The sequence below is a fragment of the Erythrolamprus reginae genome, chromosome Z (assembly GCF_031021105.1).
Source record: "Erythrolamprus reginae isolate rEryReg1 chromosome Z, rEryReg1.hap1, whole genome shotgun sequence".
In the NCBI taxonomy this organism is placed as follows: Eukaryota; Metazoa; Chordata; class Lepidosauria; order Squamata; family Dipsadidae; genus Erythrolamprus; species Erythrolamprus reginae.
The window spans coordinates 94,181,304-94,253,392 of NC_091963.1; the positions used below are offsets into that span (position 1 = coordinate 94,181,304).

Below are 72,089 nucleotides of genomic sequence, written 5' to 3' on the forward strand. Positions count from 1 at the left end.
AGAGGTGGTGATAGCTGTCAGCCTTGATAGCTTCAAGGCAGGATTAGACAGATTCATGGATGCTAAGCATATAGATGGTTATTGAAACGGATGTCCAAGTGCTTGTCTCTATGTTGGTTGAGGCTGGCAGGATTCCCTCGAGTACCACTTGTTGGGGGTCAAGGGAAAGGGAGGGCCTTGCCTTCTCTTTCTGCTCAAGATCCCCATGGACAATTGGTGGGCCACTGTGTGACACAGAATGCTGGACTCGGTGGGCTTTGGCTGATTCAGCATGGCTCTTCTTATGTTCTTAATACAAGGAAAGGAAGATTGAGTAGCTACAAATACAAGAAGAAAGTGACTGGAAAAATTTGGAAGGAAATATGGAATGAGGGGTGGAGGCAGTACAAAAACAAAAAGGAAATGGCTGAGAAATTAAAGGAAATAGATAAGTAGTAATGAAATTTTGAAGAAAGTTTTATTTCTTCTTTACATTATACAGTGATATCTCTACTTAAGAACTTAATTCTTTCTGTGACGAGGTTCTTAAGTAGAAAAGTTTGTAAGTAGAAGCAATTTTTCCCATAGGAATCAATGTAAAAGCAAATAATGTGTGCAAACCCATTGGGAAACAAATAAGAGCTCAGAATTTGGGTGGGAGGAGGAGGAGGAAGAGGAGGAGGAAGACAGTCACTGCCTTCGTCATCATCATCATCATCATTTTAGCCATTGTCTATCCACTGCAGGATGAAAGTTTCTTCCACCTGTTTCCAATCAATAGGGTCATGAGCTTTCTCTTGTCAATTGGGCCTGCAATGCCATATTCTGCCATTGGACTGTCATCCATTGTTTTAACCTTGGAAGTGACCATAGAACAAAGGGATTAATAGGGCATAATGCAAGCTAATAAATGCAAGAAAAAATGGTTTTTGCCTTAAAGCATGAAGATGGCTGTAAGTATATGACAAGACTAAGGCACAGGGAATCCGTTCTTGGGGGTGGGTGGATCGGCCACTGTGGGGCTCTGGGGGTGGATTTCTCTCCCTTTGGGGTTGCAGCCCTGGAGGAAGGAGGGGCGAAAAGCAGCAGCAGCAACAGCACAAAGTTGGAAGCTCTTGGAAGGGGGGTCATGGGAGGGAAGGGAAAGTTCTCTTGTGGGGGTGCAATAAGGGTGGCAACATCCCTTCTTCGTCTTTACCTGCATCCAGGTAAGCTTACAGAGGACCGGCACTACCTGGAGTTTTTCATCAGCTCCAGCTTTGAGGGCTTTCAATCAGGCTAGGGCTGCCAAAAGTTTTACTGGCCGTGGTTTATTTTGTGGGCATGGCTTGCTAGTCCTGTGACCAGGGAATGGCTTAAAGGTCATGTGATTGGATAGGAATGGCTTACATACCATGTGGCTTGGTGGGAGTGGCTTGCCAGTCATGTGACCAGATGTCATGTGACTGGATGGGAATGGCTTGAAGGTCATGTGACCGGGCGGGTGTGTGTGGCTTGCAAGTCATGTGACTTATTATTGGGGGGAGGTGGAATAGTACGAGGTGCCTTTGGTGAGGTTGCCCTTCTGCCCCTGTGTTCTTCTAAGCATACTGCTGAGATAAATGATGCTCCATCTTTTGCTGCTGCCTGGATGCATTTAGTCCTCATTCATGAGTCTGTAGGCCAAATATCCTCTGAAATGCTGCCCTCCTAGAAATTTAAAAAATAATTCTGCACACACTCACAGATTCAAAGGCTGGGTTCCTCCATTAGCTGATGCCTCGCCACATGTGCACAATAAAGAAATAAACTCTGATTATTTTTTTAAAAAAATCATTCCTTACCGGTGCAGCAGGTCCTCCTCTTGCCAATCAAAGAATTGGTAAAGTAGTTTAAGAGACTGCAAAAAGTTAGGAGGGCAACTTGCAAGCCGCAAGCTAGAAAAACCAAACCTTCCTCTAAGGTATATAGAGAAGCAAGATGGGCGGGGAAGAGATTGGCGAGCCAGCTAATTAGGGACCTGCTGACTCGTCAATCACTCTCACTGGACATGCGCAGATGGTTTTTTAAAATAAATAAATAAATAAAATTTAAAAAAATATTTTAATGTAAAAGCAAATAATGTGTGCGAACCCATTAAGAAAGAAATAAAAGCTTGGAATTTGGGGTGGGGGAGAGAAACAGATTGGAGAAGGTTTGCATTCAAAAAGCCTCCGCTTTCCCTAAGTGGCTCCGCTTTCTTGTGTGTCCCCGGTGCAGGGCTTCCTGAGTCCCTCTCTGCCTGGGTGGGGTTTTGTCCGGTCTTCCAAGAGAGCAAATGCCATTACGAGGCAAAGTTTCTGAGTTCCGCCGAGCAAGGATGAGGACCATGGAGGGGCGACATGGCGAGTTTCCTCTGAAGCCACTTTCACGTGATCCTTAATAATGTATGCAAAACTATTAGGAAAATCCAAAACTTTAAGGCTTAAAAAAAAAGCCACTGCGGGCAGACAAAGTGGAGGCAAACGGAGTAGGGGAGGAACAGCAAGAGGTGGCAAGCAGTGGCAGTCCCAATGAAGCAAGGCAAAAAGAGCCTTTCTTGAGATCCATGAGTCCTTGCCTCCCGTTCTTCCCCACCCCACTCTGATCATTTCCACCGCACCTTTCTCCTCTCTTGAGCTCCATGAGCCCTTGCCTCCTGTTTTTGACAAACCCCACTCTTATCATTTCCACCACATCTTTCCCCTCTCTTGAGCTCCATGAGTCCTTGCCTCCCATTTTTGTCCACCCCACTCTGATCATTTCCACCACACCTTTCTCCTTTCTTGAGGTCCATGAGTCCTTCCCTCCCATTTTTGTCCACTCCACTGATCATTTCTACCACATCTTTCTCCTCTCTTGAGCTCCATGAGTCCTTACCTCCCATTTTGTCCACCCTACTCTGATCATTTCCACCACACCTTGAGCTCCATGAGTCCTTGCCTCCCATTTTGTCCACCCCATTTTGATCATTTCCACCATACCTTTCTCTTCTCATGAGCTCCATGAGTCCTTGCCTCCCATTTTGTCCATCCCACTCTGATCATTTCCACCACACCTTTCTCCTCTCTTGAGTTCTGAGTCCACCTCTCACGGTCCCTCTTCCCACTCTTTTCACCTTGCTTTGTCTTGCTTGCCACCTCTCCCACTCTTTTCGCCTTCGTCCAGTCACCACTTCTCGCTGTTGCTCCATTCACCTTCCACCGCTTCCCCTCGCTTCCCCTCTCACTGTCCCTCTCAGCTGCTTGAAGCAGCAGTATCAGTAAATAGGAGTCCTTGCCTCCCATTTTTGTCCACCCCACTCTGATCCTTTCTACCACATCTTTCTCCTCTCTTGAGCTCCATGAGTCCTTACCTCCCGTTTTGTCCACCCCACTCTGATCATTTCCCCCACACCTTTCACCTCTCTTGAGCTCCATGAGTCTTTAACTCTCATTTTGTCCACCCCACTCTGATCATTTCCACCACACCTTTCTACTTTCTTGAGGTCCATGAGTCCTTCCCTCCCATTTTTGTCCACCCCACTCTGATCATTTCCACCACACCTTTCTCCTCTCTTGAGCTCCATGACTCCTTACCTCCCGTTTTCTCCACCCCATTCTGATCATTTCCACCACATCTTTCTCCTCTCTTGAGCTCCATGACTCCTTACCTCCCATTTTTGTCCACCCCACTCTGATCATTTCCACCACACTTTTCTCCTCTCATGAGCTCCAGGAGTCCTTGCCTCCCATTTTTGTCCTCTCCACTCTGATTATTTTCCCCAAACCTTTCCCCTCTCTTGAGTTCTATGAGTCCACCTTTTGCTGTCCCTCTTCCCACTCTTCCCACTCTTGCTTTGTCTTGCTTGCCACCTCTCCCACTCTTTTCGCCTTCGTCCAGTCGCCACTTCTCGCTGTTGCTCGATTCACCCTCCACCGCTTCCCCTCTCACTGTCCCTCTCAGCTGCTTGAAGCAGCAGTAGCAGTAAATAGAGAAGCAAGGGTTCGTAAGTAGTAAATGGTTCGTGAGAAGAGGCAAAAAAATCTTGAACACCAGGTTCATATCTCAAAAAGTTCGTAAGTAGAGGCATTCGTAAGTAGAGGTACAACTGTGCTACCCTCAGTCTCCTGGTTTCTACGCCAGCACCTTAACAATCACAGTAAATTTAAAATAATTAAATAAAATAAGTTACATTTTATTTAAGTACACATCTTTAATTAAATTAAATTAAATTAAAACTACAGAAGAAGTATGAAAAACTGGGGCTCTTTAGTTTCTTTAATCAAACTAGAAAACATTTACAGAAGGATTATTGTAATTCCTCCAATTATATTAAATTTCAGAACAAGCATATCACTCTGGTGAATCATATATCATTTAAAAACATATATGCAGATCAGAGGGATCTAAATCATGTTAAAAAACAACTATAAACTTCTTCCCCCTTCAATGGAATATAAAATTGTTTATTTAAGCAATTTCAATATTCTTAATTGATTGTTGTATTAAATATCTTTTTCAATGTTTTCTTTGGTTTATTAACAAATTGATGATTTAAAAACTAAGACAATTGTGAAGTCAGACTTTAGCAATGCCATTTATCAGATCCATCAGCCCACAGGTAGATATTTGATACAGTGGTTAGGATGTAGGAAGGAAGAGGAAGATGTAGGATAAGTCCCACGGTAAAATTCAGTTCGCTTCTGGAAATGCAAGCACAAAAAAAAGGATAAATTGATAGTTTGCTGTTCCTTCAAAAGAAGTATGACATAAGGATATTAACTCTTAAAATAATATACAACTTAAATTAAGTGGAATGTGACCACTAATGACTTTTTATTTCCAACATGTAGTAGAAGAGAAAATCACATAGTTCCTGGCTTCCCAGGGGGATTGCCTTAAACTTGGAATCTATCAATGAATCACAAAAATGCCATACCCTAGACCCAGAGGTACGCAAAGCTGGCTGTTCTATGACTTGTGGACTTCAACTCCCAGAATTCCTGAGCCAATCATGTTAGCTCAGGAATTCTGGGAATTGAAGTCCACATGTCATAGAAGAGCCAAATTTGTTTACCCCTGCCCTAGACCATGACTGTCAAACTCCCAGCCATTGGGCTGGATGCATCATGCACTGACCAGGTCCACGCACAGTTTAGCGAAGGGGGATGTCACAATATATCATGTGATGACTTGAGTTTGACACCCTGCCTTGGAATGTGACTTTCACTGTACCACTCTCTACAATTCCAGGTTTTATTTCCTGATCATCCACAGGATTCAGACCAACCAGCATATAGATTTGTATACTACTATCAGTGAAAACACATAAAATAGCTTCCAAAGATGAACCTGCTCATCCATTTGGAAGATATTGTTTTTATAGCTCTTTAAATGTGTTAGTAATAGTCAACCCCAGAGGTGGGCTACTGCCCCCACGGTGTGGAATGCTGTTCTACCAGTAAAAATGCCAGCCATGCACATGCCCTGCACGCAAGATTCGGCTTCTGTGCATGTGCAGCAGCCGAATCTCGCTACTCCAGCAAGCAGCAACATGGCCCCCAGCTCCAACCACATGGTATGCTGTGCTCTCCAGGCCACAGCCACATGCATCTCTCGAAGCAGTGATGGCAGCTGCCCCGAGTGAGTTGTTGCCTTCAGGAGCACAGCGCTGGAGGCCCAATTCATCGCCGCTCTCCGCCGAGCCAAGACCCAGACAAATCGACTGCTGCTCGGAGGGCAAGGAGAGCAGACAGAGTGCCCCTCCTCTCTGCTCCTCACCCACCTCTGCAAAGGTAAGACGTCACGGTGTTGGAGGGAAGTTGTTGCTCAGAGAAGGGGCACTCTGTCTGCTCCCCTTGCCCTCTGAGCAACAGCCTATTCATCCGGGTCTGGGCTTGGTGGAGAGCGGTACACTGCCAGGTCAGTTCTTTCCCTCTCACAAGGTCCTCTTGGTGGAGACCAAATGACAGGTTGTCCCTCCCACTTCTACTGGCCAGGCTGGGCACCCCTCCTCCTCTCCCCCATGGGAGCTCAGGGCGTCAGTGAAAGAAGTAGCAGTCTTGGGTCCAGAAGAGAAGAGGTGTCTGCTCTGGCAAGGGACCGGGTAGATCTTTCCAGAGTGGAGTTCAATGCTGAGCCCGAAGTGGAGCTCTGCACTGAGAGGGGCCATTTGGGTGCTGCGGAAACATCGTCCGCTGCTCAGCCAGTGGGGAAAGGGGGAGGGAGGACAAAGCCAGCTTCTCCCATCAGATTCTCAGAAATACCGGGGATTTGCAAAATGGCACACTGCGCATGCAGAAGAAGCTGAAGGGTGTGTGTGTGTGTGTGTGAGCATGTGTGCGCTCCCCTCCCAGAGAGTTCCGGCAGGGCCGTTAATAGCTGCCCTTTGCTGATCACCCCTGTTCTTGTTACTCTCCTAAGTGGACGGCTGCAGTGTGATGAACATGAATGTGCCACCGAAGACCACTCAGAAACCGCAAATCATGCAGAAACCCACATATTAACCAAAATCTTATATTCTCATATAACAATATTGCAAAAGTGGACTGGTTAATAGTTTGTTTCCAGATGCAATTCAAGGGACCAGTGATCATCAGACTGTTGGGGGCAATATGCTGACTCTGTAAAACACTTAGAGAGTCTGAAAAGCATTGTGAAGTGGTATATAAATCTAAGTGCTATTGCTATTCTGAAAATAATATTTTTAAATGTGGCTTTTTAGATCTCCATTTGGGACAAATATTAGAAATGTGCCTGAACTGAGGTAACTTTGGTTGTTTAATGTTGTATGTAATGGCAGGATGTTGTTATCATACTGAATTTACGTTGATAGCATTTATTATTATTATTGTTGCTATATATATTTTACTGTACCATATTATACGTATTGTACATTATTCTTTAAAGTATTCCACTTTGTATTAAAGCATTTCACTTGAAGTTATAAAATCACATAAAACCAATTCTAATAAATAAATCAGTTCATTTTATGTATTGCCATCTTTAAATCAGGGATGGGTTTCTCCAATTCAGATCTTTAGCAACCCACTGAACAGGATCAGTCATTGCCGGTCCCTGGGCACCGCCACTTTTTTATTTAATTTTTTAAAATTAATTTTTCTTTCTGAGCATGTGCAGAAACCAGTAGTAAAAAATTTAGAACACAATCCTGTCTTGAATAATTTGGTATCGACTGCAAGCTGGCCACTTCAACTAGTCATAATTAAGGACACATTATTTATGAAACATTTCAAAAGAACAAGGCTGAATAAAGATCCTTGAAAGACCCCCACCTCTAGTCAAAATCCTTTTACAGTTCAACTGTACCAGAAGACTTAACAAATGACAGTCTCAAAATGGGTGAACAGTGCAGTCTCAAAATCGGTGAACAGTGCAGTCAGGCGGTAGGGAAAGTAAGTAGGATGCTTGGCTGCATAGCTAGAGGTATAACAAGCAGGAAGAGGGAGATTATGATCCCGCTATATAGAGTGCTGGTGAGACCACATTTGGAATACTGTGTTCAGTTCTGGAGACCTCACCTACAAAAAGATATTGACAAAATTGAACGGGTCCAAAGACGGGCTACAAGAATGGTGGAAGGTCTTAAGCATAAAACGAATCAGGAAAGACTTAATGAACTCAATCTGTATAGTCTGAAGGACAGAAGGAAAAAGGGGGACATGATCGAAACATTTAAATATGTTAAAGGGTTAAATAAGGTCCAGGAGGGAAGTGTTTTTAATAGGAAAGTGAACACAAGAACAAGGGGACATAATCTGAAGTTAGTTGGGGGAAAGATCAAAAGCAACATAAGAAAATATTTTACTGAAAGAGTAGTAGATCCTTGGAACAAACTTCCAGCAGACATGGTTGGTAAATCCACAGTAACTGAATTTAAACATGCCTGGGATAAACATATATCCATCCTAAGATAAAATACAGAAAATAGTATAAGGGCAGACTAGATGGATCATGAGGTCTTTTTCTGCCGTCAGTCTTCTATGTTTCTATGATCATTCAAAATTCCATCTTAACTAATTCATCTATGATAAAGTAAATTCTATTCTCCAAAGCCATCATGTTTTATAGTCATACAGACTGAGAAGCGCTAACTTAGAAAATTATGCATTTTCTGTTTGATAGAAGAGAAAACGAGCTGTACACACCTGCAGTGAAGTATTTACTCGGCAAAGTGGTAGGTTTTATTTCTGTCTTGATATTCTAAAGAAAAAGAACCCGTAGCATTAGAATAACTATGAGACATACATATTCTCAACACTCTATCCATAGTCTATAAGGGCATAATGACATCTCCTTACACTTCATCATACTTTTGGTCTAAACCAGTGATGGGTTCTAAATTCCATTGCTACTGGTTTTGTGCGTGCGCTTGTGCTCACACATGACGCTTCTGCGCAGGACCTTCTCGGGTGGGTTGGTGGAATCTCCCACCACCATTGTTATTGGTTCATAGAACCATACTGTTAGCAACCCACTGCTTGTCTAAACTCTGGAAACCAAAATCCTGAGCCTCAAGACAGAAGGCTTCTGTGCTGCCCATGCTTACCACAGATGTCATCTTCCTCATGGTGAAAATAATTCTTACCATCCCAGGATGAGGCCACTGTTTTATTCATAATGTTCAAACCACCTGGAGGTATCCATTCTTCATCTGCATCCTCTCCACACCAGGTGTCACCATCCACTGACCAGCTGCAATCAGAAAAGCAGGTCAATATTAAAAACACAAGGTAAAGCTTATTTTCATGGGACAGATGATTTTTTAAAATTATTTGCTTGCACTGTAGCCAAATATTTCTTTTTCCAAAATGGCATCCTTTCACCTGTTAGGGCAATTCTGCATTGAGCCCAAAAGCAATTATCTCCCTTAGCTGTTTCCTAAGCCAACTTCAGAAATTTTAGTCTATAGTTGGCAATAGGATTGGACTTCCATTTCTCATTTTTGCAGAGAAGGTGAGGCAAATTGTGCTAGCTCCCACATGGACCAGCCTCCACTCCCTTCCATCCTGGCTCTTTTTCTCTGCCTCCCCATGGGTTTGCAAACATGGATGTTTTCACATAACCTATAACTTCAGATCGTGCAGAATGCAGCTGCGAGAGCTATCATGGCCTTTCTTAAATATGCCCATGTTACACCAACACTCCGCAGTCTGCATTGGTTGCCAATCGGTTTCCGGTCATAATTCAAAGTGTTGGTTATGATCTATAAAGCCCTTCATGGCACCGGACCAGTATATCTCCGGGACCGCCTTCTGCTGCACGAATCCCAGTGACCAGTTAGGTCCCACAGAGTTGGCCTTCTCCAGGTTCCGTCGACTAAACAATGCCGTTTGGCGGGACCCAGGGGAAGAGCCTTCTCTGTGGCGGCCCCAACCCCTGGAACCAGCTCCCCCCAGAGATCAGAGTTGCCCCCACCCTCCTTGTCTTTCGTGAGCTCCTTAAAACCCACCTCTGTCATCAGGCATGGGGGAACTGAAATATTGTCCTCCCCCTAGGCTTACCAAAAATTTAAGCATGGTATGTCTGTATGTATGATTGGTTTATTAAATTAGGGTTTTTAAATTAACTTAAATGTTAGATTTGTTTATATTGTCTTATTATTGTTGTTAGCCGTGCCGAGCAAATAAATAAATAAATAAATAAATAAATAAATAAATAAATAAATAAATAAATAAATAAATAAATAAATAAATAAATAAATAAATAAATAAATAAATAAATAAATAAATAAATAAATAAATAAATAAATAAATAAATAAATAAATAAATATCACCTTCCCACATTTCTGCTATGAACAGTAATTTAGACCATTTTCTCTTTCTCTCCCCATCCTATTGTAACACTATTGTTCTGCTTTGTAGAAATGAAGATTCATTTCATATAAATGACATAATATTGCTATACTATTGCAATTTAAAGAGGTTTTTTTCAAGAAAGGAAAGTGATGAGATTTTGGACAATTCTGGGCAGATACTGGAATGCAAGAGTTGCACATTATATCTGGCTGTGTGTTCTCTTCCCTTCTCTTCCTGGGTGCATTTCCCACAGTCGCCTGGCTTGCAAAGGAAGCTAGGCGGCTGGGGAAAGAGAGACCGGTGGCTGCATGTATGCGCCCTCACATTTACTTCTCTCACTAGTTGAGAGAAGTAAATGTGAGCCATTGCTTAATTGACTGAAATGTTACTAAAAAAAGTATGAAGAACATTGAAGCCTGGAAATCTAGGGCTCAATGCATAGGGCAGCAACCTCATGTTTGAAGTGAGGAGACACACCTGATATTGCAGTCAGTCAAAGCTAGAGCTGCTGCTAAAATGGAACAAAACACATAATATCCCAGAAAGCTGGAAAACCTGGGTATATTTGCAATTGTGTGGATTGGAAGGGAGATGCTGTTATCTATTCCTGTAACAAATGGGCCATATTAAAGATGGATCAAACCAAATGAATGGACCAGGGGTAGGTTCCTACTAGTGTGATGTGGTGTGGGCGCATTGGTAGCGGCCCGCTTGGTGACATCATGATGATGTCACTGGCTGGTATGATTGGTGCCAATGCCTGGGGACCACCATCTCTTTTTAAAATTTTTGTTTGAATTTCCCAGGTTATTTTCTTTCTTCTGCACATGGATAGAGGACAACTTTCTGGCACTGCACATGTGTCTACATCTTATTTTCAGCTTTATTTATTTTTTGCCTCACCCATTCACTCACTCCTCACTGCCTAAGCTGCCTTCTCAGTTCCCATGTGATGCCTGCCCTGCATCCCAACTGAGCTGCATCAGTCTTCGGAGAGGGATGGCATACAAATCTAAATAATAATAATAATAATAATAATAATAATAATAATAATAATAATAACAACAACAACAACAACAACAACAACAACAACAACAACAGCAACAGCAACAGCAACAATAACAATAATCCTGCCTACAGGTAAGTTGTGGTCATACTAGTCCCCCATCCACCCCATCCAGACTGATGTTTACATGTGCGTGTTCCCTGTCTGCCCTGGTTCATTTCCCACAGTCTCCTGGCTTGCAAAGGAAGCCAGGGGGCTGGGGGAAAGAGAGACCAGTAGCTGCGTATGTGCACCCTGATTCTGCTGGGCTGGGAAGGTCCCAATGCCAAAGCCAGGAAGGTGAGAAGGGCTGTGGAGGAAGAGCCCAGGTGGTTATGACAGGGCTTGGGCAGCTGGGGATCCTCCTGCCATCCTTCCTGCTCACTGGGGTGCCTCTGCGGCTCCTCTCTGCCATGATGCCTTCCCTCCATGAGCCACAGCTGGCCCTGGTTTGGAGGCTAGGTGAAGGGATCGTGAACACCTTGTGGGACGTCTCGTTCACTGCTGAGGTGAAAGCGGCCAGGGAAAGCCAGGCTTCTTTGCCAGCCTCTGAGCTGGCAAAACATTAATTTTGATGGATTCTGTGGGTGTGGCTAGGTAGGAGACATGGGACTGAGATGTGGGTGTGAGTGACTTAAAGTTGGCCATGCCTACTCAGTCACATGATCATCAAACCATGCCCACAAAAATAGCCATGCCTGCAGTAAAAAAATTGGAACCAAGCTCTGGAATGGACCTATGCTTAAATAATCAGGAATAACTGTTTATTCTATATATTAAACATTTCAGGTTTTCTGAGCGTTCTCACATTTTAAACTCCTCCTCAAATCAGGTATAAGGATTTGTGTTCTCCTTGGTTATTGTGTCACATTGGACTTGTGCTTCTTACCTATTTCTGGAATTCTTCCGCTTGGCTCTGATGAGAAAAATAACAAGGATGATATTGATCACGAAGAGCACAGCCAGGGCAAGACCAAAGCCCAGGGCATTCTTTTGGACAGGCAGTTTGCAGTAACTACTGTCCAGGTACCAGAACATGTCCAAATTATTGCAACTATGGAAAAAAAGAAATATTGATAAAGAATCTCTTTCTTTTTAATTTTTTAAATTTTACACCTTTTGTATGTTGTGCATTTCAAAAACATCATTAAGATTGTAAAATTAAAATAATTAAACATAAAAACATGAAAACCAAATAATATAATAAAAGTAGGCATCAAGCAACAATTTTCAGGACCTGTGCTGATGTCAAATTTTGCAACCTATGTTCTAGTACAGTGATGGTGAACCTTATTTCCTCGAGTGCCGTATGAGCATGTGTACGCGCTATCGTGCATGCACAAGTGCTGACACCCATAATTCAATGCCTGGGGAGGGTAAAAACACCCCAGCCATTGGAGGTTGGAAACAGCTTGTTTCCCAACTTCTGGTGGGTTCAGGAGGCTCGTGTTTTGCCCTCCCTAGGCTCCAAAGACTTCCCTAGGACTGGGAGAGGGTAAAAAAACACCCTCCCTCATTCCCCTAGAGGCTCTGAAAGCCAAAAACGCCTTCCCAGAGCCTCTGTGTCTGCCAAAAATCAGCTGGCCGGGACACACATGCATGTTGGAGCTCAGCTAGGGCAACGGCTCGTGTGCCAGCAGATATGGCTCTACGTGCCACCTGTGGCACTCCTGCCATAGATTCGCCATCACTTTTCGAGTGTTTGATGTAAATAATGGCCTTCAGCTGGTTTTAGAATTAGTAAGCTAGGGTTAACTAGAATTAGTAAGCAGAGAGCCATGCTAACTTCTGAAAATTTCAGAATTGGGATAGCTATGGAAAAAGCTTCCAGATTTTCTGTCAGCACCCAGGCCATCTAAAGAGAGCAAGTCCAATCGGATATATTTCCAAATAGAGTGCATAGGTTTGGAAAGGTCTGCTTTGAGGAAATAGGCTTGTAGAGATTGAGGAATAAAACCAGAAACAGCTTTGCAGGCAACAACAAGGTATCCAGAAATATGTTGGAATCGAAGCAAAGTTTGCAAGGTCTGGGATTCTACTTGAAACAAACTGGACATATCAGTAAGCATTTTGTTGCATTTTGGGCCAGTTCCACATTCCGAATAGTCTCCAGAGGCAGACCAAAATACTGAAAAGAGTATTACTGTTAGCTAGGTATGAATGTTCAAGAAAAAAATATTTTGCATACAAACATCACATGTTCTTTGCAGGAGCTGTGAGGCAGATCTTGTCATCTGCTATCCCCAAAGAGAGTTTGAATTGCCTTAATTAATGTTATTGAATCTGCTGCTACATGAAGATTGGAAAAATGACAACACCTTTCTCACTGCACAGTGGAAGCAGAACTTTGAGTTCATACCCAACTTTAGTTGTGCCAGTTCGTAATTTTATGGCTTCACTGTTTGGGAATCTCTTGTGTTGAACCATGAAATCCACCTAGAGGATTTCATAGAGGAAGAAGCCATTTGGAAGCAATTTCTTTCAGGACTTTCACCATATCCTTCTTAGGGATACGGTGTCTTAGGGAGTCACCATGGAACTATCTTCACATTTATTGGGAAGGCCATGAAAACATACAAGGAAAGAACTGCCTTGACCTACAGTTCGGGAGGGGGGAGAGTTAGGGTTATGTAATGTGATGCGATATGTGTTGTCTTGTACTGTAAAACATAAATGCAGTTGAAGATGTATTCACATGATAAAATATTTGATGTCTTTTTAATATTTATACATTAAATAGAATTACTTTTTTTAAAAAAAAGAACTAGTAACTATTCAAGTTGGTGGGCTGATGGATCTAAGGATTCCTTTGATATTCCTCCTCCGTCTGTCTACTTACATGCAGTGGGGACCCATTTCAAAGACTTGGCAAACACCATTGAAGCAGTTCATGGAATCAGGAGCGCCTTTGAAACATTTTGTGACACAGCGCAGAGTACCATTCACTTGGTAGGGATGATAATACTTGTGATACTTCGGATCAGTAATATTTTTACAGGGATCTGGAGGGGAGGGGAAAAGGTGCTAAATATATAATGAAATATTGGTAATACATGTAGATTCAAATCAATAAACTGTACTGCAGCAAACTATAAACTTGTGACTGAAATACAGCAAATTTGCTCAGACATAGCAAGAACATTCTGTTCCCACGCAAACTTCCCCATGTACAGTATAAAAGCAGTTTTGAAAAACATCCTTCTATGGCATGGTAGAAAATAAAGAATAGCAAGATGAGCAAGAATGAGTTGTCATTATGATGGAACTACAATGCGGTGTGTGTGATTGCGATGATTGTAAGAACTGAAAAAAAGTATAGGTTGCATAGCTCTGCAAGGAAGCTCTACAATTATATTACAAAACAGAAGTGGGGATTGAAAACTCATATTTTCCTTTCTTTGGGCTTTTCCTCATGTCCTTATAACCATAGCATAAATGTGTCCTTATAGTATACCTTTAACTTTTTTCTTTAAGTTTGTGAACTATTTATAGTATAATACAGTATTTACTTATGGCCAAGTTGACTTTAAGCTTTTTTTTTTAAACCATTTATATTTTCTTCATCCCTGTTCCTCAACCTTAAATTTTCCACTTTATTTTTCCATTATTGTTCAAATACTTCCTCAATATTTCTGGATTTTTCTCCATTTGTTAAGGAATACTAGATAAGTATAGTGTTTTCTCTATTCCCAATCCACTGTGATTAAACTTGCCCTTAGCTATTCTAGTTTTAAAATATTTTCCTTCTTCTCCAAGCCCATTTTTTACTACAGGTAACATTTGATACACTCCATCAACAAAGTGGCTGCTGAAATGCTTTCTTCTCTCTGGGGCTGAGCACCATTTCCATGTTAGTTTGACTTGAGCTGCAAGAGAAACAACACTGTGGTTTCCCTCAGAGACATATGCCTTCAGGATGTTGACTGGTATTTTCCAAAGTTGTTAAGTAGATATCATATTTTTCAGAGTATAAGATGCACCTTTTTCCTCCCTAAAGAGACTGAAAATTTGAGTGAATCTTATACTCTGAATGTAGCCTTTTTTCGAAGTTTTTTCCCCCAGCCCTAACTAGGTCCTAACTATCTTCACAGCTCTTACCTTGCAGGCTCCTTCGTTATTACTGTTGTGAAGAATGTTTTCCAAGCCCTAAATCTTTGTAAGCTTTTTTCATTGCTCTACTTGCTCTGAATGTTTATCTCCAGCCTTAACCAGGTGCTAATAATGTTCCCAGCTCTTATTGGCTTGCAAACTCTTTCATTGTTACTCTCTCTGAATAAGGTTTTTTTAAAAAGCCCTAACCAGGGATAAAATAATGTGCTGAAGCTGACCAGACTAAGGACATTAGCCAAATGAATATCTGGTAGGCAGATTCCTCTCCCCCTATTTTCCTCCCCCAAAACTAAGGTGAATTTTATACTCCGGTATGTTTTATACTCCAGTGTGTTTTATACTCCAAAAAGTATGGTAAGTGGCATCCTTGCACAATATACTGAACCAATGTTGCCTAACCTATCCACTTTCCCCTTGGGATGCTGCATAAAAAGTCAATTTAAATTGGAAAGAAGAGAGGGGCATGGTCAACTGCCACGGTAATATGGAGTTCCCCATGCTCCTGTCACCGGGAGTGTTGATTCTTTTTTAATCAGCCCAGATCCTCCCTGAAGGAGAGGTAAAGAAGGGGACTTGGTGGGCAATCTGTTTTGGGGTTAGCAAATCCCATGGAGAACCTGCCTGGATCCTCCACTGGTGGCGGTGCAAAGATCCTCCACAGATTGCCTTAGCTGCCGCGGCTACGTAACAGAAAGAATTGAATTGAAAGTTGGAAATCATTCAGAAAGAAAGGGGACTGTAAGTTTTTGTGCTGGAGGAGGAAGAGAAAGAGAGCACTTAAGGTGAGCTATTTTGCCAGAGGGAAAAACCTTTTTAAGAACTTGGCTTTTTGGACTTGCGTGTTAAAGATAAAGAGAAGAGAGGGGGATGCGATTAATCAACATCGGAAATGTTCCATTGTTACTGGAAAGATTCAGAAAGTTACAGCTAAACCCCAGGTTGATTCATTGTCTTACAATGTGAATTTTAAAAGATTTTGAAAAAAGGAAATCTAAACTTTTTTCCTGCTTCTAAAATAAATATAAAATATATAAAAGGAATTTGGTCTTTAAGTGGTGGTGCCATCTGCTGGTGGAAGACTTGTTCTGTGAGATGTGAATTGAGGCTTGTCTAGTTGTGGACTGTGTAACCAGATGTGACCTTGGAGAAAGAAAGAAAGACACCCAATAGACAACAAATAAGAAATGAGAGAAAACATTGTTAATACTGAATTTGAACTTTGAATGAATTCTGGAGGGGGGGGAGAAATAAATTTACTTTATATTAAAAATAACATAATGATTCCTGCAGAGGAAATAATGGAAGTGATGCATTAGGCTATTGAAAAATTTCTTGTTTAGACATCTGGAGAAATTGCTTCCACAGAGATTGAAGCGATGGAAATGAAGGAAAAAAGAGATCTATATAATGACTTTCGCAGAAGTATTACAGAATTTAACTTTCAATAAGGGACTGCATTGAACTTACAACTGGAATAAGGGGAGAATCACAGGAAACCATGGATTCAAACAACTATCAGCAATGGTGGCAACAAAGTGATTAAATAAAGAACTGGAGAAGTAAATGTTGCAGAATTGGACCAATAGATGGTGAAAACTGTAGGAGCAGAAGGAACCTATGGAAATGGAAAGAATGTTAACATTGAAATTGGACAGATTATTATGAATTGTGTGGATTGTTCAGCTTTAACTAATGATACAGTAGAAGAAACTAATGGGGTAAAATAATAAAGAAATCTGAAAATAGTCTGGTTAATAAATGGGCTAATGGTTACATCTTACAATGAGTTGTTTATCAGCACTAATAAAAAAGGGGGAAGATGTGAGCAGAGGCACAGAGTTGGCAGATTATGAAAGAAATTAAAATTAAAATGGAAATTGAAAAGAGAAAGAAAAAAATGGAGGGTTGAGGTCTGTAAAGATTAAAGAGAAGAAGAAGAAAGACAAAGGGAAAGGGAATTTAAAAGGTGGTATAAAAAGACAAGAAAGAAAGTTATAAACTTTAAACAGAACGTTGTTGCTTTTAAATAAACTTTGGTTATTTTATGACAATATTTTTTTAGAAATAGTTTTGAATTCATGTTTAATATAGTAGTAGTAGTATTAAATTTGGCAAATTTATATGATTTTTTTTGGAAATTTATCAATGAGATATAAAAGGATACACTGATAAGTATTAATAATGGTAACAAGATATCTTGATGTTTCTTTTTCTTTTTTTGTTATTGGCCTTTTAAAAATATCATATATGATTGCAGAAGGAAATTTTAAATGTTAATGGCTTGAATGTTAAATGGGATTGGAGTAAATATAGAAATTTAAAATTACTGATAAAATGTACTATTAAAAGGAAGATAAGAAAGGTTGGATGATTGGATGATATGAATTAATAGGTATCATTTGGTTAAATGTTAATTAGGTTTGGAGTTTGTTTCTGCAGAAGCAAAAAAGGCCAAAAATAAGGTAAGTGATCTGCTCCACCACTGTCCCTCCTGCCCAGCCTGCCCCTTACCTTTTGGGGCCTCCTCCACCTTGCTACACCAAGAAGATGGCGTGTGGTCCACAGGCCGTGCAGAATGCTCTGTGGTCTCCCACACTGCAGGCATTTTTTGGTGTGGCAATGGCACCCCAAGCGCTGCTCCCAAAGGCCACGATTCACTCAGGGCACCATTGCCGCATGTGTTGAGAGATACCTGCAGTGCAGGAGGGCAGAGAGCTCAGGCCAGCTGCTGTTGCTACTGGCCCCAGCTGCTGCTCTAGGCACCACGGCAAGATTTGGCTGCTGCACATATGCACATTAGATTTTTTTAAAATCAATTTTTGGAAGCAAATAATTTCACATAGGCATCCAGTTTACCCTTTTATTTCAGTGGAAGAACAAGAAGACACACAGGAAGACCTGTACCCATATTTCTACTGCAGACCTGAGAGTATTAAACCCATATTCAGAAGTACCACCTTTAGTTTCTACCTCCAAGCAGAGAATCCATCAGTCCCTTTCCTTAACTTGTTCTACATTTAACAGGGATGATTGCATCATAGGCAGACCATACTACTGCCTGTGTTGAGTCTGACAATTGATGCCCATAAGTTTTTTTTTTACCTGATGGCTCAAGAATTACAACTTTAACATAAATTGAGAATATAAATGACAACATCTGTTAGCATGACCTGCACAGTTTTTTCTTCATCTTCACCTCCTGTCATGGCCTCACTGCTAATGCTACAACTGGACATATAGGACTTAGAGAAGACTTGAGCGAGTGAGTGAATGGTTCTCCATGGATTTGGTCTGGCGAGTCCTCTGGGCCTGCCTCAATTGATTTATGGGCCTGATTACAAGTGTACATAAAGTAATTTGATGAGATGGATTTATTTGATTGGTTGATTGCATCTATATATCAATAAAGCTTTTAAGGACTTTCATTTATGAATAAAAAGCCAGCAGTTCAGATATCTATGGTACATTTAGCAATTATACATTTAAAATATAGATTGAACAATTTCGTAATTTGGAAATGTAAAGCATAGTCCCAATAATCTTAACACATTTACCCAACTGTTTACTGAAACTTACCATTTAATGAAAAAACTGAACTTATAATTGGGTTAGGTAAAGGATCAAAGCACAGATCTGGACCTGGGGGGGAAAAAGTATAATTGTATGAATTAGTTATCTGAGGTGGCTATACAATATATTTTCTTCAAGATTCTTCGGCGTTAAAAACATTTAGGCACCCCCGCACCAAAATGATTGTCCTTTTGAGGTAATCTGTGGAAGAATAAATCAACAAATAATAGGTGAAACATTCCTCAGTGTCTAAGTTTAAGATGTAGAATGTATCCTGTTGCCTGACAAGGGCCCCCAGTTTCCCAGGCTTGCTTTCTGTCCTAACCAGTTATAACCAGCGATGGAGGAAGAGTAAGTCCAAATATGATTGAACACTTGTAAGAGCTTTTATTAAGACTTACAAAGTGGTGCTCAAGGTGGCAAGATGCGTGTATCATGCCACTTTAACTGCATCAGCGGAATCTCGCCCAGCCACTCCGTTTAGGGTGACCTGCTCCCTTCTTAATTAGGGGGGGGGGTGTTGGGGAGCCCTTGCAGAGTAGTGCCAAGGACTTTAACACATTTTTCGCTGATAAAGTCGCTCGGATCCAGGCGGACCTCGACTCCGATTGGATAACAGAGTACACTAACAATGAATCAGTCGAGGTGACTGGGGCCCATATTTGTCCATCTGTCTGGGAAGAGTTTGATCTGATGACACCTGATGAAGTGGACAAGGCCATTGGAGCTGTGAGTTCCGCTACCTGTTAACTGCATCTGTGTCCCTCTTGGTTGGTTTTGGCCAGCAGGGAGGTGACACGGAGCTTGGTCCAGGAGATTGTCAATGCTTCTCTGGGCAGGGGGTCCTGGGCAGTGGGAGGCATTGTTCTTCAGTGGTTTTCCTCCTACCTCTCCAGCTGGTTGCAGTCGGTGTTAGTGGGGGGGGGTCAGAGGTCGACCTCTAGGTTGCTCCCTTGTGGGGTGTCTCAGGGGTCGGTCCTCTCCCCCTGCTATTTAATATCTACATGAAACCACTGGGTGAGATCATCCAAGGGCATGGGGTGAGGTATCATCAGTACACTGATGATACCAAGCTTTACATCTCCACCCCATGTCCAGTCAGTGAAGCAGTGGAAGTGATGTGCAAGTGCCTGGAGGCTGTTAGGGTCTGGATGGGTGTCAACCGACTCAAACTCAACCCTGATAAGATGGAGTGGCTGTGGGTTTTGCCTCCCAAGGATAATCCCATCTGTCCATCCATCACCCGGGGGGGGGGAATTATTGACCCCCTCAGAGAGGATTCGCAACTTGGGCATCCTCCTCGACCCACAGCTAACATTAGAAAACCATCTTTCAGCTGTGGTGAGGGGGGCGTTTGCTCAGGTTCGCCTGGTGCACCAGTTGCAGCCCTATTTGGACCGGGAGTCACTGCTCAGAGTCACTCACGCCCTCATCACCTCGAGGTTCGACTACTGTAACGCTCTCTACATGGGGCTACCTTTGAAGAATGTTCAGAAACTTCAGATCATGCAAAATGCAGCTGCGAGAGCAATCATGGGCTTTCCTAGGTATGCCCATGTTACACCAACACTCTGCAGTCTTCATTGTCAAGCCGGGGTGGCGCAGCAGGTAGAGTGCTGTACTGCAGGCCACTGAAGCTGACTGTAGATCTGAAGGTCAGTGGTTCAAATCTCATCACTGGCTCAAGGTTGACTCAGCCTTCCATCCTTCCGAGGTGGGTAAAATGTGGACAAGGATTGTGGGGGCAATATGCTGGCTCTGTTAAAAAGTGCTATTGCTAACATGTTGTAAGCCGCCCTGAGTCTAAGGAGAAGGGCGGCATAAAAATTGAATAAATAAATAAATAAAAATTGGTTGCTGATCAGTTTCCAGTCACAATTCAAAGTGTTGGTCATGACCTATAAAGCTCTTCATGGCATCGGGCCAGAATATCTCTGAGACCACCTTCTGCTGCACGAATCCCAGCGACCCGTTAGGTCCCACAGAGTTGGCCTTATCCGGGTCCCGTCAACGAAACAATGTCGTCTGGCGGGACCCAGGGGAAGAGCCTTCTCTGTGGCGATTGAACTGTGGCGGCCCCGACCCTCTGGAATCATCTCCCCCTGGAGATTAGAATTGCCACCACCCTCTTTGTCTTTTGTAAACTTCTTAAAACTCATCTCTGCTGCCAGGTATGGGGGAACTGAGACATCTCCCCTGGCCTATACAGTTTATGCATGGAATGTTTGTGTGTATGTTTTCTTTTAATAAATGTTTTTAGTGACTTTTAATTATTAGATTTGTTATATATTGTGTTATTATTGTTGTGAGCCGCCCCGAGTCTATGGAGAGGGGCGGCATACAAATCTAATAAATAATAATAATAATAATAATAATAATAATAATAATAATAATAATAATAACAACAACAACCAGTTATTTACCTGGCTATCTTCGTACCTGCACAGCCAACAATTTTATTAGCTTTGAAACTGAATGTATATCCTTGTTCCCTGAGCCACTGAGAGGCTGCTGGTGAGTATGAGTTTCCTCGTCTGACCACCAACTTGTGTTCTTGCACTCAGATGATTAGTTTCCTCTCTGTCGTAAATCACTACATACATACTACATGGCAGGGTGAGAACACACTTTACAAGGCTAATTATTTGGCACACTCTGTCATACATTAAAAATATTTCAGAAGCAGTGGAACACAGCTTCCAAGATCTTCAAGTAGGATTTCAGTGGCTTCTAAAACTCTTTACTAACAGTTTGCATATGCTTGCATGTGCAACATTTCTGCACATGTGCAAATGTGTCCCAGGTAGGTTGGTGGAGCCTCCCACTGCTGGCGCTACCAGTTCTTAGAACCGGTCTGAACTGGGAGCAACCTACTGTCCAGAGGCTACTATATGAGGACAAACCATACATTGCAAAGATCTCTTGGAGGTGAGATATTCTAATCAGGGGCGGGATACCCCCAGTACACCTGGAATACTGCGATGTATGTACATCTGCCAGCCCCTGCTGCATGCACGCATGCTCCTGCACACCCACATTTTGCTTCAATGCATGTGCAGAAGCAAACAAATGGTTAGAAATCACCAAATTCTCACTTGAAGACGTTTGCATGCATGAGATTTTGGTGATTTTTGGCCTTCCTTTGCTTCTGCGCATGCGTGGAAACAAAGAAATTGGCAAAAATTGCCAAAATCTCGTGTGTGCGTCCTTATGCGAGATTTTGGCAATTTTCACCAATTTCTTTAGCTTCCGCCTCCAAGCACAGAAGCAAAATCTTGCATTGGGGTGTGCACTCCAGCTGCTGCCCACCCACACACCCACACCAGGCTCCAGGACCAATTCGGTAGGAAAAGATGTGTGAAAAAGATGAATCCAACTTCTATAGTGCCTGGAGAAATTGGCATAAATGGCCAGAACAGAAAAAATACCTGCAAAACTTTAAAAATGGAAATAAGCAACACCTCAGTACTGAAGATACATAAAATAATCAAAATTTACCACCAACCAATGGAACAAAAACTTTCTCTAAAGCATTTTATACAGAATCTAAAGATATCATACTACTAGCCAGCAGACTACATACTAACATACTTCACTTTCGCAAATTCATATACAACATTATTTGGAACAAACTTCCTATTTAATGTTTGACTACATTTAGAGAAATCAAATTTGTTAACTCCATGAAACACTCACAAACAGTTCGCTCAACCACTAGTGCCAACAGTAACAACTATCCTTGTTTCTCTCCCCACCTCCCTTTTTTCCCCTCCTTTTCTCTTTCTATTTCTCTTTATTTCTTTTCTATCTAATCTATACCTATTGGAATGTATGGTTGTAAGTATGTTTATGGACTCTGTATGTTTTAGCTGTTTAAGTAAAGTCTTTTTTAAAAAAAAAATTAAAAAAAGAAACAAAGAAATTGGCAAAAATTGCCGAAATCTCGCGTGTGTGTCCTTCTGTGAGATTTTGGCGATTTTCAATTTCTTTAGCTTCCACCTCCAAGCACAGAAGCAAAATCTCACATGGGGGCACACGTGCTGGCTGCCACCCACCTGCACACCCACACTGGTCTCCGGGACCAAAACAGGTCTACTTTCCCCCCTGCATGGATTGCCCCTGTGACTATCTATGACAGACAGGTAGGAAGTTAACCACTGCAAGAATACAAGTGGGTGTTCAAATGTGGATACCAAACTCATCGATAGTGTCACATTGCAATGAACAATTATGTGCGTTCAAGTTTGAAGCTACTAAGATGGTTGGCCATGCAACTACAAGGATAGCTAGGTAAATGATTGAAGTCTGGAAAACAGGCCCTAGTCAGTCAAAAGAAGTGCTGATTTTTCACCAGTATATCAGGAATTTAAGAGCCAAAAGAGTTTGGCAGCACAAGGAAAAAACATAAAATCCCATGCCATTAATACAGTGTTTCCCAACCTTGGCCACTTGAAGATATTTGGACTTCAATTCCCAGAATTCCCCAGCCAGCGAATGCTGGCTGGGGAATTCTGGGAGTTGAAGTCCAGATATCTTCAAGTGGCCAAGGTTGGGAAACACTGCATTAATATACCAATTAACCAACAGAAAGCCAACACATAAATATTCTGATAAAAGGGAAATCTCTGAGGATGGGCCCTAGCATGAATCGGAAAGCTTAGAAGAATAAATTTCTGGTCCCAGTGACTGACCCAGATTGGATCCCGCAACATTACCCTGGAACACTTTTGTCTTCATTCTATTTGCCTTCATTCAGGCAAAATATATGTATTTGCTGCCATTTAGTAGCTATTCTGAGATTTGCAGCACAGATATGGTACCTTGCTCTATTAACTTTTAAGGCAAGGGGAAAGCCCTCCAAAAGGACATTTGTTCTTGCAGAAAAAAGGTGGCTCATTCTAAAAGAAGGAGCCAGGAATCTTGCTTATTTGTCAGTCAAAGGAAATCGCATTCAAGTAGAAAAGTTTACCAAGCTAGACCATACCTGAATTCCTGACACATTCCCCATTAGTACCGATCTCTGCCAAGGAGTTTCTCACTTCGTCTGTAATAGTATTCATCTGCTTCTGGATTATTTCCTCATTATTCTCTACTTGTACTTGGAAGATGACTCTATGCTCCACAATAATGCTGCCTTTCCTAAGAGAACAGTGAAGGAAGGACAATTCCTCAGGTGCTGAAGTACACTTTATTGCTCCATGAAGATATGAAAAAATGAACTAGTATTTCTACTCCAGTTCCACTCCATTTAATCCACACAACAATTTTCCGAGACAACTTAGAATAAAAGTTTCAGACTAGGCTGAAGTTTCTCTGACAGCTTTATAACTGAGTAGGATTTCAACCCAGACCTTAAGTTCAGTTCTAACTGCTTTTAACTTGCAAGATTATTTTTCATCTCTCTCAGATGTTTCCCAGAACATTTGATGAATGAAAGTATATATAAGACATGCTCAGACCCTAGTCAATGTGTATTGTTAAAGAAATCTGAAGATGAATCACTGAAACTAAAAAAGAGTCTCCACAATGGGTTAAAAGTTCTACCCATATTCAAGTTCACTTGATGGTTCATCATTGCAAAGAATAAATTATTCTCTCTTTAGACACCCACCTCATTCGTAAGATCTCCACATCAAAGTACCCAGGGACATCACGATAAACTACTTCCATCTGCAAGGTAGAAAAAGTAAAAGAAAGCCTTCATAAACAAAGAAACTTACGCTAGGAAAGAGACTTGAATTAGAAGCAAGCTTCCTAAAGCCTTGAGTATGTGGTCTATGCTACGTCTTGTCTAATTCTTCAGCTGCAGAAAGCTGGAAATTCAAGAAGCGAGTTTTTGAATGGGGAGAAGAAACATTCTTGGTATGAATTAGGAGTGCTGGCCTTGGTAAAAGAAGAGGGTAAGCTACATTACATTGAAATAGTGACATTGATCATGTGTAGTCTATTTCCTTGATCCAATCTTACCTACTTTTTAAAAAAGCCTAAATTTCCTGATAATAGAGCTTAAGTCTTCCAGAGAGTTATTGTAATTTTTGTTAGTAACCCTCACCTGAGCTTTGACATTAATGGTCACAGATACTAGCCTGGCCTTCGTTAAAGAAATGTGTAAGATATATTACATTGAAATGGTTATATTTCAAAGGTGGGTTCCTACAGTTGTGGCCTGATACATCCGTACTGGTAGCAGCCCGCTGGTGACATCACAAAGACATCACCATCCCGGTGCCACTCACAGTGATGGGTGAGCCAGCGGCTCCCTGATTTGCTGGCTTGCTGATCATCCCACCTCATCTCTATGAGGCTGGGTGATCAATGCTCTCACTATATTAAAGGAAAAGATAAGATACATTTCTTTGAAATAATGACATTGACCAGATGTAGGCTATTTCCTTGATCCAATCATACCTGTTTTTTAAACTGGTTCTGAATTTCCTGAGAATAGTCAGAGCTTAAGTCTTCCAGAGATGAATTGTAATCTTTGTTATAAACCTTCACCTGAGCTTCAACATTAACAGTCACAGATACTAAAAGAGAGGGGAAAAGATATTCATATGAACCTCAATGTTACTTCCCTGCAAAGGAATTCAAAAAAATGTGACAGGCAAGAGGTAAATATATTCCCATTCTCCAACATAGTTTCAAATGCCTAAATCCAAAGATCCTCATCTGGTTTGAAAACTCCTTTTTATTTATGGATATATTTTTAAATTCAGGATAGTGCTGGAAGGGACCTTGGAGGTCTTTGACTCCAATCCCCTGCTAAAGTAGAAGACCTTATGCTATTTTAGATAAGTGGCTGTCCAGCCTCTTCTTAAAAACCTCTAGTGATGACACACCTACAACTTCTGAAGGCAGCCTGTTCTACTGGTTAATTGTTCTCACTGTTAAGAAATTTATCCTTAATTCCAGGTTAGGTGTTTTGGAAAATAAGTTGACCCCTTTTTCTTTTCGTGGCAGACTCTCAAATAGTGGGATATTGCTACCATGTCACCTCTAGTCCTTTTATTTCTTCTATAGGGGCAGCAGTTGGTTGCTCCCGGTTTGGGCCAGCGCTAAGAACCAATAGCACCAGTGGTGGGCGGCTCCCCCACCTGACTGGGGCGCTTCTGCTCATGTGCAGAACCAGTAGTAAAGGGTTTTAGAACCCACTACTGATCAGGGTTCCCCTGTCCCCAGTCCATGGACTTTGCATCAGGTCAAAACAAACAAACAAACAAATTGTTAGATGAGTCTTTGCACTGACAGAATTTAGCAGAGGCTTGACTTTCTAAACAGGGAAATTTTATTTTGGCATTTTCAGCACCACTCCAGCTCAGCTTAAAAAGAACAGTGAACAGACTTCTGAAAGCTCCTTTTATAGTGTGGCTGTCCGACAGCCAACCAATCACAATGCTTTAACTTCCTGCTCAAAAGGCCTCTTGTGCTTAGCCAATCAGACTTCAGCATCAGCCTTTCTGGTTGATTGTAAATCGAGGAATTTGCATTTCAGGGGGGGGGGGGAGGTTGTAAATTGAGAACTTAACACGAACAGTTGGAAGAAAAACCTCCCTCCACAGAACCAGTCTCCCTAGTATCAAAAAGTTGAAGGCCAGTACTCTAGACTAGCCTTACTTAAATCTTGCAATTGTTCTTCATATGTTTTTGTCTCCTAGCCTTAGAATCATCTTAGTTGCTCTTCTCTGCATTTTTACAAAGACTCTTTTTGTAATGTGGTGAACAAAACTGGTCACTACTTCGCATGGTGTTGGTTCTATGCCTCTGCTTAAACAACCAATGATTATATTAGCTTTTTTGGCTGCTGCCATACACTGCTGCCTTATATTTAGGTGATTGTGCACTAGGAGTCCAAGGTCTTTCTCACAGTTACTGTTTTTGAGCCAGGTTTCACTTAATATGTACCTGTATCTTTGATTTTTCCTGCCTAAATGTAAAACCCTGCTTTTCTCTCTTTTAAATTCCATTTTGTTGGATAGGGCCCACTGTTCCAGTCTGCCAAGATCCTTTTTGATGCTGAGTTTGTCTTCTGGGGTGTTGCATATTCCTGTCAGTTTAGTGTAATCTGCAAATTTGATGAGTTCTCCTTCTATTTCCTCATCTAAATCATTTATGAAGATTTTGAAGACTACTGGGCCTAAGACAGAACCTTGTTATACCAGACTGCTTCCTACCTTTATTTATTTATTTATTTGTTTATTTGTTTATTTATTTATTTATTTGTCAAACAATTATAGGGTGATAATTTGTACATATAAAACATTAGATAAGTAATGATAAAAAGTAGACAATAGGACAGGGACGGTAGGCACAATGGTGCGCTTATGCACGCCCCTTACAGACCTCTTAGAAAGGAGAAGAGATCAATTGTAGATAATCTAAGGTTAAAAGTTTTGGGGTCAGGAGTAGAAACCACAGAATCAGGTAGTGCATTCCAGGCGTAGATTACTCTGTTGCTGAAGTCGTATTTTTTGCAGTCAAGTTTGAAGCAGTTGACATTTAGTTTAAATCGATTTCGTGCTCGTGTGTTGTTGCGGTTGAAGGTGAAGTAGTCGTTAACAGGTAGGACATTTTGGTATAAGATTTTATGAACTATAATTAAGTCGGAATGGAGACGACGGAGTTGTAAGCTGTCTAAACCAAGAATTTCAAATCTGGTAGAGTAAGGTATTTTGTTGTGAGAAGAGGAATGAAGGACTCTTCTTGGGAAATATTTCTGGACTCTCTCAATTTTATTTATTTATTTTTTTTATTTATTCTTTGTCCAATATACAATACATATGAGAGAGAATATACATTAGGAATATATATATAAAGATAGGAAGTAAAAAGAAGGGAAGTGGATAGGAAGAGAATATATATAGAGGAGAGAATATATAAGATAAAAGAGGTAAGAAAGGAGAATTGGACAGGGGACGATAGGCACAACAGTGCACTTATATACGCCCCTTACTGGCCTCTGAGGAATCGGGAGAGGTCAATCGTGGAGAGTTTAATGGAGAAGTGTAGGGGATTGGGGGTTGACACTATTGAGTCCGGTAATGAGTTCCACGCTTCGACAACTCGATTGTTAAAGTCGTATTTTTTGCAGTCAAGTTTGGAGCGATTGATATTAAGTTTGAATCTATTGTGTGCTCTTGTGTTGTTGCTGTTGAAGCTGAAGTAGTCGTTGGCCGGAAGGACGTTGCAGCGTATGATCTTGTGGGCAATACTTAGATCGTGTTTTAGACGCCTTAGTTCTAGGCTTTCAAGGCCCAGGATGGTTAGTCTATTTTCGTAGGGTATTCTGTTTCGAGTGGAGGAGTGGAGGGCTCTTCTGGTGAAGTATCTTTGGACGTTTTCGAGAGTGTTGATGTCTGAGATGCGGTGTGGGTTCCAGGCAGATGAGCTGTATTCGAGAATGGGTCTAGCATAGGTTTTGTAGGCTCTTGTGAGTAGTGTGAGATTGCCGGAGCAAAAGCTGCGTAGGATCAGGTTAACAACTCTGGAGGCTTTTTTGGCGATATTGTTGCAGTGGGCTTTAGCACTTAGGTCATTTGAAATGAGTATTCCGAGGTCTTTTACTGAGTGTTGGTTGGTAGTGAGGATTTGTTTATTCAGTTCATATATGTGGTTTGGATTCTTTTTGCCGATGTGGAGGGTAGAGCATTTGTTGGTTGATATTTGAAGTTGCCAGGTGTTGGACCAATCTGAAATGAAGTCAAGGTCTTTTTGAAGAGTGAGTGTGTTGTCGGTGGTGTTGAAGAGTTTCACATCGTCGGCAAAAAGTACACAGTTGCTTATGATATTATCGCAGAGGTCGTTGATGTATAGGATGAAAAGAGTAGGACCTAGTACGCTGCCTTGGGGAACGCCGCTTTTGACAGGGACAGGGGAGGAAATGGCGCTTCCGATTTTGACAACTTGTTGTCTGTTTGACAAGAATGCGGTAATCCAGTTGTGGAGGAGTCCTGAGATGCCATAGGATTTGAGTTTTAGGAGAAGTTTGTCGTGAACCACTGAGTCAAAGGCTTTGCAGAAGTCGATATAAATTGCATCGATGAATTTTCCTTGATCAAGGTGGGTAGTCCAGATGTTTTTGCAGTGGAGTAGTTGTAGGTTGCAGGATAGTTTCTTACGGAATCCAAATTGTTTTTTTGATAGTAGGTTGTTAGATTCTAAGTAGAGAGTGATTGAACGGTTTATAATTGATTCCATGATTTTACAAGGTACACAGCATAGTGATATGGGTCTGTAGTTGTCAACTAGTGATGGGTCTCCTTTTTTGAAGATGGGGATGACTACTGCTTTTGACCACAGTTTGGGGAGAGTGCTGGTCATGAAGGAATTTTGGAAGATGATGCTTAGAGGTTCAGCTATGGCAGATGAGAGTTTTCTTAGGAAGTATGCACAAAGACCATCTGGACCGACAGATAGGGAAGGTTTGAGATCACGGATTGCTTTTTCAACGTAGTCTGTGGTGAAGATGATTTGGCTTAGGTTATTTAATGAGTTAGGAGTGCGATTTGCGAAGAGGGGGGATGAGTTATTACTGTTAACAAAAACGGAGCCAAAGAAGGAGTTGAAAAGATTTGCTTTGGATGGGTCGTCGTGGTACTCTATGTTGTGTGGTCCAATGAGAGGTGGAATAGGTCTGGAGTCGTTAAGTTTGTTGTTGACAAAGTTGTAGAAGGCACGGTTAGATTTGGAGCGTAGGAGGTTTTCCTCTTGTTTACTGCGGTAGTTCAGACATTCTACTTTTATTTGTTGGCATATTCTTCTGTAGCGGTTTTTGAAGTTGTTTACAGGACCTTTTTTGTTTCTACGCCAGAGGGATCTTTTTTTGGTTTGTAGTTTCTTTAATGAGATGGGAATGTTGTTTTTCTGTTTTCTTCTAGGAGGAGTAATTGGAACATACAGATCTATAAGTCTATTGATTTGGAGTAAGAACGTGTTGTAGAATTGTGTTGATGTCAGATATGCAATCTGGGTTCCATACAGGCGAGCTGTATTCTAGGATTGGTCTGATAAATGTTTTGTAAGCTCTTGTTAGCAGTTCAAAATTACCAGAGAAAAAGCTGTGAAGGATTAGGTTAACAACTCTTAAAGCCTTTTTGGCAATGTTGTTGCAGTGGGTTCTAGGACTCAGGTCTTCTATGTAGATGTACACTTGTATCTTCTATGTAGATGTAGTACCACTAAGGTTTACCTGTTCAGTATCATTTGCCAGCTGGTTACAAATCTATCTGGTGGTGATGCTGTCTATTCCACATTATTCTAGCTTACTGAGAAGTAGTTACAGTCTACTTTTTTGAATGACTAACTGAAATCTAAGAATACTATGTATAGTGGTGAATAACTGTAGCTTGGATGTTCATTCTCCAGACTTGGGTTGGTTTCTGAATGTTTCATTACCAGGCTAGGTAACATCTTCAGCAGAATTTAGGCGATGTCAATATTGGTGTTCTACTTATAAACCTGTAGTGTGATCAATAGGTCTTGTGACAGGGAGGTCAGTCAGGTGAGGATCATCTCAGATCAGGGTCTTGTGAAGGGTTAGGTGTGGGCAACATCAGGTAAGATACTAAGCATACTATGTCCAGTCAGCGAAGCAGTGGAAGTGATGTGCCGGTGCCTGGAGGCTGTTGGGGTCTGGATGGGTGTCAACAGACTCAAACTCAACCCTGATAAGACGGAGTGGCTGTGGGTTTTGCCTCCCAGGGACAATTCTATCTGTCCGTCCATCACCCTGGGGGGGGGGAGTCATTGCCCCCCTCAGAGAGGGTCCGCAACTTGGGCGTCCTCCTCGATCCACAGCTCACATTAGAGAAACATCTTTCGGCTATGGTCCTGGCCCTCTGGAACCAACTCCCCCCGGAGATTAGAATTGCCCCCGACCTCCTTGCCTTTCATAAGCTCCTTAAAACCCACTTCTGCCGTCAGGCATGGGGGAACTGAGATACTCTTTCCCCCTAGGCCTTTACAATTTATGCATGGTATGTTTGTTTGTATGTATGATTGGTTTTAAAATAAGGATTTTTTAGTTGTTTTAGTATTGGATTTACATGCTGTTTTTTATTATTGTTGTTAGCCGCCCCGAGTCTACGGAGAGGGGCGGCATACAAATCCATGTAACATTGTTTCTTGAAGTTGAAACAGTGTATGACCAGTCATGTATTTTTGAATCAATCTCCAAACGCCTCGTCATACAAACGTTTTGAGATGCAAACCCGGGGTTTAAGATTTTTTGCCTCTTCTTACAAACTATTTTCACCTTACAAACCCATCACCGCTGCTGGGATGCCCCGCCTCTGGACTTCCATTGCCAGCGAAGCACCTGTTTTTGCACTGCTGGGATTCCCCTGAAGCTCCCCTCCATGGGAAGCCCCATCTCCGGACTTCTGTGTTTTTGCGATGCTGCAGGGGAATCGCAGCAGGGGAATCCCAGCATTGCAAAACCGAGCACTTCGCTGGCAACGGAAGTCCGGAGGTGGGGGTTCCAAGTGAGGGGAGCTTCAGTGAAATCACAGCATTGCAAAAACACAGAGGTCCGGAGGTGGGGTTTCGAGAACTTTGGTGTTTTTCTGGTGCTGCGATTTCACTTATGCTCCCTTCACTGGGAAACCCCACCTCCGGACTTCAGTTGCTGGGATTCCCCTGCTGGGATTCCCCTGCAGCATCACAAAAACACAGAAGTCCAGAGGTGGGGTTTCCCATGGAGGGGACCCTCAGGGGAATCCCAGCACGCAAAAACAGGAGCTTGGGCTGGCAAAAGGGATGAATTTTGGGCTTGCACGCATTAGTGGGTGAGAGCTGCTGGTGCTGAGGGGGACGAAGGAGACAGATGGCCAGAACATGCAGGAAGGAGGCTGAGGTTGAGGCGAGTTGGAGCTGCCCTGTGGAGTGTTGGCTGGGATTGGATTGAAAGAACAGAGAGGGCAGAGTTGGGGGAGAGTGAACAATGGAATCCCCCCCTCCTCTCCCCTCACTTCCAGAGTGGACAATGAGAACTGAGCTGCCGAACTGCCAATTAAACTGGGGGTATTTGCAAATGTTGAGATTGTTGCTTTTGTCATCTCCCCCCCCCTCATCCCCCTGCTTCCATCCATCTTCTGTATTCTCTATTCCCTATCGAATAACATTGAAGACACTGCGCCCCTAGTGGATGACTTTATAACACAGCAGTCTTAAAGAAGGATTTACTAAAGACATTATTATCACCCTGACCTGGATTGACTGATTGACTGATGAATTTTGAACTATTCATTCAAGAACTGATTTTATATTAATTGATTCTAATTTATAATTTATATTATTGTCTCAGATTAATTTATAACTGACCAGTTAACCTTTTTAAATTAATTAATTAATTTTTTTAATTTTTATGTATATTTTAACTAATCTATTGGGGGGTAATTTTAATGATGGATATTTGGGATCAGATGGAAGGTATATATGAAGCGAATGGAATGAATGATGGGATTAACTTGTGGGATGGTTGGGGTATGGATGGGGTAAATGGTAATTGTAATTTTTATAATATGAATGGGTGGTGTGAATGGGATGGTATGTATGGAAATAATAGGGTCAGTATGAATGCAGAATTTAGCCTACCTGGCGGTAGAGGGAAAGGAGAGATGGGGGTACCTTTCTCCGGGGTGACAGAGGGCCAGAATATTCCGGTCCTGCTGGGGAGAGGTAGATATGGCGGAAGCCACGGGGCTAGCCGTTCTGGAGGAAAAACAGATCGCTGCTTAACAGTGATCCCTTGTTCCGGTCCCGTGAGCTCAAACCGGAGCCCTGGTGATGAGTGCAATCCGGGCCCTGGGCTCAAGCTGCTGCTGCTCAATGCCAGATCGGTAGTTAACAAAGCTCTCCTCATCTGGGATTTAATCCTGGATGAGGAGGCCAATCTGGCATGTGTGACTGAAACCTGGCTGGGCCCAGAGGGAGGAGTTCCTCTCTCGGAATTATGCCCAGACGGGTTTCAGATATGGCATCAGCCTTGACCCCAGGGGAGGGGGGGAGTGGCTATTGTAGCCAGGGAGAACCTTCGCCTGCGTAGACTCGTTGCCCCTGAGATTGCGGGTTGTGAATCACTCCTTGTGAAGTTGGATTCAGGGGTTCAGGTGGGCTTGTTATGCACGTACCTGCCTCCCAGCTGCGTGTCAACAGCCCTGACTGTGCTGCTCGAGGAGGTGGCCAGGTTGGCGGTGGAGTTCCCCGGACTTATTGTCCTGGGGGACTTCAATCTACCATCACTCGGCAGTTCCTCTGGATTGGCACAGGAGTTCTTGGCACCATGACAGCCATGGACCTGACTCAAGTAATTCAGGGTCTGACTCATGAGGGTGGACACACACACGATATGATATTCCTCTCGGGGCAATAGAATAATGGTCTGAGACTAAGGGGCTTAGAAGCATTGCCTTTGTCATGGTCAGACCATTTTCTACTGCGGCTTGATTTTCTGGCTCCAATCCTCCCCCGCAGGGAGACGGAAACAATTAGGAGGTTCCGCCCCAGAAACCTGATGGACCCTGAGGGCTTTCAGAGGGCGCTTGGGGTTTTACCAGATTCACTCGTCCACAGCTTGGTGGAGTCTCTTGCTGAGGCCTGGAACAAGGCTGCAGCAGAGGCTCTCGACCGAATTCCGCCTTTGCGGCCTCTCTGTGGCACTAGACCCATAGAGCTCCATGGTTCAATGAGGAGGTCCGGGAGTTGAAACGCCAGAAGAGACGTCTAGAGAAGCGATGGAGGAAGAGTAAGTCCGAATCTGAACGAACACTTGTAAGAGCTTTTATTAAGACCTACAAAGTGGCGCTCAAGGCGGCAAGATGTGCGTATCATGGCACCTTGATTGCATCAGCGGAATCCCACCTGGCCGCCCTGTTTAGGGTGACCCGCTCCCTTCTAAATCAGGGGGGAGTTGGGGAGCCCTTACAAGGTAGTGCCGAGGAATTTAACTCGTTTTTCGCTGATAAAGTCGCTCGGATCCGGGCTGATCTTGACTCCAATTGCATAGCAGTATCGGCTGACAATGAGTCAGTTGAGGTGACTGGGGCTAAACGTCTTTGTCCATCAGTCTGGCTGGAGTTTGACTTGGTGACACCTGATGAAGTGGACAAGGCCATTGGAGCTGTGAGTTCCGCCACCTGTCTGCTGGATCCGTGTCCCTCTTGGTTGGTTTCGGCCAGTCGAGAGGTGACACGGAGCTGGGTCCAGGAGATTGTTAACGCCTCCTTGGGGAGGGGGTCCTTTCCAGCCCTTTATAAGGAGGCACTTGTGTGCCCCCTCCTCAAGAAGCCTTCCCTGGATCCAGCCATGTTTAATAACTACTGTCCAGTCTCCAACATTCCCTTTATGGGGAAGGTTGTTGAGAAGGTGATGGCTCTCCAACTCCAGCGGTCCTTGGAAGAAGCCAATTATCTAGTCCTCAGCACTCTGGATTCAGGCCCGGCTACAGCACAGAAACTGCTTTGGTCGCGTTGATGGATGATCTCTGGCGAGCCCAGGACAGGGGCTTGTCCTCTGTCCTGGTGCTTCTCGACCTCTCAGCGGCTTTCGATACCATCGACCATGGTATCCTTCTGCACCGGCTGGAAGGGTTGGGAGTGGGAGGCACTGTTCTTCAGTGATTCTCTTCCTACCTCTCCAGTCGGTCACAGTCAGTGTTAGTGGGGGGTCAGAGGTCGACCTCTAGGTCTCTCCCTTGTGGGGTGCCTCAGGGGTTGGTCCTCTCCCCCCTGCTATTCAATATCTACATGAAACCGCTGGGTGAGATCATCCAAGGGCATGGGGCGAGATATCATCAATATGCCGATGATACCCAGTTATACATCTCCACCCCATGTCCAGTCAGCGAAGCAGTGGAAGTGATGTGTCAATGCCTGGAGACTGTTGGGGCCTGGATGGGTGTCAACAAACTCAAACTCAACCCAGACAAGACGGAGTGGCTGTGGGTCTTGCCTCCCAAGGACAATTCCATCTGTCCATCCATTACCCTGGGGGGGAAAAACTACTGACCCCCTCAGAGAGGGTTCGCAACTTGGGAGTCCTCCTCGATCCACAGCTGACATTGGAACATGATCTTTTGGCTGTGGCGAGGAGGGCGTTTGCCCAGGTTCGCCTGGTGCACCAGTTGCAGCCCTATTTGGACAGGGAGTCATTGCTCACAGTCACTCATGCCCCCATTACCTTGAGGTTCGATTACTGCAACGCTCTCTACATGGGGATACCTTTGAAAAGTGTTCGGAAACTTCAGATTGTGCAGAACGCAGCTGCGAGAGCCATCGTGGGGCTTCCAAGATTCGCCCACGTTTCTTCAACACTCCATGGCTTGCATTGGCTGCCGATCAGTTTCCGGTCACAATTCAAAGTGTTGGTCATGACCTTTAAAGCCCTACATGGCAATGGACCAGATTTATTTATTTATTTATTTATTTAGATTTGTATGCCGCCCCTCTCCCCAGACTCCAGAACCTCCAGAACCGCCTGCTACCGCACGAATCCCAGCGACCGATAAGATCCCACAGAGTTGGCCTTCTCCGGGTCCCAGCGACTAAACAATGTCATTTGGCAGGCCCCAGGGGAAGAGCCTTCTCTGTGGCAGCCCTGGCCCTCTGGAACCAACTCCCCCCGGAGATTAGAACTGTCCCCCCACCCTCCCTGTCTTTCGTAAACTACTCAAGATTCATTTATACCACCAGGCATGGGGGTGTTGAGATAGCTCTTCCCCCTAGGCCATTACAAGTTATGCATGGTATGTTTGTGTGTATGTTTGGTTTTATAATAGGGGTTTTTAGTTGGCTTTTTATTATTGGATTGTACATGTTGTGTTTATTATTGTTGTTAGCCACCCTGAGTCTACAGAGAGGGGCGGCATACAAATCCAATAAATTATTATTATTATTATTATTATTATTATTATTATTATTATTATTATTATTATTATTAATCACTTTCCCATTGATTCCTATGGGAAACTTTGTTTCGTCTTACAAACCTCTCACCTTAAGAACCTCATCCTGGAACCAATTAAGTTTGTAAGACAAGGTATCACTGTATTTGGAAGCAAGAATTTTCCTGAGAGCAGTTTTAGGCTGCCCTCAGGAAAAAGTAATCACACTCTCCTTGGTTGTACTTACATTCAGGGATTGGAAGGTTATCCATGAGGAACTCACACTTGGGTCCATAGAATAAATCTTCATTACAGATGCACTTGATCCCATCATAGGTTCCACCATTTTGACATATCTCTGGAAATCAATGCAGCAATTTACATAGAAATATAATTCTCTATCACAGTATGCATTTATAAAAAATAAACAAAGCAGCAGATAAATGAAGTGAGCTTACAAGCGTTCATATGACTCCAAATTGCTCCTCACTCTTTCAGCCTCTAATGTGACATTAGCTGACAGGAAGGATGGGGAGGATGGTCATTTTTAAAGCAATGAAGTGGAAAATGAAATCAATGTACTGTATTTTTTTAAGTCTAAGACATACTGGAGTATAATATGCACCTTAGTTTTGGGGAGGAAAATAGGGAAACAATGTACATACCAGGTATTCATCTGGCTAGTGTCCTTATTCTGTTCAGCTTCAGCACATTATTTTATCTTCTGTTTAGGGCTGAAAAAGCCATTTTCAGAGGCAGTAGGAATGAAAACAAGACTGCAAAGACTTAGGGCAGAAAAAACTGCTTCAGAGGGAGTAAGACCATGAGGTCTTTTTCTGTCGTCAATCTTCTATGTTTCTAAGAGTAAAAAAAAATGCAGCAAGCCAAGAAGATTGCTAGCACAGCCTCGGGGCTGAAAAAGCCTTTTTCAGAAAGAGTAGGAATGAAAGCAAGCCTGCAAAGATTTAGGGCAGGAAAAAAAACTTCTTCAGGAGGAATAGGAAGCCGAGAAGATAATTAGCACCTAGTTAGGGTTGGGGGAGGGGGAAAGCTTCACAAAAGCTATATTCGAAGTATAAGATGCACCCAAATTTTCAGCCTCTTTTAGAGAGGAAAAAGGTGCATATTATACTCCACAAAATACACTAATTAAAAATATTTTTATTTTTTTAAAAATAAGTTCTTGCCTTTTTTCATTAGAAAAACATTCCTTCATCATTTCTCAATGTTAGTTGATCAGTACGGACCTTCCCTTTTTAAGACACTAATACTGCAGTACAATTATTGAAATACATACAGAGATCTTAATTATGAACAGTTGTTTACAGAGGAAAATTGGAGAGGGAGTTCTTCATAACAGCTTCCTTCAAACAAAAAATTTGGCAAGATAATTAATAAAATTATTTAATAAAAATAATTCTACGAATATGAAATAATTTGCACCAATGTATCAATGATTGGTGCCTCCTTACTCTAGAACTTGGCATAAGGAAGCCATGTCCCAAAGGAATTTTCCATCCTCCTAATCTTTCAGAACTTAGGAGAGCTTCCTGTGGTCTTTTAGCTACTGCTGAAATATCACTCTCAGCTACCTCAGACAGGATCCCCAGTACTAAGAGACGAGGGAGTACTCACTATAGAGAGAAAACCACAAATATCACCCCCAGATTATGGAGGGAGAATAATCTCATATGGTTATTCTTCAACCAAAGGTACACTTATAAGGGATTATGTCAACAGCATGATTTGATAGAAACATGATGAATAGTAGCACTTATACCTAATCTGTCCTAAACAGAACATATTTTTTAAAAAATTAGAAGATCCAGGCTGTGCTTCAGACAAAAGTTCAGTGTTATTTGGTAACAGGAATAAAAGAAAAAAATGGTCATGAATTTTGAAAAGCTTAAAATACGAATGACCAAATATATAGATCAAATGCAAACTGATACTCACCACTTGTGGTAGTTGTGACAATAGTAGCATTTGTGGAGAGGGTTTCTGTGACAGCTGTGCTTACAGAGGCATTAGTCCTGGTGGGGTTGGTCATGGTTGATGAGACCTGCATTTCTGCTGAGGGAGTACTTGCGGATGTAGATACTGAATTATCATTAGGTGTTGTGCTAGTGGAATTTTCTGGTGCATTGGGCATTGCCGTGGAAGTGAATGTCTTGAAGGAGAAAGTACTTGTTGCTGGGGTAGTGCTATAAGTCTGGGAGGATGGACTCTGTGTTAAACCCGAAGAAGTTGCTGTGGCGATGCTGCAATTTACTGTGGGAGGAGGAGTTGGATCTGTGAAGGAATCAGTGGGATAAATGAGTGTACTTCTCTCATTGTCTGTGGGGCCTATATTTGTGGTGCTGCTCAATGTTTCACCTGGAAGAGAGGTCATTAAAGCTGTGATATTATTAACATTGGGAATGGTGGGACGGCTGTAGGTTGGGAAACCTGGGGTTTCTGCAATTAAAAACAATTCTATGAATATGAAATAATTTGCACCACCTTGACTGATGCCACCTTACTCTAGAACTTGGCACAAGGCAGCCATGTCCCAAAGGGGTTGTCCAAACAACTAATCATTCAGAACATATGGGAGCTTCCGGTGGTCTTTCAGCTACTGCTAAAATATCACTCTCTGCTACTGCAGACAAGATCCCCAATACTAAGAGGCAAGGGAGTGCTCAATATATATAGAAAACCACAAATATCATCCCCAGAATAATCTCATATGGAGGGAGAATTCTTCAGTCACAGGAACACTTATAAGGGATTGTATCAACAGTGTGATTTGATAGAAATGCGATGAATAATAGCATTCATACTCAATCTGTCCTAAACTGAACACATTCTAAAAATGTAGAAGATCCAAGCTTTACTTCAGATAAAAGGTCAGTGTAATTTGATAGCAGGAATAAAATAAAAAATTATAATGAATTTTGAAAAGCTTAAAATACAAAGGACCAAACATATAGATGGAATGAAAACTGATACTCACCACTTGTGGTAGTTATGATAGTAGTCTCAACTGTAGTAGTAATGGTAGTCGAAGGAGCAGTTGAAGGTGTGTGTCTACTGGATTGCATCCCTGTGGCTGTGAGCAATGTTGAGGGAGTGTGTGTGTCACCCGAGGGAGTACTTACAGAATCTATGCTTGCAGTGACATCCCTGGTTGTTGTGCTGGGCTCCCCTGAGGATGCAGAGTTATGGCTGGCAGTGGAGGGAGAGGTGAAGAAAGTTGCCTTTGTGGTGACATTGCTGAAGGCACTGCTGGTGTGATATGAGGAAGTGTAGGATTGGTGGGAGAGTGTCCCTGTCAAAGATGTGCTTACAGCGACGTCATTCCCAGTGGAGATGGGCATGGTTGGTGAGACCTGTGCTTCTGCTGAGGGAGTACTTGTGGATGTGTGTTTTGACATGTTTGAGGTTGATGCTGTTTGAGGACTGACATCAGTTATGGTGCTGCTGGCTTCTGTGGAAGGGCTTGGTTTCTCCTGGGAGGGTGTCCTTGTTGGAGCTGCAGTTGTAGTGACATGGGTTCCGGTGGTGTTGCCATTTTCTATGGGAGGAGGAGTTTGATCTGCTGGAGAATCTGTGGGATAGAGAAAATCACAAATATCATCCCTAGATTATGGAGGGAGAATAATCTCATATGGTTATTCTTCAATCACAGGCACACTTATAAGGGATTATGTCAACAGTGTAATTTGATAGAAATGCGATGAATAGTAGCATTCATATTCAATCTGTCCTAAACTGAACATACCATTTTTTTGGTGTATAAGACACACCAATGTATAAGACGCACCTAGATTTTAGAGGAGGAAAACAAGGAAAAAAGCATTCTGAACCAAATGGTGTAGTATTATATTGTTTAATAAAATACCAGTATAGCAGAATACCTTTTACAACCATGTATACTTTTTAAAACCATGTATACGTTTTACAAACTTCAAACTTGACAGCTTCAAGACTTGTTGGCTTCAATTCCCAGAATTCCTCCACCAGTCATGCTAGCTCAGAAATGGGAGTTGAAGTCCACAAGCTTTAAACTTGTTAGGTTTGAAGACCCTTGCACTCCTAATCTCTAACTCAGGTGTCTTCAAACTTGACAGCTTTAAAACTTGTGGACTTCAACTCCCAGAATTCCTCCATCAGCCATCCCTGACTCGGCTCTCCTCCTGGTTCTCTCCCCATCCCCATCCCCACCCACCCCACAGTTCAGATTCACACTCCCTTCTGCTCTAGCTGGACTTAGAGCCTGACAGCTCCAGGCTCTGAAGATATAGCAGCTGTGAGTGGAAAGCCAAGCCCAGCTGAGGAAAATCTAAGGCTATGCACCTGGGATCATCTGTAGTGTCAGTTCGGCTGGGGGCGGCTAACTTTCCACCAAGTTATTTTCTTTTAAAGAGGGAGAGAGAGAGAGAGAGAGAGAGAGAGAGAGAGAGAGAGAGAGAGAGAGAGAGAGAGAAAGGGGGTGGGCAAATATCCAGCTTCTCTAGAGAAAGAAATGTGTATCTCCCATCAATTGCAGTGTAATTCTGTCTTTCTTTCTGTCTTTATATTGCAATTGATGGGAGATACACATTTCGTTCTCTAGAGAAGCTTCTTATTCACCCACCCCATTTACTCTCTCTCTCTCTCTTTAAAAGAAAAGAGCCCGGTGGAAAGCTAGCCATCCCCATCTGAACTCACACTCCAGCCGATACCTTCCTCAGAGCTTCCTTACATTGCAAGTAGAGCAATGGAAAAAACCCTGCAAAGATTTAGGGCTTGGAAAACATTCTTCTTTGCAGAGAGTAACAGTGAAAAAGCTGAAAGAAACTTACTCAGAGCAAGTTAGAATAATGAAACAAATCCTGAAAGACTTATGGCTTGAAAACATTCTTCACAGAGAGTACCAATGAAAGAACATGGGTACATTAATAGCACCTGGTTAGGGCTGGAAAGAAATATCTGGAGCAAGTAAATGAAAAAAACCCCCTACAAAGACAGGTTTTGGAATACATTATTGGCAGAGATTAACAATGAACGAGCTTGCAAGCGGTAAAAGCTGGGAACATCATTAGTACCTGGTTAGGGCTAGAAAGAAACTTACTCAGAGTAGGTTAGAGTAATGAAACAAACCCTGCAAAGGCTTAGGGTTTGGAAAACATTCTTCAAACGAGAAACAATGAAAGTGGCTGCGATGGGAAGATCGTTAGCAGCTAGTTAGGGCTGAGAAAAAAGCTACATTCAGTGTATAAGACGCCCCCTAATTATCAGCCTATTTGGGGGTGGAGAAAGGTGTGTCTTATACACTAAAAATAGGGTGTTCTAAAAAATGTAGAAGATCCAAGTTGTGATTCAGACAAATGGTCAGCATAATTTGATAACAAGAATAAAATTAAAAAATATAATAAAGTTTGAAAAGCTTAAAATACAAATGACTAAATATATAGATGGAATGAAAACTGATACACACCATTTGTGGTTTCAACTGTAGTAGTTTTGATAGTCGAAGGAGCAGTTGAAGGTGTGTGTCTAGTGGCTTGGATCCCTGTGGTTGTGAGCAATATTGAGGGAGTATGGCTGGGTTTCTCCTGGGAGGGTGTCATTGTTGGAGCTGGAGTTGTAGTGACATGGGTTCCGGTGGTGCTGCCATTTGCTGTGGGAGGAGGAGTTTGATCTGCTGGAGAATCTGTGGATAGAGAAAATCACAAATATCATCTCCATTTCATCGAGGGAGAATAATCTCATATGGTTATTTTTCAATCACAGGCACACTTATAAGGGGTTAAGTCAACAGTATGATTGGATACTCAATCTGTCCTAAACTGAACATATTCTAAAAAATGTAGACGATCCAAGTTGTGATTTAGACAAAAGGGCAGCGTAATTTAATAACAAGAATAAAATAAAAATATATAATAAATTTTGGAAAGCTTAAAATACAAATGACTAAATATATAGATGGAATGAAAACTGATACACACCACTTGTAGTTCTGATAGTATTCTCAACTGTAGTAGTTTTGATAGTCGAAGGAGCAGTTGAAGGCGTGTGCCTAGTGGATTGGATCCCTGTGGTTGTGAGCAATATTGAGGGAGTATGGCTGGGTTTCTCCTGAGAGGGTGTCATTGTTGGAACTGGAGTTGTAGTGACATGGGTTCTGGTGGTGTTGCCATTTTCTATGGGAGGAGGAGTTTGATCTGCTGGAGAATCTGTGGGATAGAGAAAATCACAAATATCACCCCCAGATTATGGAGGGAGAATAATCTCATATGGTTATCATTCAATCACAGGCACACTTATAAGGGATTATGTCAACAGTATGATTTGATACTCAATCTGTCCTAAACTGAACGTATTCTAACAAATGTAGACGATCCAAGTTGTGATTTAGACAAAAGGGCTGCATAATTTAATAACAAGAATAAAATAAAAATATATAATAAATTTTGGAAAGCTTAAAATACAAATGACTAAATATATAGATGGAATGAAAACTGATACACACCACTTGTAGTTCTGATAGTTGTCTCAACTGTAGTAGTTTTGATAGTCGAAGGAGCAGTTGAAGGTGTGTGTCTAGTGGCTTGGATCCCTGTGGTTGTGAGCAATATTGAGGGAGTATGGCTGGGTTTCTCCTGAGAGGGTGTCATTGTTGGAGCTGGAGTTGTAGTGACATGGGTTCCGGTGGTGCTGCCATTTGCTGTGGGAGGAGGAGTTTGATCTGCTGGAGAATCTGTGGATGGAGAAAATCACAAATATCATCCCCATATCATCGAGGGAGAATAATCTCATATGGTTATTCTTCAATCACAGGCACACTTATAAGGGGTTATGTCAACAGTATGATTGGATACTCAATCTGTCCTAAACTGAACATATTCCAAAAAATGTAGACGATCCAAGTTGTGATTTAGACAAAAGGGCAGCGTAATTTAATAACAAGAATAAAATAAAAATATATAATAAATTTTGGAAAGCTTTAAATACAAATGACTAAATATATAGATGGAATGAAAACTGATACACACCACTTGTAGTTCTGATAGTTGTCTCAACTGTAGTAGTTTTGATAGTCGAAGGAGCAGTTGAAGGTGTGTGTCTAGTGGCTTGGATCCCTGTGGTTGTGAGCAATATTGAGGGAGTATGGCTGGGTTTCTCCTGGGAGGGTGTCATTGTTGGAGCTGGAGTTGTAGTGACATGGGTTCCGGTGGTGCTGCCATTTGCTGTGGGAGGAGGAGTTTGATCTGCTGGAGAATCTGTGGGATAGAGAAAATCACAAATATCATCCCCACTTCATCGAGGGAGAATAATCTCATATGGTTATTCTTCAATCACAGGCACACTTATAAGGGGTTAAGTCAACAGTATGATTTGATACCGAATCTGTCCTAAACTGAACATATTCTAAAAAATGTAGACGATCCAAGTTGTGATTCAGACAAAAGGGCAGCGTAATTTAATAACAAGAATAAAATAAAAATATATAATAAATTATGGAAAGCTCAGAAAACAAATGACTAAATATATAGATGGAATGAAAACTGATACACACCACTTGTAGTTCTGATAGTTGTCTCAACTGTAGTAGTTTTGATAGTCGAAGGAGCAGTTGAAGGTGTGTGTCTAGTGGCTTGGATCTCTGTGGTTGTGAGCAATATTGAGGGAGTATGGCTGGGTTTCTCCTGGGAGGGTGTCATTGTTGGAGCTGGAGTTGTAGTGACATGGGTTCCGGTGGTGCTGCCATTTGCTGTGGGAGGAGGAGTTTGATCTGCTGGAGAATCTGTGGATGGAGAAAATCACAAATATCATCCCCATATCATCGAGGGAGAATAATCTCATATGGTTATTCTTCAATCACAGGCACACTTATAAGGGGTTATGTCAACAGTATGATTGGATACTCAATCTGTCCTAAACTGAACATATTCCAAAAAATGTAGACGATCCAAGTTGTGATTTAGACAAAAGGGCAGCGTAATTTAATAACAAGAATAAAATAAAAATATATAATAAATTTTGGAAAGCTTTAAATACAAATGACTAAATATATAGATGGAATGAAAACTGATACACACCACTTGTAGTTCTGATAGTTGTCTCAACTGTAGTAGTTTTGATAGTCGAAGGAGCAGTTGAAGGTGTGTGTCTAGTGGCTTGGATCCCTGTGGTTGTGAGCAATATTGAGGGAGTATGGCTGGGTTTCTCCTGGGAGGGTGTCATTGTTGGAGCTGGAGTTGTAGTGACATGGGTTCCGGTGGTGCTGCCATTTGCTGTGGGAGGAGGAGTTTGATCTGCTGGAGAATCTGTGGGATAGAGAAAATCACAAATATCATCCCCACTTCATCGAGGGAGAATAATCTCATATGGTTATTCTTCAATCACAGGCACACTTATAAGGGGTTATGTCAACAGTATGATTTGATACCGAATCTGTCCTAAACTGAACATATTCTAAAAAATGTAGACGATCCAAGTTGTGATTCAGACAAAAGGGCAGCGTAATTTAATAACAAGAATAAAATAAAAATATATAATAAATTATGGAAAGCTCAGAAAACAAATGACTAAATATATAGATGGAATGAAAACTGATACACACCACTTGTAGTTCTGATAGTTGTCTCAACTGTAGTAGTTTTGATAGTCGAAGGAGCAGTTGAAGGTGTGTCTCTAGTGGCTTGGATCTCTGTGGTTGTGAGCAATATTGAGGGAGTATGGCTGGGTTTCTCCTGGGAGGGTGTCATTGTTGGAGCTGGAGTTGTAGTGACATGGGTTCCGGTGGTGCTGCCATTTGCTGTGGGAGGAGGAGTTTGATCTGCTGGAGAATCTGTGGATGGAGAAAATCACAAATATCATCTCCATTTTATCGAGGGAGAATAATCTCATATGGTTATTCTTCAATCACAGGCACACTTATAAGGGGTTATGTCAACAGTATGATTGGATACTCAATCTGTCCTAAACTGAACATATTCTAAAAAATGTAGACGATCCAAGTTGTGATTCAGACAAACGGGCAGCGTAATTTAATAACAAGAATAAAATAAATATATATAATAAATTTTGGAAATCTTAAAATACAAATGACTAAATATATAGATGGAATGAAAACTGATACACACCACTTGTAGTTCTGATAGTTGTCTCAACTGTAGTAGTTTTGATAGTCGAAGGAGCAGTTGAAGGTGTGTGTCTAGTGGCTTGGATCCCTGTGGTTGTGAGCAATATTGAGGGAGTATGGCTGGGTTTCTCCTGGGAGGGTGTCATTGTTGGAGCTGGAGTTGTAGTGACATGGGTTCCGGTGGTGCTGCCATTTGCTGTGGGAGGAGGAGTTTGATCTGCTGGAGAATCTGTGAGACAAATGACTGTACTTTCCTCGTTGTCAGTGAGGCCTGTATTTGCGGTGCTGCTCAGTGTTTCACCTGGAGGAGAAGTCATGAAAGCTGTGATTGGTAAACGTGGGACTGCTATAGGTTGGGAAGCCTGGGGTTTCTGCAGTTAAAAATTCTATGAATATGAAATTATTTGCACCAACCTATTGACTGATGTCACCTTACTCTAGAACTTGGCAAAAGGCAGCTATGTCCCAAAGTGGTTGTCCAAACTCCTAATCTTTCAGAACATATGGGAGCTTCCTGTGGTATTTCAGCTACTGCTGAAACATCACTCTCAGCTACTCCAGACAGCATTCCCTACACTATGAGACGAATGAGAACTCACTATATAGAGAAAATCACAATGATCATCCCCAGATTATGGAGGGAGAATAACCTCATATGATTATTCTTCAATCACAGGCACACTTATAAGGCATTATGTCAACAGCGTGATTTGATAGAAATGTGATGAATAGTAGCATTCATACTCAATCTCTCCTAAACGGAACATATCACCATGTAACAATTTTTTAAAAAAAATATTGTTCCCAGTTAAGTGTGTTTTCCTGATTGTTTGTACCTTAAATGAATGGAAAAAAGTTATTATTCCCTGTAAACTTTGCTTTTGTGGTCAGCACAATGATATTTTGAAATTGATCTGTTTTTAAGGATATTCACAATATTTCAAGATACTTAAGAAGCTTCTGGAATTGTGAGAACTATCAAGAAATTTCTAGAACTGTCCAGAATTATCTAGAACTTTCTTGGACTGTACAGAATTGTAGGTAGCTGTATAACTACAGTTATATAGGGCCAATATATCTCTTCCTGAGAGACGGGATCTAATTGATTGGGATTGCATAGTAAGTGGGCAATGGCCATCACAGACAAAGGGGAATTGACCTAGACAGACAGGTGTGAATTCAATATCTATTAAGATTCTGATAATGACAGTATTCACACTTCACCCTACACCCATTACAGGAGGAGCTTAGGAATGTAAATGTATATATTGTGTGTTATTCTGGTATCGGGTTATCAATCTTGCACTGCTGAATCCTCAGTACAGTCTTGTACTTTAATACTGCATGGAATAAAGACCATTTTTATCAAGTTTGAAGAGACATCCTTTTTCCTTACAGTACACAGCAACTTAGTCAATTTAGATGGCATCAAGAGGTTGCATAAATCCAGCAGATGCATTTTGCTATGTATGTGGCCAGTTTATAAAGACAAGAGTGAAAAAGTACTCTGTGGAAGCATCTGCTAAGATGTGTGAGGCCTACAAAGCATACTTTGGCATGCCTGTTGGTTACCAAGACAAACCATGGGCTCCTCATTTCACAAGTGAGCACTGCAAGAAAACTCTTGAAGGTAAGTGGATAAATGCTACGGTTTTAAATAGCAGATTAACTGTGTTAATATTGTAAATATCACTAGTCATTAGTGTGAAATAGACCTAAATCAAACTCTCAATCCAAATTTTATTTTGTTTGCTTATAGGTTGGTACAGGGGAGAGAAGACAGCCATGCATTTTGCTATCCCAAGAATTTGGCATGAACCGATTGATCACTCAACAAATTGCTACTTCTGCATTGTGGACCCTTCCAAACGTCGCACTGGCAAAAATGCACCGCCTGTAATGTATCCTGATATTCCTTCATCTATTGTACCAGTATCACACTGCCCTGAACTTCCTGTACCAACACCCCCAGACTTAGCTACACCACCTTCAAAAGAAATCAGCAGGTCAGACACCAAGGAAGACATTGAAGATCACGATTTCTTTTCATATGCAGATGAGGAGCGGAAGCCATACTACCCTAACCAAAAAGACCTCACAATCTGATCAGAGACTTTGGTCTCACCAAGTCCAATGCTGAGCTTCTGACATCAAGGCTCAAGCAATGGAACTTATTAGATGAAAGCAACCAAGTCACAGATCAGAGGAAGTGTCACCAAGTTTTTTCCATCTTCTTCAGTCATCAAGATGGACTGTGCTTGTGCAACAATGTAGCCGGTCTATTCGAGGCTATAGGTATCACCTGTAACCCGAATGAGTGGCGCCTCTTCATAGACAGCTCATGCAAGAGCCTCAAAGCCGTGCTGCTTCATAATGGGAACAAGTATCCGTCTCTTCTTGTAGCTCACTCGGTGCACCGGAAAGAGGAATACACCAGTGTCAAGATGTTGCTAGGTGCCTTGAAGTATCATGAGTATGGCTGGGAAGATTTCAAAATGGTGTCATTCCTGATGGGCCTCCAAGGTGGTTTTATTAAGTATCCTTGCTTTATTTGCCTTTGGGACAGTCGGGATACTGGAGCACACTACCACAGGCAGGACTGGCCTCAGCGGAGAGAGTTCACTGTGGGGAAGAACAGTGTAAAGTGGGAGCCACTGGTGGACTCACGCAAGGTGCTGATGCCACCACTACACATCAAATTGGGGCTAATAAAACAATTTGTCAGGGCTCTAGATAAGGAGTCGAGAGCTTTCAATTACCTGCAAGATCTTTTCCCTAAGCTGTCTGAAGCAAAGATCAAAGCTGGTGTCTTCATTGGACCACAAATCAAGAAGATCATAGAGTGCAGTGAATTTCCCAAAAAGCTGAATAGGAAGGAGAGCAGGTTGGAACAGTTTTGTGGCAGTGGTTCACGGCTTTCTAGGCAATCATAAAGATGAAAGCTATGTACAACTGGTTCAGACTCTGATAAAGAACTATGCTGCAATGGGCTGCAGGATGTCACTCAAAATCCATATACTTGATGCTTATCTTGATAAGTTCAAAGAGAACATGGGAGCTTATTCAGAGGAGCAAAGCGAGTGCTTTCACCAGGACATTATGAACTTTAAACGCCATTACCAAAGACAATATAACAAAAACATCAATATTTGGGGATTGATTTGTGAAACTGATTTGCAGTATAGTCGTAAATCTTGTAAAACTGCCCACTTCTGAACAGTTTTTGGTAATCTGTGTAAATTTGCAATGCATATTTAGTCTGACTGTATAAATGAGAAGATGCAAAATCGTCTGTTTCTATAGTAAAAATGCATAATTTACGTTGCCGTGGTCATAAAAGCGAAGTTTATGATGAATGTAAGCAATTTTTAATTTGTTTTAGACATAAGCAACTAGAATATAACATTTAAAAGCTGGGAACAAAATTTGTGTTTTTATATTCTAAAAAATGTAGAAGATCCAAATTGTGATTCAGACAAAAGGTCAGCGAAATTTGATAATAAGAATAAAATAAAAAATATATAATGAATTTTGAAAAGCTTAAAATACAAATGACTAAATATATAGATGGAATGAAAACATCATTTGTGGTCTCAACTGTAGTAGTTTTGATAGTCGAAGGAGCAGTTGAAGGTGTGTGTCTAGTGGCTTGGATCCCTGTGGTTGTGAGCAAAATTGAGGGAGTATGGCTTGGTTTCTCCTGGGAGTGTGTCCTTGTTGGAGCTGGAGTTGTAGTGACATGGGTTCCAGTGGTGCTGCCATTTTCTGTGGGAGGAGGAGTTTGATCTGCTGGAAAATCTGTGGGATAACTGACTGTACTTCCCTCATTGTCAGTGAGGCCTATATTTGCGGTGCTGCTCAGTGTTTCATCTGGAGGAGAAGTCATGAAAGCTGTGACAGTATTGACATCGGTAACAGTGGGGCTGCAATAGGTTGGGAAACATGGGATTTCTGCAGTTAAAGACAATTCTATGAATATGAAATAATTTGCAGCAACCTATTGATTGATGCCACCTTACTCTAGAACTTGGCAGAAGGCCGCCATGTCCCAAAGGGTTGTCCATCCTCCTAATTTTCCAGAACATATGGGAGCTTCCTGTGGTCTTTCAGCTACTGCTGAAATATCACTCTCAGCTGCTGCAGACAGGATCCCCAGTACTAAGAGACAAGGGGGTATTACCTCCTATTATTATGCTTTTGTTACGGGAACACTTAAAAGACATTATGACAATGGTATGATTTTCTATAGAAATGTGATGAATATTGGCTAATGCCATTCTATCAGCCGTAAACTGAACCTATCCTAAAAAAAAGTAGAACATCCAGAACAATAACAGGAAAGGGGTAAAAAATGTCACTTTGAAAATTTTAAAATAGGAATGACCAAACATATAGATCAAATGAAAACTGATACTCACCACCTGTGCTAGTTCTCACAGTAGTCTTGTTGTCCATTGAATCCACGCTGTTAATCTCAACATTTCCATCTCTCGTATGATCTCTCTGGTCTTTAGGTCCAAGGGCGTCTTCCCAAGTTCTTTCATCTTCTGATTGTACCACTTCCCATAGCATATGCTGTACTTTTTTAGGTTCATTATATTTAAGTCTATTTCTAGCATCATCCCTGAAGCCATCTAAGAAGAAAGATGGAGAAAAATGAAATAGGTTTTTAATGTGATATTTTATATTCAAAGTTTTATTTTTCTGTCCCCGATAAAAATGCCTGACTGGGGCAATGGACAAGTGACTTTCCTCACCTTCATTTCACTTCAAAGAAAGCTGGACAAAGAGCATCAAAAAGATTATCGCTATCTCCATTTAATAAAACTGCTTAAGATTAAAGCTGCAAAGAAAGCTCTGTTGCAGGTTTTCTTTACCATTTCCCCACTTCTGTGATAAGAATACAATGTCTTATTTTAAATAGGTGTCTCATTATTTCTATTGATAGGGCTGGACATAGGAGATAATAAAACAGGATGTCTTCTTAGACATATATCTCATTTATCAGTACTGTATATAAAATTAAGGGCATAACTTTATGGGATTTTCATTATTTTTTATTTTATTTCTAAACACGCCTTTCACTTGGAGCAGCCCATAATAAAACAATAATAAATAAATAAACAACCATAATTAATAAATCCAGGAGTATCTAAAAGAAATAAATTGGAAGATTAAGTCAGAATTCATTTAAGAAAGAAAGAAAGGAAGGTCTTAAGCATAAAACGAATCAGGAAAGACTTAATGAACTCAATCTGTGTAGTCTGGAGGACAGAAGGAAAAGGGGGGACATGATCGAAACATTTAAATATATTAAAGGGTTAAATAAGGTCCAGGAGGGAAGTGTTTTTAATAGGAAAGTGAACACAAGAACAAGGGGACACAATCTGAGGTTAGTTGGGGGAAAGATCAAAAGCAACATGAGAAAATATTATTTTACTGAAAGAGTAGTAGATCCTTGGAACAAACTTCTAGCAGACGTGGTAGATAAATCCACAGTAACTGAATTTAAACATGTCTAGGATAAACATATATCCATCCTAAGATAAAATACAGAAAATAGTATAAGGGCAGACTAGATGGACCATGAGGTCTTTTTCTGCCGTCAGACTTCTATGTTTCTAAGTTGTCCTGGAACACCTTGCTGTTCTAGAGATGCCTTTTATTATGTCTAGGAAATCTTAAGATAAAATGTATTTATCTAGAGAGACACATCTGTAATTGGGGCACTGCCACTAAGTGGCCTCCTCATTGGAACCTGAACCAACTGGCAAGAAAACAGCAATTTATGCTGACATTTAGTTATTTTACTTGTTCATCAGGTAGCTGCAGTTTCAGAGTTTGCAGCACAGCCGACCAGCACAAAAGCAAATGAATTTCAGCAAGATTCAATTATACAGTATATAAGAAACTTCTTTATATATAATACCATACAGCACAACCCAGAAAAATTCAGAATCACAAAGTAATATTCACAGAAGCAATATAACATAATAATAATAATAATAATAATAATAATAATAATAATATATTATTTTCCGATTGCTTAAAAAAACAAAACACAGAGAACTTCCGGTTTGATGTCACGTCAATGCAGAGCAGCCTCCAGAAATCTCTGGGGTTGTTTTCTGCTTTTCATGCTTTTTTGGCTGCCAAAGAGGCGGTTGCTGTTTTGAGGGACATGCAATTTAAAGAGGAATTTCTGGTGCATCTGTGGTGGTAAGGCGATCCCCCAGAGAGCAAGGAAAAACCCAAAGCCAAAGCCTAGAAGATCGGCCTCATGGCCGGACCATAGACATGACAACCCAAAGCTGATCTAGGAAGCAAGAATAGCAGCCAAAGCGAGAGAAAAAATTGTGGAAGGAAATGGCTTGAGAGCCTTTTCTTGACAATGGTAGAAGGATTTGGTGAGCCCTTTTTTGCTATCTATTTGATTGGGAGTTCCAGGGATTAGTGAGGTGTTCATTATAGATCTAATTGGAACGGGACGAAATGGAAGAAATGAAAGAGAAAGTGTAGGACTGGTCAATCAGAGATCGACCATAGATTCTTTCAGCACAATATTTAATTTGGATATAAATTTGGACTGATTAAATTAAAACTATTGGACTAAACTATTGGATTATTGGACTAAATTGGAATAATTTTGGACTAAAGGATTGGCAGCATAAAGACAAGAAGGACTTTTGAATGTGTGAAAGTTGGTGGAAGTTAGACTGACAGAAGATTTGGAAGGTGACAAAGCAAAATGGAAAGAAAATTCAAAGAGAAGTAGGAGGGATTGCAGCCCAGCGCATTTATTAATTTAGGCATTTTGACTACAAAGTATTCTAAGCACTTCGAGGATTGATATGAATTGATCACCCATTTTTTCCCTTCTTTTTCTCCATTGATTTTCCCATATAAAAGGAAGGACTAATATATAAATATATAAATAAAAGGAACATTAACCAAAGATTGATTATTTATTTATTTATTTATTTATTTTTTCATTCATTCATTCATTCATTCATTCATTCATTTGATTTTTATGTTGCCCTTCTCCTTAGATTCAGGGCAGCTTACAACATGTTAGCAATAGCACTTTTTAATGAAGCCAGCATATTGCCCCACAATCCAGGTCCCCATTTTACCCACCTTGGAAGGATGGAAGGCTGAATCAACCTTGAGCCTGTGATGAGATTTGAACTGCTGACCTACAGATCTACAGTCAGCTTCAGTGGTCTGCAGTATAGCACTCTACCTGTTGCGCCACCCCAGCGCTTTATCTTTGATAAAGGGAAGGATTTAATAATTTGGTGTAGGATCCACTCAAAAAACCAGGACTGTGAGAAAATAAATATTGAAGGTACCTGTATGCACTTTGACTGATTGATACTTGAACTTGTATTTGATTTTTGAATTTGAATTTGAATTGAGAATATATTGAGTGGACTGACTTTGATAAAATTGCTAAAACCCATACTTTATTGATACCAACTTAAAATTAATTTTGTTAACTATTTATACATACGTGTTTAAAAATATTTTTTCTTTGATATCAAATTAAAATCAACTTTATTTATTACTGACTGATTGTGATTGTGATTAATTATTGATATAGTTGATTAGTTTTAATGATATAATTAATTCTAACCCTTTCCTTAAATGAGTTGATATTATAAGGTGTAAATTATAAAATATACCTATTTTTATATATAAATTCCATATAAATCTAATTAGATACAAAGGTAAAAGGTAAGTTAGTACCTATTGATAGATATTGTCTGTTACTATCAAAAGTGATCTACAACTAAGCCCCAAAAAGTATTTAACTAAAGGTGTATAGTAAATTGGAGTCTTCGCAGAGGAGCGGCATACAAATCTAATAAATTATTATTATTTATTATTATTATTACTTCCAGAATATTTTAGTTATTTGTTTATTTGTTTATTTGTTCATTTGTTCATTTGTTTGATAGCTGAGAGTCTTTTATTTATCTCTAGCTGGAACAGTCCCAAAACTAACATGCAGAAAGTACAGAACTCAAAAAGCAATGATAGAAAAGTTTCCGTCTTTTTAAACCTTTTGCCAGGGAGGCTTGAGAGCAATTTGAAATTGCCGGTCGCATTTTAACCAATCCGTGACCAGCATGCAAATTAATTGACATCCTCCCGTACACAACACAAGGCCCATGAGCCAGATCTGGCCCACAATTTATTAGATCTGGCCAGCAGAGCCACACTGGAAACAGTGAAGGACCCACCCATGGCATCTGAGCCTAGCCCAGAATGATCGGGCACTGGTTTACAACCTTGGGGCAGCAAGCTGGGCCCAAATGCAGTCAGCCTTAGATCAATGAGGCCACCCTGGAGCCAGTGAGGGGTGTCTCATGTCCCACCCACTGGGCACACGCACAAGAAGCAACAAGCCTGGTGTCCCTGGGGACTGTCTTGTTCTGCATGCTGACTGCATTCCGAGTGCTTACCTTTCACCTAGGATGCCAGCAGTCACTCGCTGACTCCAGGTTGACCAGGCAGGTCAGATCTAAGACTGACCACATCTTGCCCTGAATGGCTGCACTAAGTTGTAGATCAGTGCCGCATATGCACTAGCACCTTCATACCACACTCGCTGACCAGGCATTGCAGCCTGCAAGGCTTTTCTTTCACCAGGATCAACCCTGTCCCCACTGTGGGAATGGAATATCACCTTTAGGCCAATTGGATGGATGGCAGAAGCCATGCTGCCACCCGGCCATGCCCATCTCAGCCATGCCCACCTGGCCCCTTGAGGTCAACCACAAGCCTCATTGAATTTGACAACCCTGCCCTATATTAACTTATCAGTACAAGTGAAAGTGCTGTTTTTAATCTACAGAGCCCTTAATGAATGGCCCTTGAGTTAACTATTGAATGCAGTAGGCCCATTCTCTTTTTGTAGAAGTTGATTGTCCCCTATTTTTAGGAGATCTGGGAGAACTAAGTGTCCACAATGGATCCTTCTGTCTGGAATCACTTCTTGTTGGAAGTTTGATTTGTTCTAATATTATCTGCCTTCTGGAAGAAACTGAAAATAGACTTTTTCTGAAGGCCATTTGATTTCAGTTACTGAGTAATTGAAGTACTCCCAAACGCTGTATTTTTTTATTATTACAGTATCTGTTTGTTCTACCAGGATATATTTTCGATAAACTATGCCACTCACACAGAATAAAGCCCATACGAGCAATGGGTAGCATTAAGCATAGGCAAGAAAAATTAGCATTCAGAAGATGTCCAAGTTACTATCTAAATTGAACACCTAGCTAACATTGGGGTCAATGCTAGGGAGTGGAATGTAAGCTTTCCTGGAATCTCTTAAGCAAGCCAGTTTCACTTTCATCTTAAAGCTGAAAAATGTCTTTCACTGGCTTTCTGCTTTATTCGCTGTATTGCCAAAAAGCACAAAGAGGATAAGAAAAATTGGAATGCCCAAGATTTAGTTGGCCAAAGTGAAACATGAAAAGGCACCATCTGACAATATAAATTAGCAATTTCATCATATAAAAGAAGAGTATTCATCAACTATTTCTTCCCAACCATGGCTGTAAAAAACCACGATCATAAAATAAAATAATAATGATTCTTCATGACATCTAAAATTTGTTTCCTAAGGCAGCCACCCCATGGCTTCCATTCTTCCATGACAGCAACTATCTCAAAGACAAATTAGAAACCGCAAAAATTAGATCACCTTTGACAATATTTGAATCAAACTGAAGTTGACACAAAAGATATTTTTAATTTCATGCCTACAGAATATTTTTTAAAAAACAGTTTCATGTTCTTTAGACAGAACCTATGGCTTGATTTTATTTTATTTTACTATTCTGGATTTTTACTAGATTTATTACTCAACTAAGTAAAAACGTGAGTTGGTCAGCTTCTTCAGGATCCCTCTGTTCAACTGGACCAGAGGTGGGTTCCTCTTGGTTTGCACCATTCAGCCGAACAGATAGCAAACTGCTGGTAATATCACGGAACCGGTTCTGTCGGTGCTGATCCATGGATGCTGTCATCTTTTGGGGGGTGGGAAGATTTTTATTATTTTGCCAATTTTTTTCTTCTGTGCATGTGCCAAAGCCAAGTGTCCAGCACTGCACATATGCCGCCATCTTGTTTTCAGCTTTTAAAATAATAATAATAATTTACCATACCGCGCATGCGCAAGCACACAAAGTACATGTGCGCTCATGAGGTGCAACCACATGGCACAGGAGGAGAGGAGGTGAAACAGCTCTGAGGTAAGTTAGAACTCTTTCAAGCTGGTGCAGAAGTTGGTGATAAATTAACGGCTTGCCACACCATCTATAAGAGGCCTGATGTTTATAGGAACGTGGGAGGGGTGATTTTCATGAAGGAACAGATGCAGCCACAAAGCATTCTTTCGAGTGGTTCAAGGCTATCCTATGCCCACCCACCTGGGCAGAAGCAGAAGGAGGACTGACCATGCTGACACAATCTGAGTGGGCAATGTGACAATTTGTGGGTGGGGAACAAGAGATGTGAACTTTCAACTGGACTTGGGTTCTGATTTAGCTTGAATGCTATCTGGAACCTTGACATTACCTCTGAACTGGGTCTCTGGAATCTATTGCACAAGATACTTTGGCCTATCCAATAACATCCATCTGCACCATGCTAGGAATATGATCCCTATTTTCCCCATGAAGCCATGAGTAGTCCAAAGTTCATTAGTTTACAAGGCCTATGTTATCAGACATACCCTGTGACAACTTCAGTAGATAAAAAAATAGCAGATCTGGACCTAATCTTTCATTAGTCCAATCACTTGCCCCATCCTTAATATTCTTTCTAAATGTATCCTTCTTTAACCCAAATAAAACATCTGATAAACAAAAATGTTGCTTAAATTAGAAATTAGGTATCTGTTCAGCTGAACTCCCATACAGTACTCCATTTATTTATTTATTTATTTATTTATTTATTTATTTATTTATTTATTTTCACTCACTCACTCACTCACTTACTTATTATTTATTTATTTATTTATCGGATTTATACGCCTCCCCTCTCCAAAGACTCGTGGTGGCTTACAACATATAAAAAGACAATCTACATCAAAATCCAATTAATTAAAGTTTTACATGTGCTTTTTAAAAGAAACTACAGTAATACCTCGTCTTACGAACCTAATTGGTTCCGGAAGTAGGTTCGTAAGGCGAAACGTTCGTAAGACGAAACATTGTTTCCCATAGGAAACAATGTAAAAGCGATTAATCCATGCAAAAAAAATAATCCCAAAATGGCACTCCGCTGGCTGTCGCCGCCTGGCTGTCACCTTTTAAAACAGCCGGGGGGCTTCTCGGCATTCTCCCCGTCGGACGTCTTCGTGACATCAAAGCTCCGCCCATGGAATTCCCTATTGGGATTCCCCACCTCCTTTCTAGCCTCCAGATCGGCCGAAAACGCCGCCGCCGATCGCAAAAATGCGCTCCGGAACCCGAACCCGAACTTCCGGGTTCGGCGTTCAGGAGAATGCCGAGAAGCCCCCTGGCTGTTTCAGAAGGTGACAGCCGGGCGGCGGTGCTTTTTAGCGGCCTCCCAAACCCAAACCTGAAAAGTTCAGGTTCGGGTTCGGGAGAACGCCGAGAAGCCCCCCGGCTGTTTTAAAAGGTGACAGCCGGGCGGCGGCACCCAGCGGAGCACCATTTTGCGATCTGTGGTGGGTTCGTAAGCTGAAAAAAGTTCGTAAGAAGAGGCAAAAAATTTCCGAACCCCGGGTTCGTATCACGAGGGGTTCGTATCATGAGGTACCACTGTATTCAATTTTTTCCTTGTATTTGAAGACCCATTTATGACTCCATATTAATATTAATAATAACAACAATAATAATAATAATAATAATAATAATAATAATAATAATAATAATAATAATAATAATTTAGATTTGTATGCCGCCCCTCTCCGAAGACTCGGGGCGGCTCACAACAATAATAATAACAATGTTACAATGGAAACAAATCTAATATTAAAAAACATCTAAAAACCCATCATTTAAAAACCATGCAACCAGGGCCGCCATCAGGAATTTTGGGGCCCCATACAGCCTAAGTGTTTGGGCCCCCCTGCCATTTTAAAACTATTTTAAGTCGCCGAGCCACTCCATCCCCCGGGGATCATTTCCCGCTTCACGCCAAGCGAGGCAGTCCCATAGGCCAGTGTTTCCCAACCTTGGCAACTTGAAGATACAGTGGTACCTCAAGATACGAACCCCTCGTCTTATGAATAACTCGTGATACGAACCCGGGGTTCAGAAAAAATTTGCCTCTTCTTACGAACTTTTTTCGTGTTACGAACGCCAAACCCAAACTTCCGGGTTCGGCGTTCGGGAGGCTGCTGGAAAGCCGCCCGGCTGTTTTAAAAGGTGACAGCTGGGCTGGGGGGCTTCCCAGCAACCTCCCGAACCCCGAACTTTTGCCGAACTGTATGGGGCCCATCAGGAATATTGGGGCCCCATACAGCCTAAGTGTCTGGCTCCCCCCCCGCCATTTTAAAACTACTTTTTAAAAGTTTTTAAGAAGATGTTAGATAATCATCTGAAAATAGCTGTAAATAAAACCCGATGTTCCCAGAATTAACTTTATTCATAAGATTATGATAGCAACAACTTGACCTTAGTTTTACTGGAACTATAGAATAATCATATAACAACCGCTGATGTTACAGGCCGTATAACTATATAAAGAAGGAACTGTGAGGATAACAGTTCAAAAGGGACGGGGGTGGTGTTTGTTATGTTGTGTTGTTTTGTTGCTTGTCTTATAAAATGCAAATACAAAATTTAAACAAACAAATAAGTATATTGTAAAATGATAGATTATGTACTATCTTATTTTTTTAATGTTTACATAATAACTACTTTAAAAAAAAATCATCTGTCTGAAGTAGTATAGGATTCCTGTCTAAGCAGGGGGTTGGACTAGAAGACCTCCAAGGTGCCTTCCCACTGTTATTCTATTCTAATTATCCAGGGGGGGGGGTGTAGTTATCAGTGGTATTAAAATAGGAGCTGTTAAAAAAAACCCAAATACAATTTCATATTGCTTCACATCTCAATATCCTTTTCGATCTAGTTTTTACGCCCATCGGTGAACGCAGGTCTGAACGAGCCCGTGGTATCCAAGTTAATTTCAAAGTACAGTGCTCAAAAAAAAGTGAAGGGAACACTTAAACAACACAATATAAACTCCAAGTTGTCAATCAGCGTTGCTTCCTAAGTGGACAGTTTGATTTCACAGAAGTTTGATTTACTTGGAGTTATATTGTGTTGTTTAAGTGTTTCCTTTATTTTTTTGAACAGTGTAGATCAGGGGTCCCCAAACTTTTTACTCAGGGGGCCAGTTCACTGTCCCTCAGACTGTTGGAGGGCCGGACTATTAAAAAAACGTGTGAACAAATCCCTATGCACACTGCACATACCCTATTTAAAGTAAAAAACAAAATGGGAACAAATACAATATTTAATATTTATTCTTCCTCTTTCTCTCTCTCTCCCTTTCTCTCTGTCCTTCTGTCTTTCTAATTCTCTCTCTCTCTTTCTCTCTTCTTTCTCTCACTCACTCTCTTTCTATCTCTCCCTCTCTCTCTCTCTGTCTCCTCCTTTCTCTCTCTCTCCCTTTCTATCTCTCTTCTTCCTTTCTCTCTCCCTCTCTATTTTTCCCTCTTTCTCTCCCCCCTCTCTCTTTCTTTCTCTCTCTCTTCTCTCTGTCTCACTCACTCTCTATCTCTCCCTCTTTCTCTCTACCTTTCTTTCTCTTTCTCTCTCTCCCTTTCTCTGTCCCTCTCTTTCTTTCTCTCTGTTCTTCACTTTCTTTCTCTCTGTCCCTCTTTCTTTCTCTCTGTCCCTCTCTTTCTTTCTCTCTGTCCCTCTCTTTCTTTCTCTCTGTCCCTCTCTTTCTTTCTCTCTGTCCCTCTTTCTTTCTCTCTGTCCCTCTCTTTCTCTCTGTCCCTCTTTCTTTCTCTCTTATCTCTCCTCTCACTCACTCTCTTTGTATCTCTCTCTTTCTCTCCTTCTCTATCTCTCCCTCTTTCTCTCTCCCCTTTCTATCTCTCCTCTTCCTTTCTCTCTTTCTCTTTCTTTCTCTTTCTCTCTCCCTTATTTTTTCTGTTTTTCTGCTGTGGGCGAAGAGCGTGCGGCCCAGACCCTGAGCAGAAAAGGGGCTCCGTGGCTCCCGAGTGGCGTCCGAGACCCGCTGGGCAATCTGCCAGGCGCTTTAGGGCCCCTCAAACCCCGACGACCTCGGACCCGGGGCCCTCCGCCGCCCCCGGATCCTGGCCGGGACAGGGCAGCTTCCTCTGACAGGCGCCGCGCGGGGCCGAGGGGGCTTCAAAACCGGCCAGGGGGGCTCAGGCCGCCCGAAGTGTCCCGCCGAGGGCTTTGAAGGGCAAGAAAGGGGGGCCTCGCTTCTGTCCCACTTTAAGGGCCTCTTTCCGAACAGTTCCCCACTCTCTCAGTGCAGGCAAGCAAAGCGAATTTCTGTTTGGGCAGCAAAAAGGCACTTTCCCTCCCAGCCCTCCGCCTGCGACACCCCGAGATCGAGACTGAATCCTTTGATCTCCCGAAAAATCACTTCGGTTTTGTTAATCGGCTTTTCCTGCTTTTCTCACCCAAAAGTTTTTCTTTTTCTTTCTTTCCTTTTTTACATTCTGGCAAATGCGGGAAACCGAGGCACGTCTCGCCCGCGTTCCTGAGCCTGCGTGGATGTTTTGGGCCTGAAAACTAGAGAGTCTCTTTCATCCCCTACAGGCACGGCTGAGGCCTTTGGGCTGGAAGCCCCCCCCCCCCCCGCAGCCCATGCCCTCCCCCCAGGTTTCCACGACCTGGTCAGGCAAAACTCTACATTCTCTTTCGCTTTCTCCGCGCTGGCCGGGTCTCCATTTCCCACTCCAGGCCCTCCCCCCACGCCCGCACCCCAGGGTCCGTTCTCTCTCTTTCTCTCTCATACACCACACCAGCAACAGAGAGAGAAAGAGGGAGAGCGTAGGGCGGCTTGCCGGTCCACGCCCACCTTGATAAGCGGTCCCGCATGGCCCCAGCGCCGGATGATCTCCGCCCCCGTTCGGCTCTGCAGCTGAGAAGCAGCAGCCACGTCCACCCCTTCGCCCTCCCCCCGCGTCCCCGGCACCCAGCGTCTGGCCCCACACCGCCTCCACCACCCGGTAACGCGCCCGATCTCTACCTCTCTCTGCTGCTGGTAAAGGCAGGCAGCCAGCAAAAGAGGGAGGGTACAGACTGGGCATGTGCAAGGAGCCGCTGACTGCGGGCCCCAATTTGCCCGGGGCCCGTTACGGCGCTCCCAGTAGTACCCGTCTATCGGCGGCCCTGGATGGGGCTGACTTGGCAAATGGGATGGATGTGCAAGGAGAACCGTCCCCCCAATCTGCCTGCCAAGCTCTCAGCTTTGCTACTTGGAGAAAGGATGGGGCTTTTTTCGGGGCTTTCTCTCTCTCTGTGTTGGTCGTTAGTTTTAGCTGAAGGGGAGAAGCAAGCATTTGGTTTACCAGCAGCACGATCTTATTTCTGCCTGGCTGAAAGAAATGCTGTGTGGTTTAGTTATTAGCTTCATGGGAAGGAGAGGGAAAGAGCGAGAGTTGTGCCTGCCTGTCTGCAGAGACTCTTCTCACTGTAGGGTTGCATTGACGGGTGTCTGATAGAGGATCGTGAAGATTTATGGAAAAGAAAATTTAAAAATAAATAAATAAAAACCCAACAGCTTCACCTTGTGTGTGTACAGAGGGGGGAAAGCAGTTTTCTATTTCTTAAGTTTAACTTCTTAGGACCCTCCCTGTGATTGAATGCTGGCTTGTGATTGACGTGTTCCCCTCGTTATCCAAAATAAGCCGGGAGAATCGGGGAAGCGCAGGCAGGCAGAGGGGGAGGAGCAGGGTTCCTGTTGTCTCTTATCTCCAGCCTCCTGGCTTCTTTTGGATAACTGCAGAGGCAAAAACCCACCCAGAGATTTAAAAAAATGACCCTGTTCCAAAGCAAACCAAAGTAAGAGTTGAATCACAAAACCGAGTCCGGAGCCCTGTTCCCTTCAGCAAAGACAAGAGAGCCGGTGGTTTTAAACCTTCACATTTTTTTCCCACCTTCCCAATGCAAGTTACCCTGCTGTCCCGAAGGGTCCAGAGGCTTCCGTTCTCTCTCCCCCCCCCCTTCGCCATTTCTGCCTTCCTGGGAGAAACGCTGGCGAAGGAAGGAACCGCAGGGCAACTTCTCTTCACAGCGCTGGAAAGGAGCAGAATCTTCAGACTTGCTTCCTTCCCCAGCGTTTCTCCCAGAAAGGCAGGAATAGCGAAGGGGGGGGGGGAAGAGAAAGGACTCCTTTGGCGATGGCGGACCAGCTTCCGGGTTTCTAATTTCTGGGCTTGCACGCATTAATTGCTTTTCCATTGATTCCTATGGGAAAAATTGTTTCGTCTTACGAACTTTTCACCTTACGAACCTCCTCCTGGAACCAATTAAGTTCGTATCTTGAGGTACCACTGTATCTGGACTTCAACTCCCAGAATTCCCCAGCCAGTGAATGCTGGCTGGGGAATTCTGGGAGTTGAAGTCCAGATATCTTCAAGTTGTCAAGGTTGGGAAGCACTGCCATAGGCTATTTCAGGAACTGGGTTAAGCCGATTGTGTGGACTCATCCAGGAGAAAGAAAGAAGCGGGAGCAGCGAGGGAAAGAAAGAGCCTCCTGGCATTGGTCAGGCGGAGCATGGCTTATTTACAGCTCCTTGGCACTTCTCCCTTCTTGGAAGAGGCCTTGTTGACAAAACCATGTGCTTTCTAGCGAGGGGAGAGGGGAGGGGGATCCCACACCTGGCAGCCACTGGCGAGGAGCTGGAAAGGACGAGGGGAGAGAAAAAGCAGGGTACCAGCAGTTGGGCAGGTGTCTTGAGGGGGCACTCCCATCTGGAAGGAAGGGAAGAAAGGCGAGGGCGAGCTATGAAGGAAGGAAGGAAGGAAGGAAGGAAGAAGGAAGGATGGAAGGAAGGAAGGAAGGAATGGTAAAAGGGGCGATCAAGAGAGGAATGGGTGAATGAATGGACGGAGGGTGGGAAGGAAGGAAGGAAAGAGGGAAGGGACAGGAACAGAGGAAGGGTGCAAAGAAGCAAGGAAAGGTGTGAAAGGGGAGAGTAAGAGAGGAAGGAGTGAAAGAAGGGAGTGAGGGAGTGAGGGAGGAAAGAAGGGAGGAAGGAGAAGGAAAGCAAGAAATGGAGGGAGGGAAGGAAGGAAGGAAAGAAAGAAAGAAAGAAAGAAAGAAGGAAGGAAGGAAGGAAGGAAAGAAAGAAAGAAAGAAAGAAAGGGGGAAGGGACAGGAACAGAGGAAGGAAGGAAGGAAACTTATGAAAGGGGAGAGTAAGAGAGGAAGGACTGAAGGGAGGGAGGGAAGAAGGTAGGAAGGAGAAAGAAAAGAAGAAATAGAGGAAGGGAAGGTAAAAGAGAGAAAGAAAAAGAGCAAGAAAGAAAGAAAGAAAGAGAAAGAAAGAAAGAGAATGAAAGAGAAATAAAAAGAGAGAGGGGGAATGAAAGAAATGGAAGGAGGGAAGGAAAGAGAGAAAGCAAGAGAAAGAAAGAAAGAAAGAGAAAGAAAAAAGAATGAAAGAGCAAGAGAGAAAGAGAGAAAGAAAGAAAAATAAACGAAAGAAAGAAAGAAGGAAAGAAAGAAAGAAAGAAGGAAAGAAAGAAAGAAAGAAGGAAAGAAGGAAAGAAAGAGAAAAGAAAGAAAGAGAATGAAAGAGAAATAAAAATAGAGAGAGAGAATGAAAGAAATGGAAGGAGGGAAGGAAGGAGAGAAAGCAAGAGAAAGAAAGAAAGCAAAAGAAAGAAAGAAAGAATGAAAGAGCAAGAGAGAAAGAAAGAAAGAAAAAGAAATGAAAGAAAGAAAGAAAGAAGGAAAGAAAGAAAGAAAGAAAGAAAGAGAAAAGAAAGAAAGAGAATGAAAGATAAATAAAAATAGAGAGGGGGAATGAAAGAAATGGAAGGAGGGAAGGAAGGAGAGAAAGAAAGAAAGAGAAAGAAAGAAAGCAAGAGAAAGAACAAAAGAATGAAAGAGCAAGAGAGAAAGAGAGAAAGAAAGATAGAAGGAAAGAAGGAAAGAAAGGCAACTCCAAAGAAAGGCTCACTGAGCGGATGCATGAAAAGAGGGACCTGGATCTCCACTTGCCTCCCCCTCGTGCTTACCTGCTCCCAGTGCCAGCAGCAGGAATGCAAGCGAGTAAGCCGGCGCCCGCCCAAAAGAAGCCATTGGCTCCGGGCGGTGGGCGGTGTTCATGGCCCCCCGAACCCCTGGCCCAGCACCTCCGGAGGCTGAAAGGCACGGCTCTCTTGCCCTCGCAATCCTCGGAGGGACACAAGACCGGCAGAGAAGCCGGCCGGGCTCAGCCCTTTTCCGGCTTCCCCAATTCCTCTTCCCCAGCAGCGCGGCTTGGCTTCCAGAGGGCCGAGACACCCCCGCGGTGACTCCTCCTGCCGCGGCTGCCATCGGGGATCCCTGCCTGTCTGCTGGCCTCCCTGCCTTCTTTCCTCACGGGGGTGGGAAGAAGGTGCGGGCTGCTGTCGGAGGAGAACCTCTGCAGAGGCAGAGTTCGTCGCAATTGGGGTTGGGGAGTTTTTGGCGGGCGCCGCCCCCCGCCATTTTTCAATTTGGCTGGGCCCCTGACGCCACACCCAGTAATACTGGTCTATCGGCGGCCCTGCATGCAACACACGCATACCATACATAAAATATAAAAGCCCCCATGTCTGGTAATATAGGTGGGTCTTAAGTAATTTGCGAAAGACAAGGTGGGTGGGGGCAGTTCTAATCTCTGGGGAGAGTTGATTCCAGAGGGCTGGGGCTGCCACCGAGAAGGCTCTTCCCCTGGGACCCGCCAAACGACAATGTTTAGTCAACGAGACCCAGAGAAGGCCAACTCTGTGGGACCTTATCGGCCGCTGGGATTTGTGCGGTATAAAGTTTTGGTTATATACAGTAATATCTTATTTAATTACCAAGACATAATCTAGTAGCTTTCTCAATCCCTAATTCACATACAGAACCAGAATATTACTATATGTATTTGTATTCCCCATTGCCATACATCTCACTTTGGAAGACACATCATTTATGCAGAGATTTTTTTTTTCTCTCAGAACCACCCACAATATATCTGAAAGGTTATTTACAGCCCGAACTCTACTCACCTGTTTCTGCACAAATGAATAGAAAGAAGAGGAGAAATAACACCTTTCTCATCTTGAAAGTTTGTGAGACAATCCAAATTAGGGCTACTAGAGTAGAATCAAACCACTGTGAAGACTGCAGTCTGTTTCTTGAAGTAAATGAGTTAGAACTGAGGACCTTGAACCCCTGAAAAATGCCAGGAGAAGGCTGATCTTTTCATAACTGAATCATAACATTTCTTCCTTCCGTGATAAAGACTATGAGTCCATGAAAGGCAATAAAACTTGCCTGGAACTTTGCCAGTCAATGTAGACAAGAAGAAAGGAATTGCAGTCTGACCTCCGGGAGGTGTTTGATAGTTCTTCCTTTTGGATCACAAATCAATGTAATGCAAGAAAAAACACAAGCATACACACACACACACACACACACACACACAAATACACGTTATCTTTCATATCCTGATAAACCAACTCTACGGTAGCTACAATTTTCATCTTAATTACAGGTTAGTTTTGTTTGTTTCCATTTGATTACTTCCATATGGAATGAGAAGGTGGAAGTGTTGACCTAATAAGACTCCTGAAAAGTATAAAGCAATGAAAAGTCTAAATCTAAAAAAATAAAACAATGCTTTTTATCAATTTTTGAAAGGCATCTATTAAACTATGTTCTCCTTCCAATTTTATCTGTGATTATTAGATTTACTATTCACTGTTTACTTTTCAACAATATGGATTTTGTTTCGAGGTGGACCGGCCCTTAATAGCAATGCAATCTAAAATACCATGCTTGAGGGTCCCAATGAGCCCTATAAGAATCCATCTCATAGAGATACGTGCAATTACATCAATAATAAGCTGATTGCTCCTTTTTAATTACTATTTTTGGAACCCAATTATAAGGTGGAGAAATTCTTCACAGTGCATTTACACTTTCGCATGACTCTTCTGGGACAAAGACTATCTGAATAGCTTTAGAACCATAAACCGGACAAGGAAAACACACACACACACCTTGGTGGAATCCTAGATGCACTGAGAGAAAATCAATAGCATACAACCAATAGCATGGAAAAGAAAAATGCATCTTGTTGTATCTATAAATATATCACTCTGAAGTAAAAGGGCCCTAAAACAATTCCTCCATAAAGGCATATAAATCCCACATAAATAATCAGTTCAATGTGTGGCTTTCCATTCCAAACAGAATACCCTACTAAGACGCCTTAAACAAGATATAAGTATTGCCCACAAGATCATATAATGAGACGTCCTGCCTGTCGGTGACTACTTCAGCTTCAACCACAACAATACAAGAGCACACCACAGATTTAAACTTAATATTAACTGCTCCAAACTTGACTGTAAAAAATATGACTTCAGTAACCGAGTTGTCGAAGCGTGGAACTCATTACCGGACTCCATAGTGTCATCCCCAAACCTCCAACAATTTACCCTTAGATTATCTATGGTTGACCTATCCAGATTCCTAAGAGGTCAGTAAGGAGCGAGTACAAGTGTACTAGAGCACCTTCCGTCCCCTGTCCTATTGCTCTCCTCTATCTCCTATACCTTTCTTCTATTCCTATATCTCTTCTTCTATTCTTTCATTGATATGTTCTATTACTATATCTTCTTTTCTATTCTTTCTTAGATATATTTTACTATGAGTATCTGCTCTATAACATTCATCATGTATTTTACTATGTATGTATGTGTGTGTGTGTGTGTATGTGTGTGTGTGTGTGTGTATGTGTGTATGTATGTATATATATATATATATATATATATATATATATATATATGACGGTCTTGGTATATTCGGGTTTCTTCCCGTGAGAACAAGGACAGAAACACCAGCCTGAAGATGACGAGTGAGACCTTGTCGAAATGTCACCAGAAATTTCCAAATCCTACACGGGAAGAAACCCGAATATACCAAGACCGTCATACCTGTACCCGTGAAAATCTACGAAAACAAATATATACAGTATATATATATGACAGTCTTGGTATATTCGGGTTTCTTCCCGTGTAGGATTTGGAAATTTCTGGCGACGTTTCGACGAGGTCTCACTCGTCATCTTCAGGCTGGTGTTTCTGTCCTTGTTCTAAGGCAAAAATCTACGAAAACATATATATTTCCCTTAATTTTCAAATTCAGCAAAAAAAACATGTGACATATATATATATATATATATATGTCAAATGTTGTTTTTTTTAGCTGGAATTTTTAAAATTAAGGGAGACTAGGATGGTCCCATTTCAGCCTTGTTCTGGCCTCATCAGCTAGCCACACCTTTCCTTACTGGGATTTGATCCTGTGGACTCTGCCTTTTAAGGCAGAGACTTAGCAGAGGTGCTATCAGATCAGATCCCTTCCAGCTGTGTACCAGGGAGGGGCTATATGTTTATTTTTTATTTTTTTTATTTTTAATGTCGAATAAAACAAAAACAAAAACAAAAAAACAAAACATATAGCCCCTCCCTGGTACACAGCTGGAAGGGATCTGATCTGATAGCACCTCTGCTAAGTCTCTGCCTTACAAGGCAGAGTCCACAGGATCAAATCCCAGTAAGGAAGGGTGTGGCTAGCTGATGAGGCCAGAACAAGGCCGAAATGGGACCATCCTAGTCTCCCTTAATTTTAAAAATTCCAGCTAAAAAAAAAAACAAAAAAAAAACATTTGACACATACAGAATATAGTTGTCGGCTATAAATAAATTAACTGCCTTGAAGTGGCCCTGGGTTGGGCCTAGAGGCAAAAAGGAGCTGTGACGTTCCTTGAAATATACCAGGGTGAACCGACATAAAAAACAACAACAACAACAACAAACATATATATATATATATATGTAGATTGTTCTGAGTTCGGGTTTTGCCCCGTGTAATATTTTGAGTGTCTATGCGACGTTTCGGTGAAATCACATTCACCATCATCAGGCTGAAGTTATATACACCTATACCCCCACTAAAACCTTAATTGTGTATTGGACAAAATAAATACATAAATACATAAATACATATATACATAAATACATAAATACATTAAAAATACATAAATAAAATGACTTATTCGGATTCTCTGGCTGCCTTATTAAGTCAAATAACTGTTTCTCGCAGGCAGAAACATATGAAAGTAACTTCATTTATTCCCTATATCAGTAATGGTGAACCTTTTTTCCCTTGGGTGCTGAAAGATGTGGGTGTGCACTATCATGCATGCGTGAGTGCCCACAACCATAATTCAATGCCTCGGGAGGGAAAAACAGCTTTCCCCACCTCCCGGAAACCCTCTGGAGGCTGGAAATAGCCTGTTTCCCAACTTCTGGTGGACCTAGTAGGCTCATGTTTCACCCTCCCCAAAGGCTTCCCTGGAGCTGGGGGATGGTAAAAACGCCCTCCCTCATCCCCCCAGGGGCTCTCTGGAAGCCAAAAACACCCTGCCCAGCAGCGTTCCCCGTAAGCGTGCACCCCAAAATACTCCCCAAGCACCCTTTTTAACAGGTGCATGCTCCACATCCCCGCCAGCCCGTGGGGGGCGGGGAGCCGCCGGCAGTAGATGGGAAAGGAGCCGCGGCCACCCCTGCCTCCCCACGGTGCCTCCGCCCCCCTCGGCCTTTTAGTGCTGCTCCCCGCCTGCCCGATCCGCCCCCTCTGCTCCTCCACCACCTCCTGCCTTTGGGCGCGGCTCCTACCGCACCAGGAACGCACGCCCTGTCCGTCTCACAGTCCCTTTGCCGAGAACACTTTCGTCTCGGGCTCTCAGCAAGGGGGTTGCAGGAGAGGCGGGGCAGACATTCTCACAGAGGAGGCTGGCGAAGGTGATATTCAATGTCGGGGGCGCGCGGGCGGTTGCATGCGCTCCCTATCCCCCTGCCAGCCCGCTTGTAACATTCAAAATAAGAAAAACCTTCGTCGGTGAAGGCTTTTCTTATTTTGAATGTTCCGGGCAGGCTGGCAGGGGGATGGGGAGCGTGCGCACCCCCACATTGAATATCACCTTCGCTGGCCTCCGCTGTGAGAAGAATGGAGAGAGAACAAGAGAGAGTGAGAGCAACAGACAGCAAGATAGAGAGAAAGTGAGAAAGAGAGAGGGAGAGAAAGGGGGGAGAGAAAGAGATAGCAAGAGAGAACAAGAGAGAGAAAGAGTGTGAGAAAGAAAACAAGAGAGAAAGAGTGACAGAGAGAGAAAGCAAGAGAGAGAAAGAAAACAAGAGAGAAAGTGAGAAAAAGAGAGAGAGCAAGAGGAGGGGAGAGAGAGAGAAAGAAAGACAGATGAGAGAGGAAGGAAGAGAGTGAGAGAGAGGAAGAAAGCAAGATAGAGAAAGAGAGAGAGAAAGAAAGAAAGAGATGAGAAAGGAAGGAAGAGTGAGAGAGAGGAAGAAAGCAAGATAGAGAAAGAGAAAGAAAGAGAGAAAGAGAGATGATAGAGGAAGGAAGAGAGTGAGAAGAGTGGAAGGAAGAGATATAGAGAAATGATAGAAAAAAGGGGAGAAAAGAGAAATGAGAAAATGATTGAGGCAGAGAATGACAGGAAAGAGAGAGAAACAGAGAGAGAAGTGACTCTTGATTTAAAGCATATGGTAAAAGCACTTAAATAATAACAGAGAAAAAAAACCCCAGCCCTCACCTGTTTTTATTAATAGTTATGTTTTTGGTTTTGCTGGTTGATTTAGTTTTAATAGTAATGGATTTTGGGTTTTTTTAATTATTAATTTCTTTTAATAAAAAAGAAGGGATTTTTTTCTTATTTATTTATTTATTTATTTATTTATTTATTTATTTATTTATTTATTTATTTATTTATTTATTTATTTATTTATTTATTTATTTATTTATTTATTTATTTATTTATTTATTTATATGCCGCCCAGTCCCAAGGGGACTGCCGCCCAGACACTATACTTTTCCGCCCACAGTGGGAAAAAAATAGAGGGAACATTGCTGCCCAGTACCTCTGTGTGAGCCAAAAATCAGCTGACCGGCACACTCCAGGTGCCACAGGTTCGCCATCACTGCCTGAGCGAATGTTTTCTGGCTATATTTCCTAAGTACATTTTTATACCTCCTGTCCCTTTAGAGACAGCATCAGGGGTGGGTTCTAACTTACCTCATTGCCAGTTCACTTCCTCCCGTGCCACATGGCTGTAAAAGTACAGTGCCAAATATTTTTTTTTAATTCAAAAAAGACCCCCAAAACAAGATGGTGACCCATGCTCAGTGCTGGAATGCATCTTCTGCACATGCACAGAAGAGAAAAAAAACAGGAACTCCCCCCCTACACACATGCACAAATGCACAAATGACATTGCCTTCTGTGGCGTGGGTGGCACAGCACTCCAATGAAGTGATTTGGCTGCCTTGTTAGATAGCTCGATTACTCTTACCTCATCCAAAGCTGTCTGTAAGGTCAAGTTGGCCTTGGAAAGCAATCACCGCTGCAGGTGGGGGGTCTTGCACCCCACAGATTAGTTAGTCTAACAAAATATCATCTAAGTCTCTGAATTTGCCATGTGTGATGGCTTTTCAGAGAGCCACCATGTATTGGTTAATAGACCCCCTGCCTCATTGCATCCGGTGGCAGAATTAATGTCATCTCAAGTCGCCACTTTATTCCAACAATTTCCAACATCTAGCAGAGAGCCAGTCTGACAGCTAGCCCTTTTATAGGGAGCTGACAGATGGCTCGACCAATCAGCAGTTCTCATTTTCCCACTCAAACAGAAGCACTGGTTGTAACCAGGCATTCTTGATATGTAACAATCACTCTAGCATCAATTTTCATCGTTGTCATCATCATCATCATCATTATCCAGCACAATTACATGAGAATATCATAGCAGTGAAAATGGTCGATTGAGTAAGATCTTCCTATTAAGGAATCAAATGGAATTGTAAATTAGGATAGAGGACAGAATTTCTTCACAGTCACATTAGTCAGGGGTTACATAATAGCAGTATCCAATATCTAAGGGGCTGCCACAGAGAACAGGGGGTTGTTCTATTCTTCAGAGCAGTGTTTCCCAACCTTGGCAACTTGAAGATATTTGGACTTCAACTCCCAGAATACCCCAGCCAGTGAACGCTGGCTGGGGAATTCTGGGAGTTGAAGTCCAAATATCTTCAAGTTGCCAAGACTGGGAAACACTGCTCCAGAGCATCTGAAGGCTGGACAAGAAGCAACGGATGAAAACAAATGAAGGAGAGAACCAATCTAGAACTAAGGATATATTTCTTGACAATTAGAATACTTAATCCATGGAATTTATTTAGTTACATTTACATGCCACCCATCTTCTTGCAAATTCAGGGCAGAATGATTTACCTCTAAAAGTTGTGGGTGGTCTTAAAGAAAAAAATGGATAACTATTTGTCTGAAATGTTCTAGAGTAGACATGTCAAACATAAGGACTATGGACCAGATCCAGCCTGCAATGCGGTTATAGTTGAACGATGGAGCCACCCTGGAAACAGTGAAGGACCAGCCTGCTGCACCTCAGCCTGGCCAATGAGTTGATTTAAAACCTGCTGGTGGCAATTCAGCCCCCATTGTGGTCAGCCTTAGCTCAATGGTGCCACTCTGCAGCCACCAAGGTGCCTCTGCCCAATCCCTGGGCGTGTGCACAGAAGGCAGCAAGCACATGGAGCTTTGCATCCCTCCAGGCTGAATTAGGCATTTGCAGGAGCCTGGCATCTTGCCCCGCAAGTTGATTGCAATCTGGGTGTTTTCCTTTCACTCAGATGCCAGTGTCTGAGGAGGAGGCATATGGTGTCAGGATGGCTCCACTCAGAATTTAAGAAAAATAAACCTCAGAGTCCATTTTGAACTTCAAAAGTGAATTTTACTCAAACCAGAAATGGATGCAATGGAATCAAAGCAAAGTCTGAAGAAAAAGGCGCGATACTTGCCCATATCAAAGAATTCCCCTCTTGGGGAAATAGCCAATCCCCATTGCCCATTTTTTTCAGGTGGACGAATCTTCACCCTTGCGTCATACCTATAGAATGCAGCTTCTAACAGACTTTCTTCTCGCTTCTTCTCAAGGGAAATAAAAACCCATCATGGCCCTTGCCAGATAAATGAAAGTTATCAGGGCCCTCCAGAAACCTTCCCCTCCCAAATCCCCCCATACCCTACCACCTCCCCCTCCATTACTTATGGCAGCCGAAGCATAATGGAAAGATGAAACATAGCGAGTCTGACACATGACCAGGTGGTAGGGCAGCCTCTTGCTGGCCCCAGGATAGCTGCACAGATCATATCTGAGGATGACCATGTTCTGCCCTGGATGGCCACACCAAGTTGTGGGTCAGAGTCACACATGCACCAACATTTCCTTTTTTTTTTTTTGAAAATAAATTTATTAAATATATACAATAAAAACCAAATACAGAAAGACAAAAGAGATATGCATATTGTACATTTTAACATTTACACTCTACTTATGTAGTAATTGGGGAGTGGGAGAAGGGGGTTATGAAGGGAGGGAAGTAGATATAGAAGGAAGGGGGATAGGGAAAAGAAGGAGGGGGGGATAGAGAAGCGAAAACCAGCGTTAGAGCTGGGTCTTTCATGATTTGCGGCCTGTAGTTTGAGCTCGTAGTTGGTGTGTTTTACCCTAAGGCTTTATCGATATGTTTTGAATGTAGTTTTTAGTGCCAATATATATAATTCATTTAGGGGTTTATTTTCTTTGTAAAGTTGGAGTTCGTGTCGATCGATGTTTACAGTTTGTTGTTTCAATTTGATGTTATGATTTGTGATGCAAATTGCTATTTTTTCAAGTTGTTTTTGTTGGATATTTTTCTTGATGAATAATTTTTAGATAATTCCTTTTTTTTAACCAGAGGTACCATTTATCCCAAGCTTTGTAGAAATCTGTCTCATCCTTGTTTTGCAGTTCCATTGTTAGTTTGGACATTTCTGCGCATTCCATTATTTTAATCAAGAGTGATAGAGTAGTTGGGTTTTTTTTCTTGCTTCCAAAATTGTGCATATAAAATCCGTGCGGCTGTAATAATATGAATTTTAATATATCTGTTTTCTTTACTAAAATTTTGTCTTGTGATTCCTAGTAGAAATAGTTCGGGTTTCGCATGGATAGTCTGAGAAGTAATTTGTTCTAGTATAGTTTTAATTTTTGCCAATATTTTTGGGTGGTTTCACATGTCCACCAGATGTGGTAATATGTACCTGGTTTTTCTCTGCATTTCCAACATAATGGTGATAGATTTGGATACATTTTTGCAAGTCTAGCAGGTGGCAAGTGCCATCTGTAGAACATTTTATAATGTTTTTCCTTATATGAGGTTGCCATCGTTAGTTTATAGTTAGCAGTCCAAATTTTTTCCCATTCGTTTAAATAAATTGTGTACCCAAAGTTTTG

At 42.1% G+C, this 72,089-nt stretch overlaps 1 protein-coding gene across 1 annotated transcript; it reads right to left on the minus strand.

Moving 5' to 3' along the window:
* Positions 1–4,636: 4,636 nt before the first annotated feature.
* Positions 4,637–37,530, minus strand: LOC139153853 (mucin-12-like). Its single transcript, XM_070728270.1, has 9 exons — positions 37,335–37,530; positions 24,911–25,029; positions 24,114–24,172; positions 23,487–23,641; positions 18,509–18,571; positions 13,662–13,824; positions 11,712–11,876; positions 8,567–8,673; positions 4,637–4,661 (listed from the first exon to the last, which is right to left on the minus strand). The coding sequence occupies exons 1-9, from the start codon at positions 37,528–37,530 to the stop codon at positions 4,651–4,653; spliced, it is 1,038 nt and encodes a 345-aa protein (XP_070584371.1). The 3' UTR covers positions 4,637–4,650.
* Positions 37,531–72,089: the final 34,559 nt, after the last annotated feature.

Excerpts from the sequence above, each read along its gene's own strand:
- LOC139153853 (XM_070728270.1), bottom strand. The coding sequence starts at position 37,530 with ATGCCCAATGCACCAGAAAATTCCACTAGCACAACACCTAATGATAAT. Across the intron at positions 18,572-23,486 it reads GGAATGTGTCAGGAATTCAG|GTCCAGATCTGTGCTTTGAT; the intron begins GTATGGTCTAGC and ends TTTCCCCCCCAG. Across the intron at positions 13,825-18,508 it reads TTCAGTTTTTTCATTAAATG|ATCCCTGTAAAAATATTACT; the intron begins GTAAGTTTCAGT and ends CCTCCCCTCCAG.